The sequence below is a fragment of the Parus major genome, chromosome 1A (assembly GCF_001522545.3).
Source record: "Parus major isolate Abel chromosome 1A, Parus_major1.1, whole genome shotgun sequence".
In the NCBI taxonomy this organism is placed as follows: Eukaryota; Metazoa; Chordata; class Aves; order Passeriformes; family Paridae; genus Parus; species Parus major.
In genome coordinates, this window is record NC_031773.1 from 33,508,302 (window position 1) to 33,580,390 (window position 72,089).

Consider the following 72,089-nt stretch of genomic DNA (forward strand, 5'->3'; position numbering starts at 1 on the left):
ACCCCATGTAGTGCATCTCAGTAGTAATGACTGTTGGGCTCAATTACATCAACATGTTGTAAATGCTGTGAAGACCTCTGTCTTCATGTCCCTACTCCAAAATTCTTTTCTGTTTTTCATATGAGCTTTTTATCATGAGAAACCTGTGTCACTGTGAGTACCTGGGGCTTGTAAAAACTGGACAACAACTACTTTTCTGGTGGGTATAATTACTTCCAAAAATGTCCTAATTCTAGACTTCATCAGAGCTTTAGTTCATAACTATGCAATGAATGCCTTTTTTAGATACCTACTCAAAACATTTGAGTATTTTTCTCCTGTTTGCTTGGTGACAGAATGGGAAGTTTTCAATGTTTAAAGATGAATTAAGAGAAAGTAGAGTTTGCTGCTAGCCTTAAAAGAGCTTTGTTCCCATGTTCTGCTTTCTCATATGTTTTCCAGTGTTAACTTTAGCCAAACAGGCTAATGTGTGATTTAGTTTTAATAATAGTAACAACATAGAAGTTCTACCTTCCTGCCAGTGATGGCTTTGCTCTTGCATTTTTGATTATTATTGCTTTCATTGGTAGTACTAATTACATGACCTGTGTGAAAGTACAAAGACAAGATAAGTAATTTTTATTGCTGTATTTTTTGCGCATGTGTAATTAGTACTGGGAACAAAGGTCCTTAAAACAAGAACATTAGACTTACTGACTGGCTAGAACCCACATCATCTTGCCCCAAAAACCTTGTTAGAGTCTTCTTTATGTGTACCTTTACATAAAGCCTAATTATAACCCTGACTCTAGTTATGGAGGAATGAAATCAGCTGCAACAAAGTCGTTGAAACCTCTGATAAAAACATGATATGTTCCTTGGCATGTTCATAATCATCTGGAAGAGAGTGCATTTGTCCCAGTGGGAGCTCTTCAAGTAGTACCAAAGCAAAACACTTCTACTGGCTTTTCATGGATGTCGTGGGAGAAAATGAAGCCTTGCAGAAGTTCTTTGAAGGTAGGACTAATTTCAAGACAATCCTTAACAATTTTTGATGGCAGCAAAACCAGAAATTGTTTGGGGGTAATTGAGGAAGAAAGGAGGAAGAAAAAAATGCTCTGAAACCCAAAGCTGTATTTACAGTAAGTTATTGTGGAAGACAGTACCAGAATTAATTATTACAAATGGTACAGATGTGCTGCAATGCTCTGGCCAGAATACCAAAGGGAAGGCAGACCCAGCAAAGCCGGCAGTACAGGTGAGGTAATTGCCTTGAAGAAAAACCGGGAAGTGACTGAAGACTCATTGCAGTGTAACACTTCTGAAATCTTAGTGATTTTCATGTGGTTAAAGATCTCACTTCCTTGTCAGTTTTAGCATGTTAGGTAAAGAGGTTTTCTTTCCACTAATGTTCTTCTGAAATAGCCTGATTGTAATTGGTAAAATGGTAATTGTGTCGGTATCCTCAGGACCCTTTGGAGGAGTTAAGGCTTGGATTTTTTTGTCTGGAATAATCTCCCTTTTCTCCAAGACATTTTCTATTCAAGCTGGTCCAATTAGTTTAATAACTTACTCTTATTTCACAATTCAGTTCCCAATAGATTCCATAATAAAACTGCATTTTTTAGACTCCCCGATAATGTGTTCAAAGGCTTTTTTACTTTTATATTTTTTTTACTATTTCCTTTCCCTTCCTCCAGTTTGCACTTTGCTTTTTTTTTTTTTTTTAATATGTTATCCGTTCTATTCTAAGCTGCCTTTGTTGTATTTGTTTTCCATCTATTACCTATGCAGATATTCACTGATCTCAAAGTAACTTGGGAAACTATCTTTTCTGTTGTGATTTTCTTTCTGTATTTTTTTTTTCTCCTGCCCCTCTGTTGGCCTGAGTGAGAGGTGGCAACCGAAACTTTTGAATTTTAATTTCAAGCTAGGACAATTAAAAATTTGACCAAGGAAATACATTTAAGCCAAGAAATTTAAATTGGTGAGCTACAATCTAGAGCTGCTAGCCAGCAAATGTGTTTTTTATAGATGGTAGGAATTTCATACAATGTTCCTTAAATTTAGTTTATGTCATGGAACTGAAAGGCTAACAAACTTTTTTTGGCTTTGCTTTTAGCAGCATAATTCTTGTTTTTATCAGGATTTTTAAAAAATTTTTTATAATTATTACTTCAGCTCTTTTTGGAAAGTCTTTTGCCAGTGTGAGGGGGAGAAGTCCTGTTGATTCCTTTTAATTACAGGAAAAGCGAAACATCTTGGGATGTCATGTCCCTTCTTGTCCCTGTGTGGCTCTGCTATGTTCCATTAGAATGTGACAAAGGTCTGCTAAGGCCATACAGCGTGCTGTGATGCTGTTAGATGGCTGAATTTCATTATCTGGACACAGATATGTGTCAAGGCTGCAAGAGCTAATCATTCAGCATGGAGTCGGCTCTCTTGCTGTTATAAACCATAGGTAAGTCTGAGAAGGGAGCAAGCTGAAGTTCAGAGATGGTTAGCCCTCTTTTCCAGCAGGGGTTGTGTTTACTGAATACAAAAGCAGTTTTAAATAGTGGCATCTTTACAACTTAGCACTTCAGCTTGTGGGCTGGCTTTGTAACACTTCAATGAGGCAAAATCTCATGAAGCAAGAGTCATAAATTGCTAGTGTTGATTTGATGGTCTCTGATTAGTCATAGCAGTGTTAGAACATTGTTTTTTGAGGCTGTGAAAAAACTGGATCTTGCAATATCAAGTGGAGAATGGTGCTACTGAGTGGTTCCTCAGTGGTTCAGTTTTGGCTTATAAATGCATGAGCTGGCAGTTAATGAATCTATAGATCTGCTTTGTAAGATTATTTGAAATTCATGAGCAAAGAGTCCCCTCTGCCCTGTGCTTTAGTTCCTTAGAGTGCATATTTGTTGTGGCACTCACTAGTAAGACAGAGTTGTATCTGCAGTATTGAAAGCGGACAGTCTGAAACAGGATTTTTTTTTCAAGGAAGGTGAGATAATGTTTGTTTTCCTGGCAATCACTTCTTTGAATAGTTAGATAGTTAGATATTAGTTAGACCTTTTAGATGAGATATTACTCTGGGATTTGACCTTGGCTTTTTCTCATTTAAGTAAATGGCTTTTGTCTTGTGTGGCTGGAAAGTTCTCATTTTTTCCTGTTTCATTTCACTTGCACATTAGAGAGAACATCTTTGATGCAGATTTTTTTCCTATTTTGAAGAAATAGCATTTATTGAGTATTTATAATTAATAAAAGAGTATTTATAATTAAAACATTTTGCATTTTAGAGTCAGTAAGTTCCTATTTGTCAAGGGATAGGGAATGTCAAAGCTCCTGACTAGCTCTTCCACCTGTGTGTGGCAGAACAACCTGTTCTTGCTGATGTTATCAATAGTTTGAGAGACCTGGTAGAAGGCCAGCCTTGTTATGCTATTGAACTTGGTCTTTTCTGTTGTAAGGTACTTTGGCATGTCTGAAATGCATGTGCTTTGACTGTGCTGTCTGTCACCTAAAGAAATCTCTTCCTTACTGCAATCATCTCTATACACTCAAGCTTCTGCATGGGTGACATGGAATATTGATTAGAATTTGTGGTAAATAATGAAGCCACTGAAGAAACATTAAAATAATACCCTTAAAAATAAAACACTTAAACCCCAGAGGTGCTACATACCATTTTAAGGATGAGAGTTTGAAACGGGAATAAAAAATGAAGTGAAAAATATAAAATATTGATGGTAAGATTTGTTTCTATAGAAGATGTTACTTTGGGAGGGAAAAAAAAAAGTATATTTTAACACAAACTTGATCCTTACAATTTGGAGTAACAGGTCTTCCTGAAGTTGAATAACCTAGGCTGCAATACCTCCTGGCTGGCTGCAGCTGGTTTATACTTAGAACCCTGTAACTCTGCAGCTTGTGTCAATGACAACAGGTCTGTTCCAGTCGAAATGAGCTGGACCTTTGTGCACAATTTAAATGGCAAACAGTTCTTGGAGTCCTTTATGATGAAATAAGGGCCTGTAAGTAATAACTTACATTGCTTGTGTCAATGACAACAGGTCTGTTCCAGTTGAAATGAGCTGGATTTTTGTGCACAATTTAAATGGCAAACAGTTCTTGGAGTCCTTTATCATGAAATAAGGGCCTGTAAGTCATAACTTACATCAGTGTCAGTCAATGAGGTGCAGCTGGACTTCCCATTGAGCGTATATGGTGGAGCTCATGAAGTGCTGAAGTGGCTCTAGATGGAAATCAGTTATTAGTTCTCAAGCAGAAACGTATCCCTCAAGTTGCAAGGCTTTGTAGCAAACATGTATTTGTCTGTTCAGCAAGCATTACTGAACCCTGACCATGTTCTCTGTGCTGTTTTTACTCTTGAGCTGTATAGAAGGATTGTTTCCTGTGTAAAGTAACTGATATTTTAAAACTGATCTTACTACAGATAGCTGGACTTTGCTGGAAGCTTCCTGGCATCCTCTTCTAATGTCAGGAAATTATTAGTTTAGTATTTATTTTTAGTCAATACTATTTCTCTGTCCCCCATTCTTCACTCTCTGTTTAGATACCACTGAAAAGGAGGAAGCCTATTTAAATGCAGATATACATAAGGCTACATGAAAATGTTGGGAGAATTGATCAAGGTAGGTTTTTCAGGGATTGAGATGTGGTCACAACACCATAGAGTCAAGCTGAGGAGCCAGGTGATGAGAGCCTCATGTCTGGAGGAAAGAAGGGGATTTCTGCCAAAGAGTACATGCCAAACTAAGAGGCTGGAGTTCATACTTCTCCTTGGGGACCTGTGTTCTGGGTATTAGGGACAGGCTAGGTGAGAATGGACAGGGAAACAAAAGACAGTGGAAGAACTGACAGGTTTTAGACTTGGAGATCAAGCAACAGAAGTATCAAGCTTACAAAGAAATGAGAAAAATATATAGTTATATGCAGCCTGTGCCTGCAGTGTGTGTTCTACAAACATCTGTGTGTGAGCCCCCTGCCATGGCACTGCCTTGTCCTTTCACCTTTGCATTTGTTGAGTAGTCCACTGCACAGTGACACCAAAGTTGAATGTGTCACTCAGTGCAGACTCTCCCAGAGATGTCTGGACACACTGCAGTGTGAACTGCAAGCTGAGTGCAAGCTGATGACTGAGGCTGCTGACTCCACATACCCTCCAGCAGCTCTTGGCCAGGCACGTGGTTCTGTGCAGGAAGCTGTGTCCACAGAGGCCACACCGCAGGGCTTGTCCTGCCGCATAACCTCAGGAAAAGCACGTAACATCCAGGTGAGGGACTGTCTTGCATACTGCCCGTATCTGTTAAGTACTTACTGTGATCAAATGCCTGTGAAATGGATGCCACCATTTAAAAAAAAATTATGTATGATCCAACAAGTCCTCCTCTGCTGAAACAGGTGCCAGTGCAAGCATGTGATGGATACCACTGGCTTGGCAAGTACATTAAGAAAGCTCTACAGGGCAGCAAAATGTGCCCACTGTTCCATGTACCTGCATCACAGACACTCATTAGTGGTGCCCTGTCTTCCTGGTGTGCTTCCTTCCTCTCCCAGCACTGCTTATTCTTTCATTCTCCTCCTCTCCATTTAGCTGTTCATGCAAAGTGGAGACATTAAGAAGAAATGATAGCTATTTCTGTTATCATTACTTAGCAACAGAGCTGATCTCTGGACTGTGGGATGTCCATTTGAAAGGCCTTGTCCATGTTTGATTTAGAGCTGTATTCTTTGATTCAAAAGAGCCTGTCTCTGATCTTGGTCAAAATAAAGAATTTTTGCTTGTGTGGTACAGTACAAACATTTTGTATTTGACTTCTGGCCTCAAGTTAGCAATGAAATTATATCATTCTACATGAGGGTTTGGTGGGTTGAACAGGAAGAACAGGTGGGGTAAAAGAAGGTGATTGAATAATTTTCCTGTGGACTAAATTAGTAAAAGGAGAAGGGTTTTTAATTCAGGGTAGGGGGACCCTACATTCAGCCATGAAGAATGAAAGTATGAGAATCCAACACGTTTGAGGAAGGTTGCTAAGGAAAGCCAGGCCCTTTTACAGTCTCTAGCTGGTTTTGCAAAGTGATCTGTTCTGCTTCCACAATTTGTGTTCCAATTCTGCTGAGATAAGCTAGTGGGCTGCACCTATAGAATCTGTTCTCTGGTGTGCATGGGACGGGTTTGGATACAACATCAATACGTTGAGGTGCAAGGATCTATCAGTGGCACACCTCCAAATTGCTATCCCCCAGTGAAAGGCAGTCAAAATTAAGCCTGCAGCACCAACAAGCAAACAATACCTAGATTAATCTATGATGACAAAGCAATTTGGCAAATGTTTATTAGCAATATGAATTTATGTGGATTAAGACAGACAAATGAGCAAATCCTGTGCAAGGTGCTGGATTTTTAGTTTCTGCTTGCATGAATGTCCTTTCTAAACACTGGATCAAGAGGGAACAGTATCAGACAAAGACATCAGAAAAGAAACTGAAGCTGTATTAGGGTAAGTGTCCTATGCACGGTAGTACAGTGAGAAGACAGCAAACGCACCAAAGGCAGTGATTGCTCCTCGGTTCAGCGGCAGCGATTAACCTTTTGTGTTCACACGTGCTGCTGTCAAGCTGAGGGGACGTGGTTGGTGTCAGGCTCTAGGACTGAGCCTCACAGCTCTTGATGTGTAGGCTTGTCCATTTTATCATGTGTCAAGTGGGACAGAGGCACTTGCAGCTCGAGCACGAATGTCAAGGTCCTTATCTTGTTTGCATTCTGAGTGGCCACACCTGTATTTATGGAAGGCTTGCTGCAGAGGTGGGGAGCCTGCAGAGCAGGGCTGCTTGGCTGGGTTTTTTAATGAGTGCCCGTTGACAGTCTGCAAAAGTTGTCATGAATTCCGGAAACTTTATCATCATAAAATCTGTTTGTAGCCTTCAGTTACTAAGCAACAAAGGACAAAGTACATTTAACATATTAGTGGGCTGGTTTTTTAGGCAGAATAAAAGGAAGCCACAAATCAAACATTTTTAAAGCTTTATTTGGGCTTTATTTAAACTCAGTGGATTTTTAAATGGAGTTTTAAATCAGAACCTCACTTGCAGTACTTGTGAGTAGTAATGCACCAAGTGGATCTATGTAACACAGTGTCTGAACTTCAACTCAACAAACTGTTTAGACCTCAGTGTAAAAGAGTTGGAAATTATCTTCAGAACCCTTTTTCTCAGTTGCAGACTAGGGTCCTTCTTCCTCCTGCTGGAGTAATTCCCTGAAGCCTTAATGCCATGCATTCAGTGGTGTTTGCCCAGTGCTGCACTGTCATCTGCAATGGCCCTGCACGTTGTTAAGCACTCTGCATTCCTCATCATCCTTTTTCCCAGACTGGCTAAACCAGAAGCATAACGCTTTTGTTTCGCATGAGACAGGACAGATTTGATTTTCCTTTGTGTAGGACCATTGGCAGCATCACTTATTCTGAAACACTGACAATTCCCTCTGAATTTCTGTCTTTTTTTACTTTTAACCTTAGGGCAAGATGTCCATGGAGCCTTGGAAAACCCCATGGTGGATACAAGCCTGTTGGAAGAATTCATTGGTAGTGACATAGAGTTTGGAACTTTGTAAGTATTATAGCAACATGTACTTCCTGTCCTTAGCCACAGCTCTTCAATTGTTTTAACTAGTACCATGATAAAATCTGAGTTTCAGGAGGATTGTGGCTCACTTGGCACTGTTTCTTGAAGCTGCACAGGAAGACTTAGAAAAAATGAACTAAGTAATTTCAGTAATGGAAATATGGTTGTCTTCTTGCTCAACAGAACGAATGATAATGAAGTCTGTGTTGATTCACAGCTGTTGAGCTAATTGTGACATTAAATGCAGAGCTGTTACTTTAACATTCCTGTAAGTGCTAATTTACTGTTTGTATACAGAGTAAATGATAAAACTGAGACTACTGTATAATAAATTGAGAGGACAATGGAAGTTTTCCATTTGAAGGTAGTAGAGCTAATACTTAGTTCAGAGCAGAAACTGTCCATCGGTCTCTTTTGAGATTAGCTTTAAAACTATCAAAGGATAGATAGTGCAAAGGCTTATGGTTGAGGGTGGAAAATTATGTAGTATCGATCTGTTGAAGACCTAAACCCCAAATCTTTCACCTAGACAACTGTCAGATGATTGTTTCAAGGCAAAACACTATTAATAGGCACTTGCCAAGAAGTATGGCAAGAAGGGATGTTTTAAAAATAATTAAACATGGAAGTTTTCATTCTAGACAGACTCAGCAGCACATGTTTACTTAAAGTGGGCCAAACAGGCTCCTACCTGCTCTAAATCATGAATAATGAATTGATCCTCTTTGCCCACACTATAAAAATAAAGAAGAATGAAGAAGAGGTTGTATATAAATATCCTTTATTTTTAGAGTGACTAAATGTGTTTTAGGTTAACATTATTGAACTCCCATATGACAACTTTAAAATGTTATTATTTTGCTTTTATACACAAAATATAGCAAAAATGTAAATGTGAATATATATGCTATTATTTAGCTTAAGTATGTTAGATATTGTAGTTACAGTGCTACAAAGTACTTACATGCAAGAAAACCATCTGTAAAACTGTTATGGATTTGGAGGCTGAACAGGATTTTACACTACTACTACACTCCTATTTCATTATTTATGGGATTAAGAACATTTAAGAATCATTAGATCTATACAGGTCACATTATTAACTGTTTGTCTGTAGTACAGAAAATGTGTGCATAAATAGAATAAAATCTTGTAAAAGAGCATGTCAAAATATGTCAAAGGAGAAAACTATTAAAAGCCTCCATATATATATATAAAATGCAGAATCCCATAATGTCATCTGCAATGAGAAGGGTGCTGCTACCACCAAGGTCTTGGGTGTACCTTGAAATTTCCATTAAAGATCATCATTGCATCAGAAAGGCCATCAGCATTGCATTTATTCTTCTCTTACATCACAAGTGTAGCACCATGTGGTTGCCTCATCTTTTCTCACAGTAATATCTTCCACATTATTAGTGAAAAGAGAAAAGGGGTTGCCATGTCCTTTGCTAAGTAGGCATTTCATTGATATACTATGTTTGTAATGTAGAGTCATTTAAGCTACGGATTATTTCCTTTTCCTTCAAAAAGCAAAGTATCGGTTTCAGTAAATATATATATATATATATATATGGAATATATCCCTACTACCTCTGTACTTCATAAATACTTTCTCCTAGAAAGTGTCTGTCTCTCTATTTTACTGAAATAATCTATGTTAAAGCAGCAATCAAGTACCCAAGGCAACATTTGAAGCCAGAATATGAACTGAATGTGCTGAAGGGAAGGTTTAGACTTTTATGTATGTATCTTTTCAAATTTTACAAAGCTCAATTTGAATTCAGTATATATGGATCAAGTATCCCACTGGGAAAAAAAAAATAAATTAAATATTTCCTAACTATTCAAAGTTGAAAAAAAAGCTTAGAGTGTAGTCATGGTATTTAAAAGCATCAGAGAATCTATTTTGAAGTAAATTAAACAATATTCTAATGTGGAGTTTTTAAATTAATTTTTAAGGAGGAGCTGTGTGGTTGAAGCTAACCCAAAATGCAGGGTTGTGGATGTTAGAAGACCAAGAAGCAATACAATTAAGAAATGCACAAGCACATGTCAGAAGTAATAGTCTGTAACCAAAAATGAAACTGTTGTCTTTACGCTATCCAAACTCAGAAGTACAAAATCTGAAGTGGAAACTTCAGAAAGAAAATAGAAAAAAGAAATAGAAAATAGAGAAAATTTTACCATTGATGCTTGAAAATATTTGCACTGTGTGTGTGAACGTTTCTTTATTATGATTATGATTATGTGTCTCTTTAAGGAATTTTATTTTATTAGGCTTCTGTCAGAAAACTCAGCTTTGGTAAAGGAGGTGTGTCTCATTAAATTTGTCATCCTTCCTCTGCTGCAGCATTTTTAGCATAACATGCATCTTAAGACTTGTGTTTCAGATTCGACTTCAGAGCAGTGTTTGAGCTGACAATTCATAGAAATACCTGAAAGGATTGAGAATCTATTTCTTGAACCACCATCTATTCCAAATGTAACAGAGGAACCTTCTGTAGCTGCTTTAAATGACAGCAAGATGGCATAGGATTTTCTCTTCCTTAAGAGAGATGAAGATGTCACAAATTTTTAACCTTTAGTCTAGAGAGAATGGGGCTTAAATCCTTTGTGAGAACTATATGTTGAGAGTCACTGGTGTGACTGGAGGTAACTGAAGAACCACTCATGAGAAGGAGTATGAAAGTCAGCAAGTTGTGAAGGGAGGATTTGGGTGAGAAGGGATGGGGGATCAGGTTTTCCTTCCTGGCAGAGAGCACAGGACCACAAGAGATGGGCTGATGAAGTGTAGATGACATTGCTTCTGTGAGAAGGGCAGCAAACATGTTGAGCAATGCTTCATGAAGACCCTTGTCAGTAGCCTGGTGGTCCCCCCTTCACTTGCTTTCAGCATTGGTTGTTGTTATCCTCCATGTCTTGTTGCAGTAGAAATTAAAATCTCTTTTTCATCCCTAGGCAAAGCCAATTGCCAGACTCCCCACCAGACTCTGGATCAGAACCATGCTCCCCACCACAGCTACAAAGTAGGTGACATGAATTTGGCCTCTCCCAAGCTTGTAGGAAGATCTTCAGCTCCTCTTCCTTGTTCTTACTTTCTTATCTGTTTATTTCCTCCAGCCCCGCGGTATGGTGCCATGTGGCCCAGTGGGCTTCAGCCTCCCCTCCCATGCCCATCTCTTGGGGCACCCAGCAAGCTTCCCTGCAGGGTCGTGGAGACTTACTCTGACCACAGTGCCATGGGCTATCCTTGCAACTTCTCCCAAGGCTGCTGCCTGAAGACAGAAAATGCTGTGACTCCATGGAATCATTCTACATCCCCCAGCTGTTCGGGTTTTAATTATTCGTACTTCCAGCCTAATGCAACTCAGATTTCTGGGTAAATGATAAAGCTTTTATGCAAAGGGTGAGACATGCCAAAAACGATAGAACTGATTTAAGACTGGTTGTAAATCCCTGTGGGTGTCGAATTTTCCACAGGATGGCAGTGTTTAGACATTTTTGAGGTTTCTTTGAAACATCTTGATTAGGGTTTAGATTTGCAGTAGGAATGCATTTCAATTTTAAAATCAACAGAAGAAATCAACAGATTTTTAATAACTCGATTACAAAAATATTGAGGTGTTTTGCAATACCTGTTGTAGAAATCTGTGCATGAGGATTTTGTAAGTGTTCTAGCAAATGACACAAGAGAAAACAAGTTATATTAAATATCTATGTAAGCAAGTGAAGCAGTAATCATATACTATCTGCCGTATTAACCCACCAATGTGTCCTGGATGCTCAATTATTTAAAATGTTGTGGTATTTTAATATTAACTGGTAAAAAGTAAAATTATTCAAGATAAAAGCTGTGATTTTAATGCCAATGTCAGGAAACTAAGCACCTGCCACTTATGCACCGTGGAAATTTTTTAATGGGATCAGATTCTTTATTCATGAAATTAAAAAGAAATAAAAAAGTTTTGGAAGAAAAAATTTGATGATTCAGTTTTAAATACCCACCAGCAGTCTCCTTCCTCAGCAAATCATAATTTGGATGACAGTGCAGTTAAAATTAGATGAGAGGTACCTGTGTATTCTTTTGTTATGATTCTGTAGTATCTAGATTTAAACTTATAAATGACTAATGCAACGTGTGTTTATATAAAAGTATTTCTGCAGCATCAAGCAAAAAAAGGAAGCTCTCCCAATTACTAGGAGATGGGATTGATTCTCCAGTGCAGTCTCAGGATTCCAGACAAGGTGAGCAAGTGTGTGAAGAGGAAATTTAATGTTTTACACCATAAACAAGTGAATACTTGAGGAGCACAGCTCCTTCTGGCTCAGAAAAGGTAACTGTATTTATTAATAGTCTATTCTCCACTACCTGGTTTGGAGGAATTTACCTTTTTTGAAAACCAGGATTTATTTATCTTTGGCAAAGAGAGAAGAGCATTAGAGGTTCATGTTTCTGAAGGCTTTTCTGGATAGAATATTCTGCCCTTTTTCATATGTGAACCTCTGCTACAAAGATGATAATATGTTTTGCTTACTTTGCTTGGCACTAACTTGACTGGGCAAAGAAACCATTTTGGGTCAGCTGAACAGGGAATTAATGGTGTGGATGTGCAAAGAGATTGCCAGTTCCCATTATCTCCTCCACTCTGTTTTTTTTTCTACAAAGTGTATGTTTTTTCCCGCCCCTTCCCCATATTGGTTTGGTTCATTATTTATCAAGAAAAGAAAATAAGCTTATATCAATTAATACAAAAACCGTATCAGGCATGTACAGAAATGAATCAGCATCTGTGAAGTGTGAGGCTTTCTCTGAATGAACAGTTTGTAACAACCAATTTACTTGAGGAATTTTACCCATGTCTGTTAGTGAAAAATCCAAGTTGCTTGTTATTTCTTCAGAGTAAATTATTTGTCAGTATTAAATCAATCTTTTTAGAACACTTCTAATGAGTAGCAACTCGATTTAGTAGGTTGCTTTTCTTTGATATCTTTTGTTTAATCAGTGTTTCTTGATTGTGGCTAGTCCTCTGAGTCAACCAACCACTGCTGAAAAGACAAGACAAGCAGACACTTCCATATCTAAAATTGCTATTGCTGTTTTTAATACTGAAAGATACAGCTTTGAAACAAGCTCTCTTTGGGTGTCATTCTTAATAAAATCTCACTGACTCCTGCACTGGAAAAAGAACAGAGACATGGGTGAAAATGGCATGGGGGTAATTTACAAGTGAGGTGTGAATTTCTTTACTGTGGTGTTTTTATATCTATCTAATCTATCTATCTTTACTCTGCTGTAGGTCAGAACTGAGGGGTCTTGCAAATGAAGCTTGGGCCTGAAGTGATTCTGAAGGCTCTGCCTTACTGTGCTGTCACTGGCTGTGGATTGATCTTAGTTATATGCTCAATGACATATTTTCTCCTATCCTTCCTGCACTCTGTCTCTCTTATCACATTCTTCTCTGTCTTCATAAAATGTATAATATCTCAGAGAACTGGGGCTGGCCCTGTCTGTCAAAGAATTCTCTAATGTATAGGCAGAAAGCAGCAAGGAGATCAGCCAGATGCAGTGGTGAATGTGCTTGCTATTGGAAAACTGTGCCCCCTGTAGTATATCCTTCAATTCAAATCTGTAGTAGAGGGAATGGGAAACAAATGTAATTATTTTGCTTAATTGCTTCTTGCAGTGTTGCAGATGTACAGTTAAATTCTTAGCTTTCCTTCTTCCACCCTCCACCCCCACAAAAGGAAACTATTCATCCTTTTGGAGAGAATAAAAAAAGGAATTGCTACTTGTGTACTATTTTGCAAATCAAGAAAGCTGAAAATTTTATTTTCTAGAGCAAGAGAATATAACACAGTCTTGTGGAATAACTGCAAAGGATAATCTAAATATATATGCAATGCATTTGTGATTTACATGTATGTGTATTTATGTAAATATATTTATAAAAATGTCTATGCAGGATTTTTGGCTAGTTCCAAAAGAAATAATTGAATTATCACTATCTCTCTACAGCAACACTAAAGGACTGTGCTGCTGATGTGCAAGAATATGACAGTGATGGACAAAATGCAGCTTTGGAAAAATGCTGTCAAGCTCTTACATGGCAACCATATCAAATTTCTCAGTGGAACAGCTTATTTGACTCTAATTATGAAAAACTGTAAGCACTGATGTTTGCACTTGAAAAAAGATTGTTTTCTTCTGGTTTTTTTTTTCCCCTTTTTCATCTGTTGTTGTAGTTTTGTAGGAATAAATGATACATTTGGCATCCCTTGTCCTTCTTGGAAATAAGAACAGACAAGGAAGTATAAAAAGTATGATGAAACATGAACTTGCAGGTGTATCAGATAAGCTGAACTAGAAATGCTGGTTAAAATTAATGTCAGGTTTTCTGATTTCCCTTCAGGGATTTAGGGGCAAAAGAAAAGCAAGTTAAGATACCTGGTAACTTTTGTTTATTTTGTGAAATGCATTGGGGCAAGTAATTACTAAGCATATGGCACCTTTACCTTTAGTGGTCTAAAGCATTACAGGAGAGCATTAGAAGTTACCAGTATTACTTCTGGGCTCATGCAACTTAATTCTTAATAATTATAGATATGTGTGTGATGTGCAACTGTTTAGTCAAAGATTTAGAGTTTTCCTGTGCTAATCAAACTTTAAATAATTTTTTTTGGCCACATGATCTGGAAAAGATCATTCCAAGTTCACTTTACATCCCTGATTTTCTCCATTCTAATACTGAGCATATGAACCCTTTTAACAAATTCACCCTTTTCTACAACATCTGCCTAGTTTTTCAGGATTGGTGCAAAAAAATTGTCACTGCCTACATGGGACTAACACAGCACAGTAAATTTTAATGCTCCTCTCGCCCAACCTGCCAAAATATCTCATGGGAGCTGGGTACATACCAGTGTCATCCCTGGACACTGATGTTCCCTGTTTGCACCCAGGGGGTAGGGGCATTACACTCTCTACTATGTCCCACACAACCCTTCTCCTCAGGTATTGATTGACACAACAAGAGAGCAGACCTTTACACTCCTTGGGAGCTGGATGGGCCCAGAAACCTCCAGCTGAGTTTGTGATATGATTATTCACTCTAAATGGAAGTGGCTTCCAGTTCCCGTTGCACTTTCAGTCAATGACTACATGAAGGCTGTGTGCTGATGGCAGGAGATGGCTCTCTTGCCACTACCCAGTTACTTGTTGCTTCTCATACACCTAAAATTGAGGTTCCAGATGCATTTCTTTGTGAACAGAGTCTATGTGATGCTGAACAATAAAGTATCTCAATACACACTCTGTTGCCATTACTGTGGGAGGGGATTGAGGTGTTATTTACAGAGGAAGTCAGTATTGCTTTTAAGTGAGGTCAATGGCAGTGCTGTTCTTCCAAGATGCACTGTAATTGCAGCACATTGCACAGATTTTCTGAGGAGTGATCCTGTATTCTGTCGGCCTCAAGACACTCACATGCTTCTCATTGCTTAGTGTAGACGGATTGATCCCGTGCCTTCAAATCACTGCCCCATGTGAGGGGTATTTCTCAGGTTAATTATTATTTTCCATTTTTTTCATACAGTACTTGAATGTCTTAGTTATTTCATTTTCACAACAAAAATACTGTTAGCTGAGGTAGATTCATTAGAAAAGGTTACTCTACCTTTAATTCCCTTCATTGTGTCTGCTCAGCACATTCTTGGCCCTTGTGGTGGGACTCTGTCCCAAAGATGTCTGAAGACTTAAATTTTGAATAGAAAGAGGAATTTGAAGCATATTTCTACTAGGGATGCTTGTGTGACAGGGATATCTGTTGCTACCTTAAAGATATTCCAAATTGGCTGTACTGCTTGGTAAGACTTGTCATTCTTTTTGCACTAGGAACAAAATATATGTTTACTCCTATTTACTGTAAATTACATACTCAGAAAATTATAATATGAAATTGCTCTTTGAGAGCCATTGTTCCAAACACTGCAGCTTGGAGATCTGGACATTTGTAATTTTGCTTCTCAAGCTGCTTGCCTGTGTGTAGGCAAATAGTCTGAAATTGCATTAAGGATATCAGCTAATGAACTTGCTGACACCTAAATATGAAAAACTACTTCATTCCCTACTATGAAATATATTCATTTCATATATGAATAAAAAAGAATCACCCATTTTAGAAAAAAATTGAGTAAGTTTTACTTCTTTTATAATGAGGGTTTGAGATGGTAGAACCTTCATTATAATTTTAAATATGAAGTAACGCATGATTTAGTAATTTTGAAGTAGTTACAAAGTAGTTTTCTCTTTATTCCACATCCCAGGTAATCAATATTTGTTTGAAAGGGGACTTTTGTTCATAATTTATAAAACAATAATAAAATCTGTGTATTTCCTATGAAGTCTGTACATTTTGATTTTTCCAGCTAATAATGGAAGAGTAATGAAAATCCGTCTTCAGTAATTGTGTTAATGAGAGGTTCTCAGTAGCATCATACAAGATTATCATTATCAAACTGCCATTAACAAGAAAAGTCAATGTCTATATAAGAGAACCTTGCCATGTAGTTATTTCTGTCTGTTATTTCAGAATTATCCATTGCTTAAATCAGGGGACTGGAAACATTGTTGGGATGGTGAATTCACTATCTCTCATAGAAAGATCTTTTGGTACCTTCCCTTGTTTACTGTGAATTACAGAGGCAGAATACTCTTGCTCTTTGGGTGACGAATTGCGCTTTGGAGAAATAAAATACAGCTGCTTTAGCCAGAATAGGATGGACAGCTTATACTCAGGCCAGAGGGTTGATACCGATAGCTTTTCTTTTAGCTTAAGTAAAGCCCTATTGGAATCCCAGCAGCTTCTGCAGAGGCACTTGCTGTGGGAACTTGTGAACAAAGTGGGGAGTCTTGCTGGCTCATTAGCTCATTGTCTGCAGACTGCTGTTTGTAGCAGTGTTATAATGAATGATTGAATACATTAAAAGGTTGATTTGTGGTCCTAGGTGCACACAGTTCCTTTATATCTGATTTGTAAGTGATGGTTATGTAAGCCTCAGCCTCTGGTTTCCAAATATTTCGTGTTCAGACTAAAATTAGAGGACATTTTATATGTGTTTTTATTTTTACACCTTTGACAGTCTAAGAAGAAAATCCTGGTAGAACTGGTGATTATAACAATGTCTTTTAGTCCAGTTTTGTCACTAAAAATCAGATGGATTTTGGACCACATTAAAAAAAAGAGCTCAAGATGTCACTCAAGTATGTTGGTACTTAAAGTTGCTATTCCTTCTCCTTGTTTTTGTAGACCTGCTGTAGGATATCACATTGTCACAGATAAAGGATTTAACTTTTCAACAGCAGATGATGCCTTTGTGTGCCAAAAGAAGAATCATTTCCAAATCACAGTTCATATTAGAATCATTGGACATCCAAAATATGTCAAAAGTCAGCAGGGAAGGAAACCAATAGAAATGTTTTACTTGAAAGCTTATGGAATTAAGGCAAGTGTGTCTTCTCTTTGAGATTATTGCTTTTAATTGTCCATGTAAGGAGGTAAATAATTGAAGTGAACTCTTTTCTTAGTAATTTTTTGACCAAGAACATGTAGTTATCTTATGTAGGTTCTGTTCTCATCTGCATTTATGCTTGGGCATGGAATGAGCTAATAACAGTCTGGATTCAAAAAGCATTTTTTCTTTTGTAAATTAATGCACTTTGTTTTTTTTTTTTTCTCTCTCAAATTACATCTGCAGAAAGACTTGGGTCTTCAGATTAGATGTCAATTATTAATTGATCAGGAGTCAGTTCCTCTATTATTTTCTATGTCATTCCACTAGAAATGAGTGCATTTTCACTGTTTTAGGAACAATTTGCCTATTAATGTCTATTTAGATTTTTATGTGTTCTAAAATTTAATATTCTTGTAATTTTTGAGGATTATTTTTGTTTTATAGGTGGAAGCTCCAAATCAAACAATTCTTATTGAACAATCTCAATCAGATCGAAGCAAAAAAACTTTTCATCCTGTTAAGTAAGATTTCTGAGAAAATTATTCCATCTTGTTTCAATATGTATGATTTGTTTGAAATATGAAGCAGTTGTTTCTTGGAACCTCACAGTAGCTCTGAACCAGTTTTCTGATTTTTATCCAGATTTCATTGTGGTTGCACAGATAGAATCACAGTAGTAATAAATACCTGATCACACTTCAATAAGGAAAATTTTCAACAGCTTTACAGATGTGTTAAGTATGTATATTCAAAATATTTAGATTCAACTACAAACACTCTTTTACACTTCTTAGAGCTGTGTGGCAGATGCATTTCTAATCTTAAAAAATGTCAGAATGTTCCTGTCCTATGTAGGCATGAGATACATTTACAGTGCTTTTTTAAGGGGGAGTGACTCTGCTAGAAACACAGGTGCAGCATCTATCTGGAGCTCTGCCATTCTTGAGCATTTAACTCACTGGCAGAATCAATGTTTATTCTTCTGGCATAAGTTTCCTATGTTGGAGCTGCTCTGTTCTCTATAAATAATTAAATAAACTTTATAATACAAAGAGAGAAGACAGTGTCAAGTTAGGGCAGTGCTGGGATAATTGCTGCACTATGTTATCACCGAAACTGAACTTTGAGCTTGGAAGAAGAGCTTGATTTTCATTAAATTGCCTCTCTCATGACATTTTTCTTCCTTTTGTGTACTAACAAATAGATTCTGTGTATATGTACAATAATATAAATTATTTTTTGTGTGACTGTTTGGTGAACTGTAATTTTATCTATACAGACCCTTCATTTGTATTATTTATCCCTTACTAGAGGACTACCACTATGTATTTGAGACACAGGTGTCTACTGTGTGCTTCCAGACATGTCAATTAGGTGCAGATGAAAAGAAGGACAAGCAGTGAGATCTCTTAGTTTTACTGTGGAAATTCAGGCCCAATAATAAGCAAGCAGTTATTAATCCTGTCAAGCAGCAAATAGCCATCCTACTGAACACATACAGTTTTATTATATTCAGGACTGAGTACAAACAGACCAAGAAACATAAGACTCTTATTACTAAGAACAGTTTCCTACTGCTGGTGTTTTATCCTGTTTATCTCCTTGATGTAGTCACTGTTTTTAATACAATTTTAGAAACCAGGGTTACTGCATTTTTACTGGGGTTCCTCTGTTTTATCCATTTGTCAGTTTTTCTCAGAACTGTTTTAATGAGTTTGCAGAGACCTGGTTTGAGCAGATAGCTCTCCAAATACTTACTTCCCTGATCTTTTTTCCTTTTCTGTTTTAGAGTTGATCTGCCAGGGGACCAGATAACTAAAGTAACACTGGCACGGCTGCATTTCAGTGAAACAACAGCAAATAATATGAGAAAAAAGGGGAAACCTAATCCTGATCAGAGGTATTGCTACAGCTAGCTGGCCTGTAGAAGCAGAAAAGAGAATGTCTACTTTAGAATGGAGCCAATGTTTGTGAAAAATCTCTGCTACCAAATCTGTGGTTTTTTTTTCAAATTCTGTCATGCTTTTAAGCACTTGGTATGTGCTTAAAAGCTTCTTTTGCTGCAGTCACAGCATGATATGAGAATAAAACTCAAACTTCATCCTCATAGTTAGAGATAGTTTCAGGAAATCATAGCCAGAATAATGGCTGACAAAATTGGAAAGCTAAAAAAAACCAAAAAATGATAATTTTCTTCTGAGACAGGAAAGGTTTTCATCTTTGAGGCTTCATTATTTAAATTAATAAAAATTACTGAATTGTTTGCTGATTTGCAGTGATTATGGGGTTTGTAAAAGCATATTTCTTAAGAGTTAAGGAAATACTTTTATATTGTAAGAAATGCATTTAACAAACATTGTCTATTGTTTTATGTATCAATAATAACAGCTGTATTTAAAACTCTTTGTTTCTGTGAGAAAGAATTACTTCAATTATTGTCTTGATTAAATCAATTTCAAATTAGATACTTCATGCTGGTAGTTGGACTGTATGCTGTCTCTCAGGACCAGTTCTACTTACTATCTGCAAATGTCTCTGAAAAGATCATTGTGAGGGTAGGTATAGATTTGTATTACTTTCATGTAAAAGTATTTACTGTTTTGATATTCACAGGAGATTGAGGGGTCATGATTCTTGGGAATAAAAATTACCACTGAGTCAAAAAGATTGAGGAAAAAACCTACAGTTGCACATTATATGAGTATGTTATCTTTTAATTACCAGAAATTAAAAAATAAGTAGAGCAATGGAAGAGCTTTAAAAGAAAGCTTGTTATGAGTTCCAATACAAAAATATTCTGATTTTTCCAGACTATTTTTTTTTTTATTTGTGGTGAAACAATTTACTTCACTGGCTAGGAATTTTTGTGAAAGCTTTCATTAGCTAGAGTCTTCATTTTCCAAGGAGGATGAGAAGGGAAAAAAAAGTAAGGAAAGAAGGTCAAGTAGCTCAAGGAAGTTTAAGACCCATAGCTTTGCTTTTCCAGTGTGTTTCCAGGGTGCCCCACATCTCAATTTGATGAGATTAGCTCATGAGATAATCTCTGATGAGATTATATAAGTAATATAGGTTTCAAATTAACAAAAGGAAGAATAATTTCTTTTTCCCTTAACTGTTACTTTTCATTTGCCTGGTTCACAGGCCATTTTTCTTTTAGTACTCAGCTTTAGCCTGCAGTTAGACTCAGAAAAGAGGAAAAACCCAGATCTGTAGTGTAACAAGAGCTATGGAGAATTAGAGCTAGGAGAGAGAGAAAACACAGGGCCCCAGAATGAGTGGGATTGCAAGGGGACTGCCAAAGGAAGGTGGGGGCTGCTGAAAGTTTTCAGTCCTGGACCCTTTTTCTTGTGGTGGGTGGGTGGTTGCTAATGTTTGAACTGGGCATAGTCTGGAGTTACAGTTATTTCTAGGGTGAATACTATGTATAGGGCTTAGGAAGATACCAAGTATGTAAGGTGGGAAATATGTGGCAGGGCTGCAAAAGATGGAGAGGGTGTCTGGTAGACTGCAGTCCACTGAACTTTTTCATGTGGATCAGTTGAAGAGCTGCTTCTTGTTTGCATGGACTCTTTCTAGCCCTTGGTTTATGGAGAGGAATAGGCTTAGCATTTTGGCTTGGAGTCAAGCAAGACCAAAAGCTCTGGTGCATTAAGTGGAGCTGGGAGGAGGCTTCTCAAAACAGTTGAGGACTGTCAAAGCTTTTAGTCCTGGCATTATTTTTTTGCAGGCTGTTTCTTGCGTCCTTTTTGGCTGGCCATCATTAGCCTAGGCTTTACAGCTATGGTCTGGTTTGGCATTTGGGTTTGGAGAGAGCAAAAGAGCAAATCTCCAGCCCGTGGGGTGTTGCTCAGGGGTTTCAGAAGGAAGATGGGGGCTTTCAGATGGTTTCAGTCCTGCCTCCTTTTTCATCTGAGCATCCTCTTGTGCCATAAACCCTCTTTCTGTAATTAAAGATAGGTTTCTGGGGGGCATTTTGGCCCAGAGCCCATTTCTGGGTGGAGCTGTGAAAAGGCTTTGAAAGCAATGTGTGGAGTTCAGCAGTTTTCTGCCCTGCTGAGAAGTTTTATCATCCTGGCTGCTGCTGTGTTTTTTTTGCTTCAGAATGCTGAAGCAGTGTTTGCACCATTCCTACACACATTTTATAGTTATTTTCCTTTATTTGTCCATTAATTTCCACAATCTTGTCTTCATCTGAATTTCTCTTTCTGGATCTGACAGTGTTACAGATATTACATTTTGGGGAAGCTGTTGAATTTTCACATTTGTCTCATACTTGTTACTTTGCAGGATAGATATATTTTTATGTAAGATTTAAAAAGTTAAATTTTCTCACTATTTTTAATATTAGATTATTTTGAAATTTCAAGGGAAGAGGGCTCCTTCAATGTATGTGAGACTGTTTTTGAACAGGAATTCACGGAATGAGATTTTTCAAGCCTGGCAGCTGTTTCAGACAAAGGAAAAAGAAGGCAGTAAGGCAGAAAGATCAAGAGGCTCTGAAGTGGTGAAAATATCAACAGGAAAGATAGAAGGGGAAAAAAAAGTAATTTTCTAGCTGTCTAATAGGGCTTCAGCGGTAGGGCAGAGCGAGTCAGCCTCTGGCTACCCTAAAGTGGCGAAGCCATGCAAATGCACTGCGAGAAAAAGCAGCTCATCTTCGGGCCCTTTATACACTCCAACACAACAAAGCTACCAGCTGAGCTGTGCTTGTCAGACATATCAGATCATGCTCCAATTGTGACAAACAGTGGTGAGTACACAGTGCCAGGCCTTGTAGCTGGCAAAGCCTTGTGAAAGCCTGGCTTCTTTTTATTGTGATTCTGCTTTGGCCTGAATTCAAAGTTAAAAAAACAAACCAAAAAATACCCCAAAACAATAAACAACCCAAAATTATCTATTGAAATCAAATGTCTTTTCTTGTTTTACACATTCTGTTGTTTTATTGGTGTTCTTTAAAAGACCCTGTTTCCTTGACATGAAATTTTTAGTATGAGTTAATTTAAAACATTACAGAGGATTTTATGAATCACGTGTGTTTAATCTCTGCCTTGCTTTCTCTTTTCTGATTTCCAGTCTCAGCTAAAATTTAGTGGTAGATAAAGAATGGTTATGTGGTATAATGTCAAAATTTGGAAAGCTTTGGACATTGTCAATTTAGCTTAAGGTGCTAGTAAAGTAGAATTCAAGGGAAAAAAAGCATGAAGCCAGTGCTCTGTGAGCAGAAGCACTTAGAAGTAACTCCACTCTGTTTTTTTCTGTTAATGTGTTAAAAAGCTCTTGAATACAATTTCAATATTTAAGATTTGGCTTTTCATTTCCCCCTCATTTCTAATAGAATAAACAACAGTGTATCTATGCTATACTGTATCTTTAAGCAAAAAAATTTCTTCCAGGCGTCTAACCCAGGGCAGTTTGAGAATGACAGTGATGTACTGTGGCAGCGAGGACACATTCCAGAGACAATAGCCTATCATGGTCGAGTAGGAATTAACACAGATGCACCAGATGAAGCGCTGGTTGTCTGCGGAAACGCCAAAGTTATGGGCAGAGTCATGCACCCATCTGACAGCCGAGCAAAACAGAATATCCGGGAGGTGAGGGCCTTGCAGTGTTTGGGGCACTTCTGTTTGCACCACAGCACGTGTGGATCATTGTTCTGACATGGGAAGCAGCTCCTATATCCTGGCTGTGCTGAAATGCTGGCTTAAAGAAACTAGATGTACTACTGTGCTCTGTAGAACCATCAGCTGCACTTTGGCCATCAGCTAGACTTTGGAGAAGGCTCTCTGCAGAAGCTGGGAGTTGTCAAACAGAAGGGGAAGCTGGCACTAAAATTACAAATAGCATTCTGGTGGTGGGGAATGGGAAGGTTGTCTGTATTTTTCAGTGTGATGATTGGCCAAATAACGGTGTCAGGCTAGTTGCTCTCTCAGTGGTGCCCTAGATGCCGTAGTCATAGATTGCTTAGTGCTTCAACATGTAAATCTTGGTATTTTTCCAACTAGGTCGATACAAATGAGCAGTTAAGAAGAATAACACAAATGAGGCTGGTGGAATATGACTACAAGCCTGAATTTGCATCTGTTATGGGAATAAAAGATACCCATGAAACAGGTATAAAGTCAGTTCTGTTCCCATTTTTCATTAACATCTACTGATATTTATTGTGCCATAGTGTCTTTTAATATCCTGCTATTTCATCCTCATTTTTTAGGTTACCGTAATCACACACTTTGTTGTGTACCTCTTGTGGTATAAGAATGCAAAAATTAGGTATTGCTTGTAATTTTACAGCTTCTGTTTCAATTTTTAAAGATGGGAAATTTATTTTCCAGAAGTTTAATGAGAATGAAGTATGTGCTTACAAACAACTTTTTTCTTTCTGCAGAGAAATGAGAATTCTAAAGGTTTCTGGGGTTTTTTTTGTGTAATAGAGAAAAAAACCCCCTGAAATTCTGTATTTTCCTACCACTGAGAAATTCTAGATAATTTTTTTTGCTTTGCCTGTAGTTTTTAGAAGGGTCAGCAGGTATGCCAGTGTGTTTCCTGACATTTTTGTTACTTCCTGAACAGGAATAATAGCTCAGGAAGTGAAGAGTCTTTTACCTGAAGCGGTTAGAGAAGTTGGAGATGTTGCTTGTAATGATGGAGAAAAGATAGAAAACTTCCTCATGGTTGACAAGGTATGGTCTTGAGGGAGAAAGCAGGGATGTGTATTTAGACTGTTCTTTCATGTGGGGAGCTATGAGCACATGACATGCTGTGCCCCGTAAAAGGCTGTAGCCCCCACGTGTGTTGCAGAAATGGCGTTCAGCAAATTGAGAAAAACTGAACTGCCAGCTGTTAGTAAAGGGCTGAATCTTTTAACAACAAGAGGTGGCTATATTAAAACTGATTACAGTACTATATAAACATACAGTTAATAAGAAAAAACCCTATGTTTTCTGAATAAAAGTGGATAGTGATTTCATAGCATCGGTTCAACAAGTGGTACTTTAAAGCATTTTTTTGTGTTTCAGTGTTTCAGTTAATTAAGTGATTCCACAAATGAATTGAGCAGTGATGGCCTTCAATTTGTTAAATAAAAACTTCCTTACTTTAATCCTGGTATTACCTCTACATACCAAATCCAAGTGCTAGCTCTGTGTGTATGGAGTTTTGTTTTTGGCAATCCAAAATGCTTTTTATAGGTTCAAAATCATCTGGTCTGAAATGGCACACAAAGGTTGGGAACACCCCTGAGATATTGCCCTGTGTCCTCTTCTCCTCCTTTTCCTGTAGAAATACAGGTGTCAGGGACTGTCAGTCACAGAGTCCAGTCACACAAGGCTGTACACAGCACTTGTCTCAAAGCAGCCCCTCTGCTGAGTGCTGGTTCACTGCATGCCAAAGACCACTTCCCAGCTTTTTCCCCACTTGCAGCTGATAATGAAAAGAGGGAGGTTTTAGAGAAAGGTGACCTTATCTTGTCTGGGTGATGTCATGAACACAATCCTGCATTCATTATCATAATTCTTTCATTATTCTATAGAAAACACAAGGTTGCAGCACCAAACTAGGAGAAAATGTCTATAAAAATATTTTATTTCACTTGTCATCTTTTGATAGGCTATAAATAATTTAAATTCATAGGTTAAATCTTCTAGGTTGTATTCTATATAAAAGAAGTATGAATTAGATACCTCAAATAAAGCTATGAAAAGAGCGCTTCTGGAGATACTGTTGAAAAGGTGACTTTTAGAAAATTTGCTGTATTTGGTCAGTGTTCCAGCCTGTAGCTGATTTCTAGATGCTAGTAGAAGTGCAGTAGTGGTAGGTGACTCCAGGTTAGTTTTGCCCTTTGGGCCTTCCTATTATATCGTATGACAGCTGTAGCATCATTTGCATTTCTGAATGCCTCCAAAATTTCTTTGGCATAGTTCAGTTTTTTGTCTGACAGAAGTTTAGATTGGAGAACTGAGCTTTTTATTCATATGTTTTCCTTGCTGAAATATCACACAAAATGCCATCTCTGACAGTGCCTCACAGCACTGCTATTTGGGCCCATCATGTTCCCTTTCTTCTCTGTACCTTGGGTCCCTGGAGGGTTCTTGCCAGGATGTCTTCCAGGGATGTGACATAAAAATGGAGAATGCCTTCCTTCTACTCATCCCTGCAGGGTGTGATCCTGCTGTGTATGTGGCCCAAGCAGGAATGGGCTGTCACAGCAATGGCTTTTTTGCTGCTTAGCGTTTTCTTGACTACTTGTCTAGACCTGGATCTGGGATTAATTCACAGGCACTTTGGTGTTTTAATATGGTCAAATAAATCTGTGCTTTGTCCTCTTTCTCCTAACGCTTGTGACAGAGCATACGAATTTCAATTCCATGACCTTTGAGGTGACAGGATCAGGAGAGATCTGTGTTTAACAGTTTAAGATGTATGTTGAATTCAGAGATTTGGAACATGTCTTGTTCAGTTGGAACATCTGATTTAAGTTTCTGGAGCTCCCTGCTCCAGAATAGCTCAGCAGCTTGAACAGTAAAAGGCCAGTAAATTTTTTCATTCAGTTTAGCAAGTGACGAGACCTTGAACTTTGTTACCTCATATTCCAAGTTTATTTCCAGATAAGTAGGGTGTTGGCTGGTGCTGTGTCTCTGTCAGTTTGGAGCTGTTGAATTAATTGATTGCATTACACGTTTGAACTCTGCTCTGATACTTTCTAGAGAAATGTCTCAGCTATGTGCAATTTGTTTGAGTTAGAATCTTCTTCTCAGTCACACTGTGTTCAGTACTTTGTCACTAGAGGGGCAGTAAAACTCTGATCAATTTTCTTCCCCTCAAATAGAGTATTCCTTCATTTTGTGAGAAGAGCAATTTTGTCAGCTAGTTGAAGCCACCTAGAAGCAATTCATGCTTGATTTTAGGACAATGGAAAGGGAAGCTGCTACATGTCATTCATGTGACAAGTGTCCATGTAAGTGATTTCACAGTTCTAGGTACGAGAGAGCATTTTGAAGTCACTTTTTATTTAAATGGGCTGTTGGTATTCTGGCAGTAGGGAAGCTTGTGACTTGCCACTGAAAATGTGCTCTGATTCTGATTACATTAAATGCTGTCTGGTTTTGTGGAATGCAGTCGCCTTTAAAAGAAAGGTATGCATGGCTTTTACATGATGAAAGGCAAAACTGCTTTTACCTTCCTTCTGGTAACTTGATTAGACTGGAACACTTAGCAACATTAACTGCAGTAATAGCTTCATCCAATGGCATCAGTCTGTACATTAGTATGAGAAAGCCATTCTTTCAAACATAGCAAACAAAGTACTCTTCCACTGTGTTCCTGCAGTGGATCTGTAACTACTTTTTACTCAGAAATGGATAAAATACTGCCTGGATGGTTATACTGAGGGCTTTTCCAGCAGCAGACTGATACATAGATGATAAGCAGGGGTAGGAGAATAGGAGGCTTTTCCTGGGTAAAATACCCAGAAGGAGTAAATGGAGGGTGTCTGAACTATTTTAGTTGCAGAGATGATCATATTATTAGAAGCTACAAGAATCCTGTAAGAGACTGGAGGGGCTGAAGAGGAGAGCAAAATATTATACAATCACAGCTTGATATCTGGTTTGGTTTTTAATCTGTCTCACTTATCTCTGTGCGATTAACTTTACGTGTGTGACATGGATAGAATCTCTGGTTTGTCTGAGCCTATCTAATGCCTCTAGGGATGTACATTTTGCTAAGGGATTCTAAAATGTATATTCAGCTGCAGCATTAAAAATCAAGTAGTAGAGGCCTGTTGGAACAGTGTTAAGGTTTCAAAACAATACGAAGGTAAAATACAGTTTAAATTCTTGGTGCAAAAAGCCTTTTAGTGTCTTCAAATTTTTATGCAAGTCCTCATTTTCAATTTACTGAAAATTAATGTCTAGCAAAAGGGTTTTATGGGCATACATATAGATATGAGTGACATATATCTACAGTGAGATAACTTACGTTTATGTAGGTGAATTCTGCACTTATTTCTGCTTGTTACATCTGCTTGATGAATATACTGTGTATATAATTTTGTCATTGTTTTCTTCTCAGGATCAGATCTTTATGGAGAATGTTGGTGCTGTAAAGCAGCTTTGTAAACTAACTAACAATCTTGAAGTCAGAATAGAAGAATTGGAACAGTGGAATAGGAAGCTGGCCAGGCTGAAACGGATGAACAGTTTAAAGTCAACAGTCAGTGGAGAGAGCAAAGTCAGGTACCTCTGGCTGAGATGTTCTCTAATAGTTGCCCCACAAATTGTTAAAGAGATCTCTGTGGTAGAAGTGAAAATTGATTTTGCTTGACAATGTTGACAAGCTATTTTCCAGTATTTAAGCTGTGCAAAAGACCCCAAATTTCTCATATTTTTTTTAGTCACTGACAAAATTAATGTTTGAAATGGCTGATAAATTACAGTGATTTTTGTAATTGCTTCTATGGCATGAAGTAAATGGTAGATTATGTTCTGTTACAGCTCTGGGACTTGGAAATTGCTTCTAAGGCAAATCTGCAGAGCTTCTTCTGCAAGAAAGAATCTTTATTGGTGCTTCAGTGAAGTGATGAGCGTTTCCTGTTTCTAAGCAATTTCCCCAAGTTTTCTTCAAAATCAAATGTAGCATTTAAGAACATTCTTCTGAATGAGTTTACTGGAGACCTTTGTCCTTGAAATGAATCTGACACTTCTGCCTTTCCTTTTGTAAATGTTAAAATTGCTAAAGCAAGTGACATTAAAAATGTCTTTTCTTCATTAATTAGTTGCTGAAGCATTTGAATGTTAAAGAAATCTTGTCTCTTACAGCAGGTATAGTCAAGCTAATAGTCTCTTGCCATCAATAAAATCAGTCCCACAAAAATCCAGGAAGGTGAGTGAAATTAAATCCTTGTCTGAGTCTTTCACTGTGATTTGCTTTCACTTTCTCTGGCCTGTATTGTGGTTTAGGAAGTGGATACCCCTTTTCAAAGGGGATCATATGAGTGAGGAAATACACATATTTTTTTCAAGACTGTCTTCCTAGGCTGCCAAGCCCTGTTCTTTAAGATGAACCAGTGCTCATTTGCCTACCTTGCTTTTGCCAGTGCCAAAGAGCAAGAGAAAATAATAGGTCAAATGTACTTTGTACCATAATGACAGTCAAATTGCTCCATCATCTAAGATTATCTTCCTTGTTTGGAAAGTGCCTTTCTTCTGTATTTATAGCAGTCCTGCTTTAACATGGTCTGTGCACATACTGAAAGCTGCTGAGCTTTTAGTTCTGGACACTTACTGAGTTCTTAATTTGATTTTGAAATACTTCAAAAGTATGAAAAAACAGCAGGAAGAAAGGACAAGGAACTGTTATTTTTATCTATCCTTTCTTCTGTAATGTTGGTGCCCCCACGCTATCAACAATGCACAGTGCACTCACAGTCTTAGGGACCTTTTAATCACTGAAGTTTTAATGTGTAGATGTTGGCCCCTATATAAGGGTGACCATGAAAGAAACAAGGGTGAGGTAAAGTCAACCTAGTGTAGTATTTCTTAATCTACTAGTAGTTGCTTAGATATGTGACACTTGAACTAACCAAACTTTTTTTTTACCCTAGGTTTGTTTGTCAAAGACCAAAGAATCTTGCTCTGTGAAGATTTTCTGGGTGACTATAATAGCTTTGATTGCTATTATGGCACTATGGTAACAATTAACAGCAATTTGACTTCTCCCTTCCCCTTTCTACTTATCTGAAAGAATATAGCACTTTTTCTTCTTCTTTTGCCTTCCTACTTAAAGAACCCAATGTATTAAAATGAACAATTAATATTCCTGGCAATATTGTAAAGTTGAAACCATTGTATAAAAATAAGGTACTCTTGTGATGGACACACAGCTGATCTCCATGTCTCAATATAGGGTGCACCTTAGTGCACTACAGGTGCAAAACCGGACTCTGCATGTTTTATCCAATCATTCTGTGTCTAAGTACAATTTCCAATGTACAAAGTGATTCTGTTGCGTGAAGCTGAACTTGTTCCCACTTGGTAGGCAATTATGTGACTGAAAGTTTAACTTGTGACATTGGATTTGTGGAAAGTATGCTCTGGACTTCTGAGATTGCCATTTTCAGTCTCCAAAAACCTGTGGCTTACAATCTCTTTGTGGCCTGAGTACTTTGAACTGGTGGTCTGATTCTATTTAGGTTGGAAACTGGCTGCATTTTGTGTTGAATACAAGTATATGAACACAATATTGTGTATATATATATATATATATATATGTATATGTGTGTGTGTGTGTGTGTGTGTATATATATATATACATATTGTGTTGCACAAAAGATGGATGTAAATATACAGAACAATTCTCTTTCTACAGTGCTTTGACAATATGGAGCCTGTATTTACTTAACATTCATGACAGCCGTTTTGACAAACATCCAGTTTACAGGCAAGTAGTTCAAGTACCATTAGTGAATTCAAATTGGTAGAATCAGTAATAGACTGTGGATCAATTTGTTTTGGTCCTCAACTCTAATGTCCATTTCTTAATGAATTGTTTTTCTTCATCAGCAGTACCACAGGTTCTGTTCTAGTCTCTCCCTCTACCACCACAGCAGGTACTGTGTCTCTGCTGGTCTGCATACACATTCTATGTGTATATAATATGGCTATTATAAAATGCCAGTACACAGCATTTGTAAGAATTTTTTTTTTCTTTAGCAGTGCAGAGGGAAAGCACAGTTTCTCAGAGCACACAGCCCATCAGCAGGATCCCTGAAGTGAATTTCTGTGACATTTTGCCTTGTGACAAGGTCTATTGTTGCCCAATTCATCAGCCAAAAGTCAAATCTCTAAGTTACAAAAGAAGCAATGTAAAGGAAAAACGTAAGTTGAAAATTTAATTATTTATAATTTGAGCACAGATTGTATGGAAAGTGTGGGGGAAGGGACAAGAATCTTTAAAGGTAGTTAGCTTTCTACAAAAGACCTTATCCCAGAGGATTTAAAAAATCTTGATATAACTAATCATCACTACAGTCAATAGGTTTTTGAAAAATCCGGCCTGGTTACCCTTAAGAATTTAGGGCCCTAAGATGTTTTGTCTGGTGTCACTTTTCTCACTGGCCATTATTGGTAAATTATTTGATGTGGATTTGGAAAGTCACTAATCACTTTAATTAACCTTTGGCTACAGTTGGATGGGAGTTGATTAGGGATAGTAGAGAATGAATTAACAGATGTAAGAAAACCCAGAAAAAACTGAACTGTGTCACAATGTGGTGGTACTGTATCTTTTCCATAGGCAGAGACAGAATACCAACTGCCTGAAAACATAAAACTTACACTTAAATCTCTGATTTAAGAGTAATTTTTTTACTTCAAGGGGGTTTGCGTAGTATTATTTGAAGACATAAAATACTTTAACTGGAATGAATTCTTTTCCTGATATTGTCTGCCAGATGTTGTATGTGTAGTGTATGAGAAGATGCATTGTTTACAAATTTTATAATATTTATAAGAAAGGGTCAATGCATAAAGGTATGCATAAGTTGTGGGAATCTGTATTCCTCTTTGCCAGTCCTTAACACTTGCAGTGTCTGGAAGCAAATATTAATGTTACTAAACCAGTATTCATACTCTTCCTATCTTGGCCTTGCGAATAATTCTCGCAGCACAATTGACAGAGTGAAGTAAAACTGGGGATGGATGCAGTTCAGCCTCTGAAGTACAAATGTCTGCCAGGGCAGACATTACCAATTGCTGTGACACTCTCAGCATGAACTGTTTCAGTGGGACTCACCCACTGGCCATTCTTTACTCTGCAGACAAGCTGTATGTGAGTGTTCCTTGTGACTCTTGTGATCAGCGCTGCAGTAAGCCCCGTGGCAGATAGAGCTCAGTAGAAGTCATACCTGAGTAATTTGTACTGCTCTGAAGCCTGAAAGAGTGTTGATTAATTAAGAAGAAATGAATCTCATTTATAAAGGAAGGAATTGTAGATAGGTAAAAATGAAATGTGAAAACCTTCTATCCTCAGCTGGCTGCTTCTGATATTAGGTGGAAAAAGAAGATAAGCATAAACACAAAGCATTACCTTCTCTAGGTCTTATGCTCCAAATAGCATTAAGAGTGGATCCAAGAGTGAAAAATCAGCACAGTACACAAGGTACTGATAGATTTCAGTTCTGCACAAGTTTAATGAACCTGAATATAATGAATACCCAGATGGAAGGTAACAATGTCAATATGAAATCCAAACAGGAGAAAAACCAACCAGCTGTTTACTGTAGCTGTAGCCAAGATAAATGAAAAGGAAAATGTTTTCAGAACAAAAAGCTTGGAGTTAAATATGGGGAATTATCAAGATAAAAAGTGGATTAGAATCAGCTGGCTAGTCTGATTCATGGAGAGGTAGAACTGTTTAAAATTTCAGTTAAATTAAATACTAATTTAGGAATTATTACAGACCTTTTTCTGCTCCACAATGTGATACCTGAATTCAGTGGGTGCAGACTACTACAGAGTGCATTCATTGTAGCTCCTAATCCTTTGCATCCCAGATTTATTCATGAAAAGGCCATGCAGAAACTTCAAGTAGAAACACAAGCATTCATAAGCAAGAGAAATTTTTTTAAACAAAGATTCAACATATCTTTATGTCATCTAGCTTAATGTGACTTTTTTTCCTCATACTTTCTTTTAACTGATTTCTCTAGAGGATTTAGGCTTTTGAAATTCCACTGATTTCTGTGGAACTGAGGAATGTGAATACCCTTCAGCATTTGGGCCCTTTCTTCTCCCTGCTTCTATGGCTTTAATGCTCACTGCATTTTCTCACTAATAAGAAAGATGTGGCTTTATGTTCAGGTTTGTGCTGAAGTGCCTGGCTGCATATTTACTTTCAGCTTGGCTCTCTGTTATAGAAATTGGTGATGTTCTCTGTGTGTGATGAAGTCTTTTCTATTAGGCTATGTTTTGGGAATGATTTTGATATTCAAACACTTGTTTCTTGTTATCTGCAAACTTATTTTAACTGTGTATATCTTTTTCTGAATGGAGGTGCTTTGTATTTTAAAACTATTTCTCATGGTTATGCATGTCTTTATTCAAGAGATAATTAACAAAATATCTTCTTGTTTTGTATTCATACAATTGTGCAAGGCTAATTTGGGCGATGTTTGTGCATTCATCCTTTCACAGGAAACAAAAGTGACATGTTACCCAAACGAGATCTAGTCAAAAAACCTGGTGGAAGACCTGATCTTGGAAATGACTGTAAGTACTATATTTAAATGGAAAAAAACCCACAAACGTTTACTTGTATAACTTTCAAGTTGTACTTTCAGGCTTGGAATTCTGCTTCTGGAATTTAGAGATGTTTCACTTATAATACATCACTATTGAGAATTAGCACATGTGAGTCTAATTCCTGTGGACCACAAGAAACCTGTGATTCACTGTAATTTTCAGTTTATTCTTACATCTTCATTAGATTTTTATAGACATTCTCACTGCCCTCTCTAGAGAGTCTTTAGCCTTGGCTTCAGATACAATAAGATGACAAGTGGTATTTTACTTGACAGGGGCTAAAATCTTGTGCTTAAGGATATTAGTGTGATATTTCTGTGCAGGAAACTCATGATACAGTGTGAAGGAAGGTTTTGGGGTTTACCTCATCTCACCTAAGGGATTAAAATGTCAGCTGCTCAAAGGGGCCATCTTTACCTTCAGATCCTGACACTTCAGAGGTGAAATGAAGTTCCTTGACACAGGAAGTTTTGCTTGATTTTGGGTTCCCCTTTTAGTGACTGTGCACTGCTGTCAGAGCCAGCCTGGGCTACAAATATTGATTCTTTTATGTAAAAATTAGTATCTGCTGACTACATATGTTATAGCAGCATGCTCTGGCATTCATTCAGTATGAGCAGGATTATGCCTTGTTTTCAGTTTGTGTGGATCCTCTGTTTTAAGGCTTGTTTTTTTTAAAAATAAATATTTGATTAAAGACTAGACAATATGTGGATGATAAAACATCTAGACTTAGACATCTAGACTGTGCACTTAAAGCAGGTGAGGAGTAGCACACAGGTTGCCTGGATCTGCCCCAGTGGGATGATCTGGGAAAAAAAATCATTTACCTTCTGACTTTTTTTGTAAGGGTGCATACATCTCAGACAAGATCCTCTGAGGCATCACTATGTTACATGTTGTAATGAGTTGCTGTGTCACAGGGGAATGTTCTCCTGTGCTACTTCTCTGCGTGGAACAGCGACTCCATTTCCTTCTGTCACTTGTAGATATTTGTGTCCTGAAAATTAAGTATATGCTACCACACAGAGATTTCATACTCAGAGAACAGGTCACCCTATACTCACCAACTGCAGAGCAGGGATTGGTTGCTGTAGACCACAGGAACAGAAACACAAACCAAATGTGCACAGATGTGAGGGGTTTGGACTTCCTGAACCAAGTCCTCCTTGTGCTTTCTGCACCACATTGTAAAATGAGGTGAAGGGTCTGCAGAGGAAGCTGTATGAGGAGCAGCTGTGATCTCTTGGTTTGTTCAGCCTAGAGAAGAGGACACTGAGGGGAGACCTCCTGGTGGCCCACAGCTTCCTCGTGAGGGGAAGAGAAGGGGCAGGCACTGATCTCTTTGCTCTGGTGATCAATGATAGGACCAAGGGAACAGCATTAAGTTGTGTCAGGGGAGGTTTAGGCTGGATATGAGGAAAAGATTCTGCATCCTGAGGTTGGTCAGGCACTGGAACAGGCTCCCCAGAGAAGTGGTCATGACACCAAGGCTGCCAGAGTTCAGGAAGGATTTGGACAGCACTCTCAGACACATGGTACTGCCTAAGGGAAAAGTAATGTTATCATGGCTATAGTCATCATCTATCTGTAGATTACCAAACTCTTGCAAAAACGAAAGTTCTTGGAAGTTCAAGGCAACATTATAAGAAGAAATTTTAATTTTCATTTAAGTTGGGTAGTTTTCTTCCACAGAGAATTTGAAACAAGTTTTGTTGTATTCCGTATTATTCCTTTCAACAAAGAAAAGGTTTTTCAAGTTAGTGATTACTTGAATGAGTATGGCTTCTAATATATTAAAATGAATATTGACACATTTGAGTTTTACTTGAGCTGCCATCAAAGTAGCCTTCAATGTCTGTGCAAAAGAAAATGGTGCAACGTTAGGTTTCCTAGGATATTTGTCCTTGCAAACTGAACAAAGATCTTATCTCCAATGGCAGACTGAAGGTAATCAACCAGAGGCTTCTTTTAAATGAGTGCTGATTTAGACCTGCAGCAAGTCCTGTAGTGGCAATCAAGGCAGTAGACTAACTGCAGTTTTATTATGCTCATATCTAAAATTTCTGAAATAATCAAGAATAAACCATTATTCTTAATATTCTTAGGGATTGATACAACAATCAGTTCCATACAGATTTTGGAAACTCAGCAAAGCATTGACAATCGCTATTGTAGTAAAAATCTGCAGTGCAGGTAGGTGAATTGTTTTATTATGCTATGGTGGAATAAAACACCATTTATGTGGCCTGGCTGCCTGACTGGCTCCTGCTCACAGTTGTTTCCTCTAGCATGCAGTAGTCTTTGATACCTTTTTATATTTTCTTCTGTTTAAATTTAAATGCAATTTCCATGTTTTGGTGAAGATACTGTCTATCTCAAAATGCCATGTGTATTAATGCAACCTTTTTCAGCTCTGGAAACTACAGCTATGTTATTCCTCTTAGCAAATATATGCCCACGGATGTAGAAATCTCGCTGGAAATGAAGTAAGTACAATTAAAATGAATACAAATACATACAAAAGACAGCCGTGGTTCTTTATTTGATAATTCTTGGCTGATGTCTATTGTTACACAAATTTGTCCCATTCAGAAGAGTGGGGAAAAATTTATGCACAGCTAAATTGTTAATATAGACCTTTTGGGTAGATTCTTTGCTGTTGCGTGGGCCCAATACCATTCTCAGCTCAAGGAAAGTTTCACCCAATGTTGCAGGTATTAAAATCCAGAAGCCTTAAGCTTCAATCCTGAGAATCATTTGAGCAGACACGTATGTGTGTATTGGCAGGATTGTGGTCTCTGGCCTAGGGATCTGATTTTTATTTTGTTGTAGAGAAACATTATTAGGAACATAACATGGGTGACTAGAGAGAGTACCTTCTTTGGGCCTGTCGTGCCAAGCCCTGTAAAGGGGGGATTCTTGTGCAGAAACTACTGGTATTACATAAAATTATGACATAAAGCAGGGAAAAGCAGCAGATTTATTCCTTTCAGCAAGTATTTTCTCCTCAAAAGCTCACCTCTACCATGTTCTTTTCTTTTGGAGTTTTATTCTGAGAAAGGCCAGCAATAACCAGAACAGCTGCCAAGTGATCTGCTTGACAACAGTTTATGACTCCTGTCTCTGCAGAAAAGGACTCATCCAGTCTTTTGAGCTTCAGTGTTATCCCTGTAAACATCTGCCTTTTTCAGATAAAATGAAATATAACAGTACTCCTGAAGTGTCTGCTTGTTTTCTACAGCCACTGAAAATTTGTCTTTTAAATGTATGCCATTATAATCCAATAGTACAGCCCTCCCATGTAGGAATTAATACATCATATTCAGAGTTTCACTGAGTGTGACTTTATTTTGAATATTGGTTTGTGGTTTGGAGGCAACTGATTTTATTTTTAATAAAGTAATTTCTCCTTATTTTTCTCTGTTTCTTGAAGCACCACGGAACCATTAATTATATTTCTCTGCAAAGTTGCATTTGGAAATTATTGCCCTCATTATTTTTCAAGCCAAAACGGTAGGAAGGATTTCCAAGAAACTACACAGGTAAGACTTTTGTAGCAATACCCTGGCTTTTGGGAATTGTTTTTATAAAACTAATGGCTGCAAAATTCTGATCTTTCCTGAACTGCTAGAAATCCTGATGCTGGTACTTTGAGTCTGTCAATGGCTCGTCATGGCTGGCTTTGGCATGACCATAATGAGATGCAATCTTTTTGTTGGAGTCAGTTTTCTGCTGACTTTTATAAAAATCTATTCAGTGATTCTCTGCAAGGACAGTTTTGATTATGCTTCAGCCAAAGTCACCATTACAACTCATTATAACCCCAGAGATAAGAAATGGGAATAACTTATCACTCAGAGCTTTAGGAGAGTCCTCCAAACTCTCCTCTACTCTACTATGGTTTTCATTATTATCTTATGAGTAATGAATTCCAGTTTCAAAGTCTAGAATTTGCTGGTAACAATGGTAGTATTCTGCTTTATTTCTGTGTAAACAGGAGTTTACTAATAAATCCCTTTAGGGAAAATTCTTCATTTTAAAAGTCAAAGTTGTATGTGTGTCATTCTCTGGATTGTCTCAATCGGGATAAAAGCTGGTAAAACACATTAGCTTTTCCCAATAAAAAAATATTTAGCGACCAAGTCTTGCAAATCTTTAAACACCTCCAGTAAACTGATGAATGTTTTAAACTCTCTTAAAGTTTGCTGGACATACAGAACTCCTTCAAGGCCCCCATTTGTCAATGATTGATTGGAAATGTTTGTTCTGGCTAAAACAGTAGGAAAGGCAGAAGCAATGATAATTGCATTTCTGAACACATTGTAGGAGAAACACCCCTGAATTTGGAAATAATTTCAGAGTCTTCTTCAGAATTCTGATCTATGCTCCCACACATAACATGGTGGGGTTTTTTTTGGGGGGGGTGGGGGAGGGTTTGGTTTGTTTGTTTTTGGGTTTTTTTGTGCTTAGTCAAATTACAGCACTTGAGATACCTTCAGTCTTTAAGCTGACTTTTTATTCAACGTTTCAAATGTCTTTGCAGAAAGTTTCAGACTTCTCTGTAACAGTGGCAAAGTCATCTGAAAGCCCAAATTTTCCAAGTTTTGGCCTGTCTGTAATTTCAGCAGAACTGAAATTAAGTCAGACATAGGGAGTTTCACAATGTGGAATTGTCCTTGAAGCTTACTGACAAAACTGGTCAAATAGATTTCCGGTGTCAACCTGAAATCCACATCAAAAGACTAAAGCTAACTAGCCTCCAGCAGCAGTGAGCTTTCAGATTTGATGTGACTCAGAATAGAAATGCTGCCTAGTTGAAGAGATTTCTTTCAAGAGGAATTTTCTAGGGATGTAAAGGTTTATTCCCTACCAAAAGGCAGAACAGCAATCATTTGGAGTCACCAGTCCCACCTAAGTTTTGTCATGTGAGCATATTGTCTCCAGAAGAGAGGATGTGTTAGAAAGTGAAGTGAGGAGAGAAAGATGAAGGAGTTGAGATGCTAGAAATGAAAGTTACTGTGGATCATTAGGTAAAAGAGAGGTGAGGATTGAATTTTGTTTTATTCATTGTAGCATAAACATTTCAGGTACAAAATATGTTGTTTCACTTTTGCACGGTGGAACACTATAATAAAAAAATAACACGAAACCTTGCAGGTGTCTGTTTTTGAAATACTGATTGAAAACACTACCCATACTTTCAGAATAGACGGAGGAAATTTTCTGAGAACAGCTAAACTTGCTGTCCCATATTCAGCAGAGCTGCCATTTGCTAGTATTACAAATTAAAGCTCTCAGGCCACCTGCCACATCAGGAACAATCCCTATTTATTGGGGGATTTGCTTAGAAAACGAATGAGGGAATCCAGTTATTCAGAACCAGCTGAGTGTCACTGGGAGTCAGATGCCTGCCAGTTCCCATGTGGAGCTGATCAGAGTAAACCCACATTTGCAGGGTTTAAAGTCAGCACTTGGTCTTTAAATACTTTGACTGTAGCTATCGAGGCTTGGTATCCTAATTACCTTGCACTGCATTTGTCAATTAAATATTTCCAGAGTCTGTCCTTCTCTCCAGTTTCCCATGAAATGAGGTTATCTAACCTGTCTCTCATTTATCACCTAGGGACGCCAGCACATTTGGGCTCTCCCCGTGGCTAAGTTGTATGACAGCGCGTACTCGTTCCGCGTAGCTGTGCCGGTAAGGCTTTTCAAATGACAGCATGGCAAAAGACAATTAGCATTTGAACTGAAAGAAGTTCCTATATGAATCTCCTTTATTTTTCTTTTGCAGGGTTTTGCTAGTTGCTCAACAGACCGTTACTTTGCTGGAATATTCTTTACTGATTACTACTTCTACTTTTATCGGCAGTGTAACTAAAATGTTGCCAAATATTCTGTTCTTTGTGGAAAAGATGAGGAAACACTTAATATGAAAAAGAGACTTGCAAATAACCCTGGATATTTTTTACACCTCTTTCTGGGTTGTATGGGACTTTCTTGTTTTTTTTCACTTTTGAATTAAAAAAAAAAAGTAGAAAAATAAAGTGTTTGACAAAAAACATAGCTCTGCATTTCCAGAAACTGTTTCTAAAAAGACATGAGGTAATGGAGTATATGATGTTGTTATGGGTGGAGTGGGAGCCTCAAAGTTTATTAGAGAAACCTTCCTATTTTGAGTCACAAGGTGCAGAATGACCTCTGGCTTTCTAAACTCCTCAGAGAGGAGTCTAGGTGTGGTTGGATTTACCACAAGCCGAGGGGATAGCCCTGGACTTGGTCAACGGTTTAAGTCTAAGGAATTATACACATGTGACTGAACCTTTGTACAATTTTGTCATGCACAATTAAGGATGGCAAGCCAAATATATGAAAATGAATGATTTATTATGATAAATGGTTAGATAAAAAGATCTTAATCAGAATTACTTACTACATGGTATAGAAGCTAACACAACTAGTATAGTATATGATAATGTACTATATCAAAGCAATGATATTAAAGATATCAAGAAAGAAACAGTTATTGAGTAGAGATCAGTGTTGCACACCCATACCAATGGTTGTGGACAAACATCTTTAGTTCACCTTAAGAGGTGTCCCCACCCAAGGGAGGAATCTCCACACATGCTCCAAGAGGGAGTACACTAGAAATCCTGCCATTTGAAAGTGGCACTTACATAGTATATATATATTTATATATAAAGTGGTACTTCTATGGTATAAAGTGGTTCACTGTCAGTCGTATGTCTCCAGGTCAGCTGCATCAGCTCAGCATCTTTAGATGAGGATACTTTACAGTATCTGCCACACCTTCATCTCACTCTCAGGATGTTTAATTTTGGAGTTGAAGAGTCAGGTTTAGTTTTCCATAATTCCACACCAGAAAAGCAGCATGACACCTCCTCTCAGTTCACCAGTGATAGCTTTGCAAAATTTGCATTGCTCAAGTTTTTACTGCATGCCAGACAGAGCATCCTGCTACAGATATGTAAATAAGATGATGGTATGGGTCATTGTGAAGTTATATGATATTGTATGTATAGCAGACAATTGGGCAGGAGCACTGCTGAGCTGGGATATGGGAAGATGATTAAATGTTGTTTGCAATAAGGAGACCTGCTTCTGTACTACAGGCATATGCCTTCTTTTAGTATCTGCTGCCCTTTTTTAGATATAAATCCATCTATTTTTTTTTTTTTTGCTAACAGAACCAAAACCAACCAAAATGCTAAAAGAAATGTAGCACTCTGCAAATTCCATCTATAGTAAGTTTAAATTAGGGAACAACAGATCAATTCAATTGTCTGTATGTATTCCTTTTCAGAAAGCAGTCCCATCACTGCCACCACCACAGCTGCATGATTTAACAACACTACTGCTATTTCAACGAGTTATATTTTAGCTACCTTTTTTTCCCCTCTGAAACTGTACACCAGGAATGAACTATATACTCCTAAATTCAGGTTATATTTTTTCTTGGTGTTTGTGGTTTGTGTTAGTATGATAAAAGAATAGAAATATCGAGAAGAAGAAGGTCTTGCCTTTATGGCTTTCTAAGTTGCATATGGATACATACCTGCATGGGAAAATTCTCTCTGTTTATATTTAGGAAATACATTTTTAAGGAAAAGCTATTCAAATGAAATTTTATATTAATTGCTCAGAAAGAAATCAGATATAATAATAAATCTAAGTGTAAATGGTGTTGTAGGTTATGTCTAGATAAATCCTTTTTTTGTGTAGAAAGGAGAAAGTAAATATAATAGAGAGACTGTAGGCTTTTAAAGATTTATAATGTGAAGGCTACATTTGAACAACTGTCCTCTGAATGAAATTATTTAGCAGTGAAAGGGAAACATTAGGAAGAAAAATGAATGTCTAAGAAAGACCTTGCCACTGTCTTTGTAAACACCACGCTGCCTTAATTGTATATTTATTGCCTGACAATGTGATGGGAGAGTTTAATTTGTTTCTGTGCCTTGATTTGGCATTTCTTTTGTCATTATTTTGGGATTTCCTTTAAGGATCTCCTTCTCACTGATTTTTTTTTTTAGATGCATGTGCTTAGTTGGGGTCAGTTTCAATGTCTGGCTTTTTTCCATTTGTTTGACCTTATGTGTTTAAGGGTTTTTTTAGTCGCGTGGAGTTTTTTTTTTCCTGGGAAGTATTTGTGGTACAAACCACTGTTCTATAACATTCCAGAGACTACTGGTGTCGGAAATTTGGATTCAAATTAATCAGAAATTTGTGTCTTTCATTTTTTGTAGTCTGTACTTGAGGGTAGAGGAAATCAGTCACAGATGGTAACACATGTGCATTTTGAACAAAAATTCTACCTTTTTTGGCCCACCTGGTTTTCACCACACTGTTCTGGATTGTAACACCCTTCCCAGTAGCACAGAGCACTGCAGCAGGAGAATAAACTCTTTTTCCTGTCATCAAAAGGCTTTATGTAATTAAAGTCTAGGGTAAGGTGCAGATGGGGTAGCAACTATTTTCTTTCTTAAAATGCTTGTGCTGATTTAATTACACATCAGTTTTCCCATTTAACAATTTTCAGCTGGTTCTCTAGTCCTGTCGTATGTTTGAAGTAAGATACTGTTGAAGATTTTGTCCAGGTTTAAGGTGACATGTGGCTGTATGAAGGCTGTGTTCTAACATGTCTGAGATAACAAATATCAGTCGTGGCAAAAGCTGGGGAAGACCTAGCAGAAATTAAATATTGGTGTTAAAAGAACACTGGGTCATGTTTAGCTGCTTACTGAGGTAAACTGTGACACCAGAAACCAGCCCCATCAGAAACCCAGGGAGTGACTAACCTACATGACCAGATTTTGATCCATTTTGGACTGGAAATACTGAAGCTCTAGGAATGATTCTCACTCCCCTAACAGCCAAGCCTTCACTTTGCTGTTTGGGGAAGTGGAACTCATCTTGACAGCACTGGACTGGTGACATTCTTGACCTCCTGCTGTCCTTCTCCCTTGTATGGCATTGAATTAGAATTACCAGAGAAGAATACCACAGGGAAAACATGGCCAGCAACATTTTCCATCCTGTACAGCCAAAGGAAGTATGGAGTGACCTTTCCAAATGAAAAGGTTAGAAAAATTTTAAGCATGTCCGTTGTTTTGTTTTTTTTTTTTTCCATTTCTGTGTCCTCGGTAATGAAGTTACAACATTTTTTAGTAGTGGTCATTCTAAGTTGAAAGAATTTTTGTGAATACTGAATAATGAATTAATGGTTTACGTAAATTCCACTTGGAACAGGAAATTCTCTTTCCCCTATCTATTTTTACCACAATGTGGTTGTAAGAGACCTTTAGACATCCATCACTGGAATATTTCTGCCTAATTTAAGAGGGAGCTGAGGAAAAGCAAACTGCCAGGCTGTGTGAGAGTCACAGCTAAAAGTTGCAGAAGGTAAATGAAGGTCTAGAATGGGGTGATCTTGTACCATCTGATCTGGTTTTCAAGCCATGCTGTGCATACCAAGAACATGATGTGGAAATTCATGTTTTTACTTGACTGTAACACAAATTACTTTGCTGTGCTTTCACTAAGTTTGATCTAGCAGTGTCAGCAGCATTTGAAATAAGAGCTAGTGATCACTTCAAAGCCCAGTGCACTAAGCCAAGAGGCTGTAAAGGCTGAAAATCTTGCATGGCCACTTTATGGAAACCAAGGCTGAAGCACAAGAGCAGAATGAGCATTTCTGAGGTGTGAGTCTGCAGCTGGAATTGCTGATAGCCCTTGGCACAGCTCTAGACAGCTGTGAGCAGAAAGGCATTTTGGTCTCTTACTACAGCTCAGTTCAAGTGACTCTAGTTCAGAAGATGCTTGGTAGATAGTGAGGAGGCTGTCTGGTGGCATGATGTGAGCCTATCCTGAGAAGTTAGCAATCCTAAAACAGAGTTTGGAGTCCTGCATAGCACAGGTCTGAAGGGAGACCTGGGGGTGAGCTTTAGATTAAATCCTCATTATCTACATTTTTCTAGGATTTTTGCTTGCTTTATAAAGTCAGAAAAATACTTTGATTAAGATTTTCTGTTGGGCTAAATTGTGTTCACAGTACAAGGAGCTCCTCAATCAGGAGTCACCGACTTCTTGAACTACAAATCTGTGGCATAGAACCTGAGCCAATCCATCTGCAAAATGGAAACCTGATTTATATCATGTTTACTCTTTCAATTGATCTGAGTGCTACAGTGTCTTTTAAATAAGTCAGTTCATTTTAGGTACAGAAACTACTTTCAAAATAGACAGAAAAATAATAATAATTTTTTAATTGCAGTGCTGTAAGGCTTTTATTTGACATGTTACTTTATATGAAGACATGGCTTTTATATGTTATATTACAGTACACTTGGAAACATTGAACAGCTGATGGAAACTCATGATGAGGAATCCTTTACTGATCTTTCTTTCATCTTGGACTGGCTTTGATCTGAGCTTTTCTTATATTGATGGGGTATAACTGGCTGCTCCCTCACACAGGGATTTCTTACTTGCCTTTGGAAATATTAAACTGTTCCTATCTGTTTCTTTCTGTGGGCAAAAGTTTTGTATTTTTCAACTTCCTGGCTTCAGATTTTCTTGCATGTTGAAGAAACATAATTTGGCTGAGCCTCCATCAAATTTGATTGTAATTGGTCAACACCTTAAAATTATTAGTAAGCAGAACAGTGAAGCTGATCATACCACCTTGTGGTTTTGATGTTAGGTTAAAAGCCAGGATTTTAGTTCATTCCAGACAAAAGAATAGTGAGTAATGTCTCTCAGGTTTCTTAAAGGAGATGCTTCTTTTTGAAACAGGATATTTGGGAAGTTTTAGTTTGTAACTAATATCTTTGGATAACATCTGTGACACAAGGAGGCTGGGATGCAGTCCTGCTCCTCTGTGGACCTGGGACCACTGATGAAGCCTTCATGCCTCCATTGCTCACTAATAAAACTTTGCTAATTGTGTTTTTACTTTGTGGAGGGGAAGAGGATTTGGAAGTGGGTCAGTGTTGTAAGGGTAAATGAATTAGACACACTGAGATGCTCAGATGTATCAGGATTATATATGTCTGGGACTAATCAAACAGGTCCTGTTCTAGTAAAACAATGTGCTCAGCACTTTAGAAAAATCTGGCCCAGTGAGGAGTATACTAGGTCTAGATTTAGATTTTCTGCCTGAATGCTTTGATTCTGGCATGTTAACTCAATATCCTTCTCAAGCTACAGCAATATTTCTCCAGAAAAAGTATGGGTTTTTTTTTCTGTACAGTGGGGATCGAGTAATTGGAAGAAACTGTTACACTTCCACACACCCTCACTTATGCATGCATAGTATTTGTTGAATTCTTCTAGTATGGACAGAGTAATTTTAATTAACATCTGCAAACCATCACATAATACCTGAGTGGCAGTTGTTGGCTATGAGTCATGCATTTAGCTGAAAGAACTGTGCTTTGTAAGGAAAGGCCAAGGCATAAGTGTTTCCCAGTCCTGTATTTGTCCAGTGACTACCTCAGGGAGATTCAAGATGTGTAATGGCACTTTAGTTAGTCCTAGTGTGTCTTGTCCAGGTAGAGTACCAGTAAAAAAATTAAAATTCATGTACTCACAGCACTTTGGGCACTGCTTTCCTCAGAAGCATAGTTACCTGTCCTCTCTTCAGCTTCACTGAACAGCATGTTTTCTGTCAAAACAGCACATGAACCAGCATTTTCAGTGCAAACCCTATATTCAAAATAACAGGTTTTGCACTGGCAGTCCTGACCCAATTTTAACTCTGGTTGCTATGGTGTTCTGTGGGCTGGGTGGCTGGCGGGGCAGGACGATGTGGGGATGGCACACAAGCCTTTTGTTGCTCCTTGGCCAGGGTCCAGCCAGCTTGTTTCCCCTCTTCTCCCTCTACCCCACAGCAGCTGGCAGCAGCCTACATCTGCTGGTCAGGAGCTGGTCAGGCTGCAGTGTCTGATGCCTCTCTGAGTCTGTGTCCTGGAGGAGGCACCTTCTCCCAGGCACCCAAAGCTGTTCCTCTGCACACCACAAGTCCCATCCTGCCCATCCTTTGGCTGCATGCCCCTCTATTGGACAAGCCTGCATCTTCCTGCTCCTGGGTGTAAAGCAGGCTTCCTCTCCTCATCCCTCACTAGTTTTTTTCCAGCCATCCTATGTCCTGCTTTACTCCCTCCAGAAAATGAACTTATCACAATACTTTTAAAGGATGAGATCTAAAATAGGTCATCTTAGTAACGGGTGGAAAGTGACTTCTATGAAAAGGATTTGAAACAAAACTCATTATTTTAAAGGCAGCTTTAGAAACTTCTAGTTGATGTTAAATATATCACAATTGCCTACATGCAGTAATATAAGCACAGGATTTGCAAATTTGAGTTTAATGTTAATTTAGCTGGTAGATAGTCTGCAGGGTAATCATCGCTTTCCATTTTTCATTCAATCTTAATGTTACACTTTGCCTTCCACAACATAATCCAAACCACAGACCAGCTGGCTGTGTTGATTAAAATCCTTTTTCTGCTTTTTATTAGTCTTCATGGTTTTGCCCTAGAATTATGAAGTGGTCATGGTCTATCAGGAAGGAAATCTGCTGGGCTAGAATGCAGTATTTACAAGTTGAGATTTCTGCCTAAAGCATATTGCTGATTGCTAAAATAAGTTGTGTCCTGACTACTTTGTTATATCTGCAGAGCTTGACATGAATTTGGAACAAAGCTCTTTGGGTTAAATTACTTACAAATAATTCATTATGCATTTGGATGACACATTTCCTCACTGAAAACCTAGATTAAGAGAATATCATTAGGTGGTGAAGGTGACAGAGGACTTTTGTAGTGCATAGGCCTAATCCTGCATTTTGGAGGCACAGAGTCATGCAAGCTCTTCCTATGGACCCTCATGACCTTTGCCTTGATGGTAGAGGGAGAATGGTTGGACTCAGGGTAGTGCTGCAAGGGGGGACATCAGAGACTCCTCAAGATGCACAGCAAAGGGACAGGAATAATTCTGGAGGAGATGAAGCAGCAGGAAGGATACTCTGATTCCCAAAATTAGCCCAAAAGCTGCTGGAACACAGTTTTGATCTTCTTCCTCTGTAAAATTCCTTGTACAAAGGGTGTTTGCTCAGACTTGGTGAGATAGACCCCAAACAAGTAATATGCTCTGTGTGTTGTTGCTTTTTTCTAAATAACTGTTTGATCACAGTGAATTGAATTTTTAACAAATTTGATGTGATGATTAGGCAATCACTTTAGCATATATTTTTTCAATTATCTCTTGTTAACCAAATGAGGCAGTAGCTAAGCATGATGTATATTTTCTGACTTCTCACAGTGTTAATTAGAGACTGTGAATATTCTTGCCGATGTGTCTGGATATCTTTACATCTAGTGGTGGTTTTAATGGCTATGTCCTGTAGTTATGCACCCATACATGGGCCAAGACCCTACACTTAAGGATGATACTCTGGAAATGTTGCACAGGGAGATAGATCTGCTTACAGGGCTTTGCTACACTCTTCCCACCCCTGCTCTGTGTTGCTGCTGGGGACTGTGCCAGTGCATTCATTTGGGGCAGAAAGAACACAATATGATGATGCTTATAAACAGTGCCTACTAATACCTTGGGGTTTTGCTGCAGGGAGTTTGGTTTTGTGTAAGGCTTTACTCTTTTATTTCCATAGTTACATTTAACTACAAACACCCATTTTTACTACTCAGAGTAAATTTCCTTTTGGATTTCATTTTGCGCTATCTGCTTCGAGTTTAGCGAGAGGATGTGAGATGTGCAGGTTGAAGAGTCAAGGCCCCAAATGTTTCTAGAAGGTTTTCTTTCACTCTGAGGAATTATATGCTTCAGCTCAGCATGTCTCTCAGCAGTGCAGGGGTATGCATCCCACAGTAGAGCAGGACAGAGAAGGGCCAGGAAGACACAGAATACCTGCAGCATTAAACCCATGGCCTTCCATGGTACCAGGAAGAATAAAGTTTCCTCTTAGGCAGATCTGCTGTGACTTGAGCAGCTGAGCACAAGCTCTGACTATCTGTGAATGGAGTTGTTCTCTAAATGATTTTGGGTGTTGTAAGCCTTTATTGGGAACCCCTTCTGCAAACTCATGATTCTGTTTCTGTGCTGCTTGGGAGTCTGCTGCAACCTTATGATTTTGCAATTTTGAACTTCAGGAAGCAATTCCTTTTTCTTCCTTTGGAGGGTCTTGGCTGCAAAAAAAGTGGCTTCCTCTCTTCCCAATTTACTTTTGTCAGTTTTTTAGGCATTGACAATAGTTTTCTGATTTCTTCAGGCAAAGCAACTTGCACTAGCAACTTGTTGAGGTAACCTCTTTGCTCGTAAGGTGCTGATGAGCATTACTTGGCTGGCTGCTGATGAGCATTACTTGGCTGGCTGCTGAAGGCTCATGGGCACTGCTTAAAAAAACAAACTATGAAAGCGTGGGACAGGTTAATTGCCTTGTTTTTACCCTCATGACTGCACAGTTCTTACTTTCTCTGACTTTTGCCATCTCAGGTATCCTATTTACTAAAGTGCACATAACAGCTGGGCTCTGGCTGCTGAAGTGACTGTAGTAGTATTCAGTTCCTTCTCTCCCTCTGTAGCCTCCTGTATTCCCATTTAGTTCCCCCTACAGCATCATCTGATCAGTACCAATGGCTGAATCAGTACCAATTATCCTCTTGTCAGTTGTCTTACCACTTTCCTATGTGATCTGCTTGCTCTAAGGATCTGACTATTGCCTTGTCTCTTGGTAAATTAAAATTCTTACCTTAATCTTCCCGAAATGTTCGATGGGCTCGGGATCTCTCTGCTGGCTTTTGTGTTTCTCCTTCCTTCTGGGTCATCACTTTTGTCCCTAAACTTTCTCATGTAAATCCCTCTTTCACTGTTTCCTACAAATACTAATCTAAGTCATCAAATGCTCAGCCGTGCTACTAAATATATGCTTTGTGAACTTTCGTACCAGAGTTTTGTTTCTTCAACATCTTCTGTGTTTGTGATGATCTTAGTGACTTCAGCTCCAGGCAGCACTGATGAGCCCCTGGGCACATATAGCAGAGCTCCAGGTGCTTTATCTGCATGTGTTCCTGGGCACAGAACACAAGCTGGACGCTTCACAAGCAGAAAATAAAAAAAAACCACCCAAAACCAAAAAGAATAGGAGTGCTTAACGAAAATAATGGAAACTCCGTGTTTCTGGTTCACTTTACTGTCCCTTAAAGATTTATTTTTGCATTAAGTCATGTGAATATATATGTTTTTCAAGACAACAAAGAGGGACATGAAGGATCTCATTTAGTCCATCTGTCTTGGCAAGGTTTAGTTTCAGTGCTTCTGTTCAGACAGCTACCAAGAACCATATCCCCTGTGTTTACTTATTTAAACTGAATTAGGTATGATGGTTACAAAATCAAAACAAAAATGGTCTGGGTATACAAGAAGCAACAATGTTCTGTTTATGGAATAAGATATATGTAGAATTTTTTTTTTCCAATGTAGAAATAAGAAAATAAATCTGAATCTGTCAAAGTCAAGCATATTAAAGCAGATGGCTGAAAGAAGAGTCATATGCTGTACATAGCATACAATTTTCTTTCTCTTCCATGTCTGCCCTCTGAGAGATGAAAAACTACAAGGGCTGAAACTGAAAGCATCATTAAATGTTAATCTGCCGGGGCTTCCTTAGTGCTAGCGAGGTCAAGCTCTGCTGCAGAGCGCGGTGACAGATGGAGCATCCTCTGTGAGATGACTCGGTGCTGCCAAGCGCCGCGGAGAGATGCTCTCTGTGGCTGTGCCCTGCTCTGGCTGCCCAGCCGGCAGCTCCCGGGGCTGGGAGAGCTCCAGGGACCCGGCCCCTTGTGCAGGAGAACGGTGGCACGGGCATGTCGTGCGGACACCGAGGCGGGGAGGATGGCCTTTAGATTAGGGCTGGTAATGAGCTTTCTGCCTCTGTGAGCATATTGTAACCTGCAGGCAGGAAAATGCGGTTTTTGAAAATGGTTTGCCCTGGTGTAATGCTGAGCTGGGGATCTCTAAATCCCTCTGAAGGGCAATGTCCCTGCTGAGCCTGGTTCCTGTGTTTTTCACTGCCTTCTATTAGAAAGGCTCGAGTCTTGGAGACTTATCATGTTTGCAAAATTAAGTTGAAAGTTCCTGACTGACACCCTTAAGGGCTTTTCACATAAGTGCACAAAGCTATGCTGTGTCTTTGGCAGAAGAATGGGGTTTTGCTTGGTCTCCAGATACACCTGCTTGTGACCAGGCTCCCTGCACTGCTGCACTTTTGGCATCACCTCTTCGTAACTCACTAGCTAATTTAGTCGTGAAGCTGCTGACGGGAAAACAGACCAGCTGAGTTCCTCCCTAAAGCTTTACCTCAGCAAAAATGGGAACAATACCCAAATCAATGCCTGCCCCAGCTGCTTTTTGCCAAAGTCCTTCACAGTGGAGGAGCTGAGGCTGCTCCCCAGGGCTGCCAGAGCAGACACTGTGCATTAGGACCTGTCTGCTCTTGCTCAGCAGGGAGATGACATGAGCACTAGTTCAATGTGACCTGCCCCAGTGGCACTGCTCACAGTTGTCACCAAGCTGCTATGCTCTGCTGCAGTGTAAACCTGTGCCATAAGAGTGAGTTCAGCTACGTGGTGCTTTCCAAGCTGGCAAGCCAGCTAGGAGACCACCCCAAAAATATAAGCTAGGTCTCCACAAATATTGCTGATGAGCCCTGCAGCAGTGTAACAAGAGAGCCCTCACAACTTGTGTAGAAACTCTCCTGACACTTCCATCAAGGATTAGGGAAGAACTGCCCTCTTGATGCCTTACAAGAAGTCTTCTGATATCTGTTGCAGGGTAATGGTGGTCCTTATCACTATTTCCATAAGTATGAATTTCATTTAGGGAATCTGGGCAGGACAATTTATGTCAGCTCAAGTATTGAATGGAATCATGTATAATTTTCTGTGTGATCCAAGTTAAACATCACTTCCCACACCACCAAGTGGTTCATTCAAGGTTTTCCTCTCACTTGCATTGCCTGCATTTGAGCCAGAGAGTGCATCAAGGTGACTTCCGTGGGGCACAGGGACCACTGGGAGCCACCTCAATCCTCCATGAGCAAAATCATTCCCAATACTGACCATTAGCCTTGTCTGTGATGAACAGCAGCTCTTCTGTTTTCCATATTGTTGGTGCTTTTTCCTTTGCTAATAAGAATTGGTCTTGTGTTACTTTGACCCATCCTTAGTTGTTTTTCTTCATGAGTTCCTCAAAGGAACCTTGTTTAAGTAAACAAAATCTGAAGCATAAACTTTAGAAATATCTAACACTATGTATTTTTGGCAGGACTCAAGCACAGAAAGGAGGGAACAGATAAACTGTCAGATGGAAAAGCATACAGCTGAAGGAATTGATCCATGAAGGAGCCCCTTTAACATGTGAGGCTGCTTTGTACTCACTACCTTTGCTTTCATTTGGATTGTAATGTCAAAATAACTAAAATAACTGAAGTCCAGACAGTCATACTTGAAGGAAATGTGACAAATTAACGATTTCCCTACTTGAGGAGAAAGTACCTTAGGCACAAGCTAGATGGTGCTAGAGCATATGGCTAAGATGATGTTCATCTAACAGCTGTGTGAAATTAAAATATGATGATCAAAACAGACTACTAGGAGAACCTCTGCAGTGTTAGAGGCTTTTTAACACGTGGTTTTGTTTGCTGCTTTTGTTCCCACTATATAAAAGTTGTTTCTACATCCCCAAGCCTCTCAAAATGGCCCATCAACTGTATCAACTTATGGAAACTGCTCTTTGATATTCTGATTTTGCACCACTCTTTGATATTCTTATTTTGAACTGATTAATACAGGCAACCCTGCTCTGTGATTTGAAGTGAGGTCGGTTTTGTCTCTCTCTTTCACTTCTCTATTTGCACTACATCGGGAGAGCAGTCAGACCTTCCCCATTGCCAAAGGGCAGTGCTGCTCGGCGTGGAGCTTGCGAAGAAAGATGTGCATTGTGGAGTAAGTGTTCAAAAGCATTCGTGGGACTGAAGGGCATAATTCCCATTGAAAACCAGTGGGACCTGTACTTAGGAGTTTCCTACGCTGCAGAGCTTCCCCCAGCATGCTTATGTCTGTACTTCCCTTGTTCAAACTTTGGGAAAAAAAACACCTATGGCTGTGATTTAAATGATTTAGTGATTTTTACAAGTTTTGACATGCTTAAAATATGAATTAGTTTTACCTGAGGAATGAAAGAATGTCACTCCTTCAGCTGTAACTACAGTCAAAAATTTGTGACTGTAAATATAGCCAGAGGATCTAACAATGCCTCTGGGGCCTGTGCTGCTGCTGTGCATTTTGATAGAACTTCAGGGTGATTCACCCCATGCAAGAGAGCCCAGAATGCCATTGATTGGGAGCACGCATTTGTTTCAGAGAGAAAGGAGAGGGAAATAGTACCATGTGAGTTGAACAATTATTTTTTATTCTTTTTTATTTTTATTTATAAAGATTTTGAAATGCAAGATCTTTTTACTTCTTAAAGCATGGCCTATGAAGGCTCTAAGGTGCATATAACTTCATCCATGTAAGAAGTTGAACAGAAAACAGAGAGACAGTTCACTTAGGTAAAAATCCCACATGCTTTAGTATTTCATACTTAGTACCTTTGTTTGTACTTGTAGAACTTTATCAGCATGTGGCTGATGAATATCCCTACACTGAAATGTGATGTGATGGACTGAGCACTGCTTAGGGAGTCAGGAGGTGTTTCTCCAGGCGCTTCCCTTGACTCGCCATATGACATTCTGCAGGACCTAGTGTCTGCTATTCTTCACTTACAAAATGTTATAAGAATGTTTTCCTAGCCACATAGAGTGCTGTGACATGTATGGGTCACTGAGTGTAGCAAAAGGAGCAAAACTGGAAAAGCTGAGTATGTTCAATGCATGCAAATATGCCTGGAGGTTAATAATTTAATTGGCAGAGTGCCCTATTTTTCTGGCTAATGGGCCTGTTTAGTGAGCTCCTGCAGTGCCTGACATACTGGCCCACTGCTGTTCAGACACAGTTGTACATCTGGTGAACTGAGCTGTGCTGCTCCATCTCTCAAACTCCTTTGGTGAGTGTGTCAGAGCTGAGGCAATGCCTAAATTCTCAGCCAAAGAGCTGTGCTTTTGTCTGAGGTTTGAGGTCATACTGGAAGTTGTCCCTTTTGCAGTGTGCAAGGTGATGGGTGGGCACAGAAGGAAACTGCTGTGATGTGTGGAAGAAATGGCTTACAGAGCACTGGTGCTGCTCTGGGAGGTGCACATGTGGGAATATAGGTCAGTGAAACATCCAGAGGGGCTGCACAGCTGCAGAGGGCATATTTACACACGCAGGGTGCAGATGGCAGGCTTGAGCTAGACAAGCTGCTGCTGAGCAGCCTGGTGTGTGCCTGGGGAGGGGCTGCCAAGACTCACTGTCCCAGCCTGGCCCTCACAAATAGTTACAGTGCTTTGGTCCAGAGCAGCCCTCAGGCTGGCAGGGCTATTTTGTCTCTGGAGTGGGGTGTCATCTGTGAGGCAGGACTGTGGGGCACTAGGATTGCCCATGACTCCCCTCCAAGTCCTGGCAGAACTATGTGCCTGGTTCTTGGAACTTCACTGTGCTTTGACACAGTGAATGTGAGCAAGGTGAGGCTTGGGGGTTAGAGCAGGTATTGTCTGTGCTTTCCGGCTGTATCAACTGATCTAACAGACATGGGCTTGGACCCACAAGCCTTTTTTCATGTCTGAAGCAGTGGCAGGCGGTTTTACTCTTGTGCAAGCCAAAACAGCTTCACTTGCATCAGCTGGTGAGGTATTTATAGGTTTGTACTATGAGGTGTCCCAAGTCTCATGGTCCTTTCCTGCTTACATGTGTGCACAGCGTCTTGTAAAATTTCTCTATTCTTTTCTGATTGTGTTTATTTGGCTGCCGTGATTACCTTGGTACCAATACAAGCTGATGGATGAAGGGATTGAGAGCAGCCCTGTGGAGAAGGATGTGGGGGCCTGGTGGATGAGATGCAGAATATGTGGCAACAAAGTGTGCTTGAAGCCCCAAAAGCCAAATGTATTCTGGGTTACATCCAAAGCAGAGCAAGGCAGGGGATTTTGCCCCTCTGCTCTGGTGAGACCCCACCTGTAACAAACACTGCATCCCGCTCTGGGGATCCAGGACAGAAAATATATGGACCTGTTGGAGGAAGTCCAGACTACATTCACAAAAATGATCGGAGCACCTCCACTGTAAGGAAAAGATGAGAGAGTTGGGGTTGTTCATCTGGGACAAAAGGAGGTTTCAAAGGTCTCTAGAGAGACTTTATCACAGCTCTGCAATACCTATAAAGGACTTCTAAGGAAAATGGGGACAAACTGTTTGATAGGACCTGTAGTGATAGGACAAGGTGTAATGTTTTTAAACTAAAGAGGGGAGCTTCAGATTAGATATAAGGAAGAGGTTCTTTAGGATGAGGGTGATGAAGCACTGGAAACAGTGTCCCCGTTGTCCAAATTTGGAAGGCACATGCAGCTCAACGGGGAGTCTTTCTGTCTCTTAACACTGTTGAAAGCTTTTGGTTTGAATGTTACATAGCCAAGCAGATGTTTAGCTGACAAACTTGCTTTGCTCTGTTGTTCTGTCCTCTGCTAAAACATGGAAAACAAAGTACCTTGTATCTTTCTGAAGGAGAAATTGAGGCTGTGGGGAGAAGAGTTTGCTGATCATGGAAGCCAGATGTTCCCATTTGGCATTCAATGTGTCTCCTGTCCGTTTGAGAGTGAAGCTGCAAGGTTGGGTTCAGTGGCAGCCCTTCGGAGTTTGCCTGTCCCGGTTTATGAAATAAGCTCAATAAAACCTATTTCGCATGTTTATTTTACCAGGAAACCTATTTGTTTGTGATACCACAACTGAGCATGTTCATGGATATTTAATCCCTTCCAGGATAAGGCAAAGATTTGCTCTACAAGAAAATTTAAGTCTAATGTTAGTTCTGCCTTAGCCTGGATTATGCAAGCACTGACAAAAATTAATTTGGTGGTTTATTCCTGCAGTGAACAACTCCGGATTTTCCTTTAGGGATTCTAAGATTGTTCGTACCTCGTAATTAAATCTGAATCCTGTTTTTGCCAAAAGCAGTATATTTGGCTTGCAAGGGGGGAGATCTCTCTGTCTGTCCCTCCTCCTCCTCCCAGTCATGTCTGCCTTGTCAGTTTTTCAATCTCTGACTCTGCAAACTGATACCTGGGTCCACTGTGCTCGAACGATCCCTGTTCTGCATCCTGCCAGGAGCAATTTCGTTTGGTTCCCCTGGCATCCAGAGGAGGTTTTCCTTCCTGGGAATGACACGCTTTCTCTGCCAGGAGTCATGGACACACAGTGTGACTGGCACAGGGCCACCATGTGCAGTCCCTGCCTGTGCCAAGCTGGGACATGCGGCTGAGATCAAAGGGCTCCAGGCAGGAGGCCCTGGAGAGCTCCTGCTTTTCATCCATCCCGAGGGATTTCCTGGCAGAGTTACCTTGGGTAAATTACTTCTGTCCTTGTAATAGCCAGCCTGGAAAACTGTATGTGTGCGACAGAGAGGGAAACCCGTTAGATTTAGAAAAAAGATAGCATATAATGCAGTGTGAAAATGCATTTGTGTATATTGTCCTGTTGTGTAATTAATCCCATATGTATCCTACTCTGGATTCTGTTATCATATTTGTCTTTCCAGGACTTGAATCCTTTCTTTGTTCTCCCCAAACCCACAGAATCACAGAATCAATGAGGTTAGAAAAGACCTCTGATATCATCAAGTCCAACCTATGACATAACACCACCTTGTCCACCAGACCATGGCACTGAGTGCCACATCCAGTCTTTCCTTAAACACCTCCAGGGATGATGATTCCACCACCTCCCTGGGCAGCACATTCCAATGCCCAGTCACCCTTTCTGTGAAGAATTTATTCCTGATGTCCAATCTAAACCTCCCCTGGTGAAGCTTAAGACTGTATTCTCTTGTCCTGTTGCTGGTTGCTGGGAGAAGAGATCAATTCTCTCTTGGCTACAACCTCCTGTCAGGTGGTTGTACAGAGTGATAAGGTCTGAACCTGAACTTCATCTTCTTCAGGCTAAACAGCCCCAGCTTCCTCAGAGCCTCCTCATAGGACATGTACTACAGACCTTTCACCAGCCTTTTTGTCCTTCCTTGGACATGCTCCAGCATCTCAGCATGGTTTAAATGTCCTTTAGTGTTCTTCTGAAAGAATTCTGCATTCTTCTTGAATGCCATATTACTGTTATTATTTTGTTTCTAGAAATGCTCATAGAAGCTGTGTGTTCTTTCAGGACGCAGAATGGTTATCTTACTGGTTTCCAACATCATCACCATCATCAAAACAGTGCTCTGTGTTACTGGCTGTGGCAGGATAATCTTCAAAAGCACAAAGTCAGTAAGTTCTACAAAACCTTTCATGCAAAGAGTTAAGTTTGTAGATGAATTAACTACCATGAAAAAAACACCACCAGAAAAAGTAAGAAAATCTGATCACCTTTCCTATCTCTTGCTGAGACTACCACATATATATGTCCTAATGACAAATCTTTAAAATTAGACATGGATTTTCTTTTAGCTAAGGGCATCTATGACAATACAATCTATTGGAATGGAATTTTCTTTCAATTGCTTTCATTCTGGAACCATATTCTGGACTATGGGGCTTTCCAATTTAATGTACAAACTTTATTTTTCCCAGTCAAGGGTCGAACAGGTATGTGTATGTTTGAATGCTCATTTCTGTAACAATTTCTTGATTTTTACTTTTGGGAGTACACATAAATGTTGCTAGATGTGAAATATTTAGAGCATATAGGGCTGAAACATGGGGTTGTATCACCTAGCTTTGTCACAGCTTTGTCCTTTGCATGACCCAAGGACTTTGCTATGAAAATTACATGCATATTCTTGGAGAAACCTTTTATTTTCCTTTCTTTGTTTCGTTTGCTTTTGCAGACATACTCTACATGATGGTGATAAAAGTTAAGCCTCTGTAGAGTTTTGCCAGGAAGAATATTGGGATACTTTCCCATTCTTCTCTTGTTTGTCTTAGAGGACTCGGGGGAGCTTTGGCTTGGTTCTGGTTGCCAGTGACATGTGCATTACAGATGCCAGAAAGATCTTCAGGAGACTCAGACACTGTCATGCAGGAGCTACCAGTAGTGACAACTGCATGTGATTTAAAGATGGTATTCGGTAATTCCTCCTGTTCTTCTCGCATGAGTTTGTGAAAATGGACTAAAATGGTGGTTTCCACTGCTCAAAGCAGTGACCAATGTAAAGAGTAAAGCTTTTTTTTGTCAGTCAAACTGTCTGCAGTGCATTCCAGTGTTCAGAGTCGTGGCACCACAGCCAGATCACTTCAGTATGGAGCGTGTTGCAAGGAGAAGCTTCTGTCATCCATTCTGAAAGATCAAAAGCCTCCAAGATATGCATGTGTTTCACAGTCAGCAGTAATTGGTTTAATGTCAAGCCTTGCTATGAGATTGGGTTTGGATTTTGTGTATCTGAAGTAACACAGCAGTTAAGATTTACCTAGCTTACAGTGTTAAGAATTGCATTCAAAGTAATTTACTGAATGACTAGTACCAGAATTAGTTTCCTTCAGGGGCTCTTGTTGGGAAAATGCACTGAAAAATGAGATGCTGCCTTCACTTCACCAGTGGTAGGATCCATGTCCTATTCTCTAGCTTGGATAAACTTCCTTATATTGTGTAGAGCATTCAACTCCTTTGACTGCCTTTAAAAGTTGAAGTATTGTGACAATATTATGTGACACCTCAAGGTGTGTCAGAATTTCCTCTGGATTTTCACTCTGAGCAACATGCTTTCCTGCCCTCCCACCCAGAGACCATCAAAGCCTTCTTCAGTCCTCCTCTTCCCACACTTCCCAGTCTTCCTCTGGCTCCCAAAAACTATCTCTGGGTGCCACTCTCCCAGTACCTTGCCAGTAGCAGAAGCCAAGAAAGCTGCAGCTGGTTTGACTCAATGCTTTTGTCCCATTTTGTGTCCTCCAGGTTGCACTCAGGTCAGCCACTTCTGCTTTGCCCCTAATACAGCACTGACTGCCCTGCACTCTGTTCAGCAGGAGAATCGGTAGCATTTAAGAGAGTATGGTCATTTTTCTGGTGATTAAAGAGACAGAAGTTGAAGGCTGGCGAGTAAGATCCCCAGTGGTCAGTGCAAATACTCCAGTGAGATCCCTGGCAATGCCATTACATCCTTGATGGATTCCCTTTCAGTCAGCCATGAATGCATAAGGATAGAGCTGGGGTTAGGCTCCCCATTCAGTCCAGCTCTAGAAATCCAGATGAAGGCTTTTTTGGTGGGGGATGGGTGCTGGATCCAAGCACCAGCAAGTCTTGAAACCACAAAGGCACTCAGTCTTGCAGGTGCCTTCTGTGCATTTGTGAAAGTCAGGCTCCTCTGGTGGAAACGGAAGGTATTTTGAGGGTTAATGTGAGGAGTATGCGAGCTCCCGGAGGGACAATTGCCTGCTTATGCACGTGGACTGCTTTCACTGCCTCCAGTTTTCATCTCTGTTGTACTTGGGCGAGGATGAGGAGAAGCAAAGAAGGAGAAGGCAAAGTCAAGGCTCTCCATGTTGACTAGGCAGCAGATTGCTCCAGTATTACTGGTGTGGTGGGGCAGTGGCAGCAGGAGGGATGGAGGTTAACTGCTCCTGCCTGGTTTTCTACCTCTTAGGTAGGATAAACCTACAGCTTACATTTTTTTTCTGCAGCCCTCATCACGCTGACACTGATGTCAGTCTGTGCTGACTTGTTTTTCACCGCAAACACAAACAGTGTTTGATGTGCATATTGTCATTTTCACAGCCCATATGGCCTTCTCAGGTTCCTCAGGTGCTTGGCAGAAAGGGATTATTCAGCAGCAGCTTTAATTCATGGCACCCTGGGGAGTCAGGGATGGTCCTCAACGAGGGCAAGCAACTAATCCCAAGCCTAGTTCTAACCTCTGCCTAGGATGGTTTGGTCATTGGCAATGTGGAGCATGGGATTAATTTAAGAAAAAAAAATTAACCTCCCTGAGAAAGGAACAATTCCTGAAGTTACTGTCAAACTGTACGCCTACAAGGGAGCTCAGCTGGATCTTTGGGGCTGTAGACTTTTACCCACTTAAACATGAAGGTGGAGCTGGTTGTCCAGAGGAAAAGGCAATGAAGTGCAAAAGCTTCAAAGGCTTCAGCTATTGTTTTTTTCTACCTGGGGTCAACTCCCTTAGAAGTGAGACTTTGTGGATAAATGAGCCTAGGAGACACAGGAATTTCTGCCAGTACAGAGAGGCTGGGTAATCAGTCACATTAATTTGGGCTAAGTGAAGCATGAATGAGGCCTTTACTATTCATTCAATGTTAATCATATTGTTAGCTAGAATAACAAAACTGACTCTGTAGAAATCCAGTCCAATTTCCTTTTGTTGTAAAGTTAATCCAACCATGTTGTTATTGCATAGAAGTTCTGTCTTCCTAAAAGATCTTTGACATTGCCTTAACATCTCTTTCATAAGCTTAATTCTCCCAATTGAATGTTGTTTTGATATTTAGCAGAGAAAATCACTCCACATACTTTGTGAAAATAAACTTTTAGTCCTCTGTATACCCTTGAAAAGGGAGACTACCAAACATGCTTCCAGGCAGAGTATGGTAACTCTGAAATAAGGAATAATCAGGTGAGAAATCATAATATAAATAGTGACACAGACATTGTCCAAAAGGTAAAATCACCTAAGAAATATTAAGTATATCTCCCCCCAGAGATGAGACAGACACACCTATAAGTGTTTATACTCATTTCAGGGGTGAGAGAAAACAAGGGTTGGAAAAGACATCTTTATCAATGTAATTTAATCTCTATTTTGACTCAATGAATAATTAGATCATATGTATTGTCTAAAGTTTGGCTAATGGTGAGTTTTTCTTAATATGTCCTTAAAACACTACCACACAGAAGAAAAGGTTTAGGTCAGTTAATCAAAACAATCCCAACCTTGACTTTTGATAATGGTATAATCAAATAAGTTGAAAAATACAATAAAATCCTATTTCAAGTCTGACTTTTGAGCATGCCTTGTGCCCTCTTTCTCTGGATATCCTTGCATATTTTATACACAAAAGCACAAAAATATGTATACACAGACACAAACTAAAATTCACAGGCAGCCAATGCATCTAACTTCCATCCAACTGCACTTGTATGGCACTTGCTCTTAGTGATTTAGTGTATTTCCTTTGTTTCAAATTCATATAATGTTGAGTTTTCATCAAAGAAGCAATGAGGTCATATTCAGCTTGTTGCTCAGATCAATGTAGAGAGTGCTAGTGAGACATCCCAAGTGTCAGTATAACCATCTTCTCCAATAATCGTCTTGACCAAGTCTACTTTGAGGTGCTTAAGCTGAGTTGAGTGCAGGGGGATGCTGGGTCTGCTGTTGCCTCAGATGATGCGTAGCGACCCGGTTAACTGTCCGCAAACTCAGGTTAACTCTCTCTGTTCTAAATATAAAATGTCAATTTTATCCAAACGGGTTTTAACAAACTGGGCTAACTTATTAAGGAGACAAGGACCAAATACAAGTGCAAACACAACAACTGAAACTGGTCCTGCTAATGTGGATATGAGGGTAACAATCCATGGGGACTGGTTGAACATCGAGTTAAACCAGTTTTGGTGAGAACGTTGTCGGCTACGCTGTTCGAGTGTCTGCTGAAGCTCTGCCGAAACTCAGGATCTAACCAGAGACCTTTAGATCTTCAGTCTAACGCTCTCCCAGCTGAGCAATTTTGGTGGGCCAGAGGTTGGCTGGTTACGGTTGTGTTGGCTCTGAACAGCTATGACCTCTGCTACAGCGGCGTGGACTGAGCCTAGGCGTTCCTCCCTTGCCACATGTTTAATCATCGCCGCAATACTTGAGTCGGGTGGCAGTGAGCGCAAAATTTCTTTGGTGGCTAGATGGCATTGCTGGCGTAGACAGTCGGTGACAACTGGGCCTTTGGCCTCTGCCGGCAGGTTGGAAGCGTCTACGGCAGCTTGGAGCCGGTCTACAAATTGAGTAAAACTTTCACTCTGTTTCTGCCTCATTGTAGACCATGGGGCAGGTTTGGCAACTACCCTGCAGACAGTACGAATGGCTTCTCGGGCTGCACGAGTTGTGACTGCGACCTCTGGGGCTCCCAAGTTTTGGGCTTGAGCTTGAGGTGTGACCATTGTTGGATCCCTGCCTGTCAGTCGTTGTAAGCTGGACCCCTGTAGCTGATGGTTGTCCCCTGCTATTTTTGCTAGCTCTTTTGTACAATTGTCCTCCCACTCTTGCCTAAATACTATCATCCCAGCGCCATCAAAAATCATTCTGCATGTTTGTTTGATATCAAAAGGCAACATGTCGTCATTACCAAAAACACCATCAATTAAAGTAGAAACCATAGCAGAATTTATTCCTCTCTCAGAAATGGCTTTAACAATTGCTTGCACGTCCTTGGGGTTAACTGGGGAATAGGTCTTTTGACCATTCACTTCTCTCACAGGAAATGCTAGCACTGTGGGAGAAGCCCATCAGCACATGCCCTCTGGATCTCCTTCCAGTCTGTGAGTGGCATGGATTCTCATGGGAATGATGCCACAGATCTTTTAGGCTTACTAAAATTTATTTGCATGTTTTCAAAGTTTGAGTCTGAGTCAGAGCTTGCGCTAGATGCATATTTAAGTGTGTGCCGCTGTCTCCCGCGTGTGCCGCCTGTGGCCCCCGTCCCTCTCTGAATCGGAGGTGGAAGTCGAGTGGCAGTGGGCTTCCGGGCTGCGATGCTTTTTGGTGGGACTCTGCCCTCTCCCTTTCCCAGGGACGGGTTTCTCCCCTCCCTTTCTCCGCCTTCCTTCCAGCAAGTTCTTTTCCTTACAAGGAGATACTCTAGGGCACGCTCCCTGATTGGACTGTGGGCTCTCCTCCCCTTTGCCATCGGCGCTATCCTCCCGCTTCCCCTTAGACTCCCGATCGTGTATGTCCGTGCACGTTAGGCACCCTTCGCTCCACCCCTCGCTCCTCTCCCTAGAGCCATTTTGCGGCGCGTATGGCGGAGGCCTTTCCCCAACATCTCCTGGGCCTGCAGTGTCGGGAGCGCCCCGTGGCTCAGTGGCATCGGTACGCCCCGGCGGCAGATTATGTTCCGTGACCAAACCCGCATTAGGACCGGACAGGCAGGACGGTGACTCAGGTCAGCCGTCATCATTGGATGGCCAGTTAGAATCGGTGGGGCAATCAATAAACGTGGTCTGAGTGGCAGCTCCTACCCCCACCCGTGGTGTAACCTTTAGACAGCTTTGAGCTGCCTTCCAAGTTTCCTGCTCTTGAAGCGCTTTTCGCAGTGCTTGCATAACTCTTGCCCAGCTCCTAAGACACTTGCTGGACTTAAAGCACAGCACGTCATCCATGAGTGCCTTAGTACACCTAACCCAGCAATCTGGGTGAAGAATATCTACGGGATGATCAATGGCACATAATTCTAGTAATCTGGTAACCACGCATTCAAAGTCCCTTGATGTGCAGTCAATACCCCACTGCTTATGCAGCTGCGAAACTACCTTGCCAATCGACTGCATCTCGGCAGTACGGGAGCGTCCTCCCCCCTGGAGTCGGTCCTGCTGCTCCGGCCGTCCCTCAGCATCCAGCTAGACTCCTGAAATCCGGCCACTCGAACTTGTGTATCAGGGAGTGGTCCCGGGTTTCGGCACCACTATGTGTTGCCTCAGATGAGGTGTAGCGACCCGGTTTGTGAGTGACACGATGGCTAACGTACAGGCCTGTCGGGCTAATCACAAACAAACACCAATGTGGTGGACGGTGAAGAGCGTTTATTTCTGGTTAAGCACGGCTTTATATGACCGAGTTATGCTTACATCATCACCATATTATTATGGGTTAGAGAACTTTGGAGAAAAAGGGGCCCTATCTTCCCGTACATGGCAAGATCTTCCGATCAGCTTTTCCCTATCTAACCACATCAGTCTGCCCTTTCCACCTTGCACTCCCCTCTGTGTGGGTGTCAGTAGCTGCATTAGGGTGGCTCTAAGCAGTACATTGGATGCAGGTTGAGAACACACTGATACATCCAATGACTGAGCTGAGGTTAGTGCCTGCTCAGACCCAAAAGCTGATCTGACACCCTGTGTGGCAGCAGCACCCCCAGCCCTACCCAACAATGACCATGGGAACATGACATGGGCATGACTGAGGTGCCAAGTCCACACTGAAAGGAGGTGGTGTTTTTCTCTTAGGTGGAAAGGAGCACCAAGACAGTACACCCCAAATTCCATCACCTTTGAAAGCTGGGGAGGTTGTACTATGTTTTAGCTCACAGCAGTCCTGAAGACTCATTACCTGGAGGTTCTGATTGCTTTCAGAGCTAAGTGGTTGTCTCTGCCTGCAGATACCAAGGTGGTGCCATAAATTGCCACTGGGGAAGCAGTGTCCCTGGTATTTTTTCTGTCTTGGCTTTGTGTGTCATAAAATAATTAACAGATGTCTGTGAGAGATTCTCAGTAGTGGGCTGTTGTCACTATTTTGTGGATGTAGGAACTGCCTTCCAGGATAGTCCCAGGTCCACACCTGGGTCAGTGTCCTGTGTTCCATACTGGTCAATGTTGCTGGGAAAAATGCCCATAAATGCTGTAATAACATGTTGCCCATGTGTTCTCCCTGACCTATGTGTGATGCCTGAGTACCAATAAAGCTGTTACCTTTTTCTCCAGTGGGTTGAGGAAAATGAGAACTTTTTTATGGGTTGCATTTTAGGAGAAGTGTCCTGATGACTGTCTAATGCTCCTGAGGTTTCTGAATCTACAAAAATATGACATAATTCTAAGCACATTTCAGTTGTAATGCTAATCTGTAATGTAATGAGGCTGACATCCAGCATTTTGTTAGGGAAGACTTTCAATCCTACAGTGCTTTTTAAAGTTGTTTTCCTGTATACATCCCTTACTAGGCTTATTGCCTGCTACTAATGGTCCCCAGTACTGAGATTTTCATGTATGGGTGAGGGGCAGTTTCTGACTGGGTGGACAGGGGGTCTCTGCATCCTCATCTTCAGGTGCTCCTGGTGACACTGCAGCTCCAGCTTGTGAATGGGAGGGTGTGAGGTGAGCCATGCTGGAGATCTCCAGCCCAGCAGCTTAGTTATGAGCCCCCCAAACACCTCTACTTCTCCATCAGGAGCTTTAGCAGGTAAAGGTAAGTATGAGGTCAGATGGTTTCCAGATCTTGTCTGTTGGAATTACGGCTCAGGTGTTGCATTTTTGATTGTTAACTGGTATTATATTTGCGTGCTTGTGTACCAGAAGTATTTTAATTTGCTACTGCAAAGTCCCTTAAGTGACACAGTTTTAGCTGCCACATCCTTTTCATGGTCATGACTTCTTATTTCTCCTCTTCTCTTTGACTTCAGATTTTTTTTTTTTTTAAAGGGAGCTTTTTGGCTTTGCACCTCAATGCACAGAGTATAATGGCCCATTGGGAATTATTTTTCTGCAGCAGAGGCTAGGAGATCATTGCTCATCTCTGGAGAGGTCGTGGCTGGGTGAAGGCCAGTGACAGCATCTTTTCACACTATCCTGGGGGAATTTCATGTGACAGAGACCTCCTTTGTCCCTCAGGATAAATCTGGCTTCTTCCAAATCATTCTCTTTTAGTGAGAATCTGGGGACGGAAACTGTCCTCAAGAAATTTTGTTATGAAAATGTAGTTGGGGCTTTGGCTATTTTGTCTAATAGAATTGTTAACAAATAGACTCAAATGTTTCAAGTTCTTTTAGTTTTGACTGAATGGTATAAGGTTAATTAATTGCCTATTGATTTTTGCAAACCACATTGAAGAACAGGAATTAAGAAACATAAAATGAGTTGCAAAGTTATCAGTCTTCGAAATGATTTGTTTTAATCATGTGTCATTTAATTAATCTATAATTGTTGCTTTGTATTTAAACTTGTATTGTGGTTGTTAGATTCTAGTTAAAGAACAATATATTATTTAAAATAGAAGAAGGGAAAACAATCTGCTCTGATAATGTCTTGCTTCAAGTATAGGTTTCTGCACCCCTGCCAGAGCTAGCCCCATCTGACATCAGTAATATTTTCTGTAATGTTTCTGCTTCTCACTGAGATGTAATTAAGCAGTAAATTAGCACTGGTCATGTGAACAATGGAAACTCTGGAGCTCTTTGCTGGTGTGTGCAGTGACACCACCCCAGGCTGAGGGCAGAGGGTGTGCAGAGCTCCACCAGCCCTGCCTGGGGCAGATCCCTGGAGTATGAGTGTGAGATGGGGAGCCCTCCTGTGCTCACAGTGCCAGCGTGCCCTGCTCTCCTCCCAGGCTTCCAGCGTGTGCTTCAGCACCGAGGAGCATGGCAAACCCATGGCTGATCTGATGGGGATGGAAATGCAGTGGAATTGGATGCTGTAGCCCACTGGTTCTTGGTATGTGTCTTTTGACATGTCTTCTTGGCAAGTTAGCTTTTAGGTTTTCACTGTTCCAGAAGAATATGAGAGGCATAGTGGCTGATACATTGCAAACAGGACCAGAGAGATTAGTTGTATCATTAAGGAAGGTGACAGGTGATACAGGGATGTCCAGCACACAGCATTTTGGAGAGGCAGAGCATGAGAGGGCTGTGAATGAACCATCTTCTGCACAGGTTAGAAGCAAAGGTTGCTGCCCCTTGCTAGTTTTCACCCACAGCTGTCACAAAGGGACACGGTATCATGGATGTTATTCTGTGTTACTTAACCACAGTCAAGGAGGCCTCTGGCAAAAGTTGGTACTGTAGAAGCACTCTGCTACTCCCTGTTTTGGCAGAGAGATCAGGGATGAGAAAAGAGGATTTTTTTCACGCCCTGAAAGCCACAGCCTTTCCAATAAGACATGGAAACATGAAGATGAGTCGGTTTGTAGGAGCTGATGCTGCACTTGTGTCCCTGTAAGATGTCTCTGAATAAAGGAGCACAGCTTCCAGCACTGTTGTTTCAGCACTTTGCCTACTTCAAACACAATGACAGGTGTTGTTTTGAATTAGTGGCAAAGTAGTCATCATCAGAATTACTTAAAGTATGATAGGCTTTAGCATTTATCAAGAGCTATGTATCTTTGGCATGTTTATCAGTATTTAATCTGGAAGACTGGATTGCCTCAGCAGAAAAGTTGACATTGAACTGCTTTCTGGATTCTCTCAAACACCATAAAACACAATTTTCTCTACTCAAGCACTCAGCAGATAAACTAGCAAATGGATTATTCTCAAACATTATCCTTACAATCTTGTAAAAGCACTGAAATAACTCCTGTAACCTAAAAATCCCAGTGAGAACAATTTTTCTTATTCTGCATAGTTACTTGAGGCCAAGCCTATATGTTGTTTAGTTGAGCTTCACCTCAGTGGTATTCAGATTGAAAACAAAAAATTGACCAGAGCGTTTTTGCTGTCAGTTTTGAACTCAGCCAGCCTGGCAGGATTATTTTTCCCATGAGGATGCTGAGGCTCTGTCACACAGAACCAACACTCTGAGGCTTGAAGTGAGTCCAATCTCTCAGTGGTCACCATGTCTCCACACTTCCAAGGGGAAGAGCTCCTCAGGAGCTGTGGCTGTGTCCCTCCTGTGAGCTCAGTTCTGATGCCATGAATGAATTGTGGAAACAACTTGCCTGAAATAAAGGAGATAGGCAAAGCAAACAGATTTTGCCACCTTTTTCTTGTAATCAAAAGAGAAAGGAAATAGCTGGTTTTGAAATTGGCGCTGTTCCACAGGCCAGCACTTACACCTTCTGTAGGTGAGCCATGGAGTTATTTGCTCAGAGTATAAATCATCTCAAAAAGACAATAGATCCATAGTTGGCAAATTACATCAAACATTTAACATGGGGGGAAAAAAAAGAAAGTATGCAAATACTCAATTAATTATTCATTGGCACCACCTATTTCCCCTTAGAGGAGGCAGATTGGGAAGAACAATTAACTAAGGTCTGTTTTTTGGTGTGTGTTAGGGGGAGCAAAACCCTTTTAGGTTACAGCATGCAGTGGAGTCAAAAAGTACTTCTGTCCCTCTTGGATGATGAATGAGAGCAAGCCCTGATCCTATCTCTTGCTGAGAGACAAAATTCACTGTATCTTTGTGCCATGGGGTGGCCTGGCCCTCGCCGTGGGACAGGACTCAGCCTGGCGTGGCACTGAGCAGCTGTGTCCCAGCTGAGGTGACAAGGTCTGGGATCAGTGTTTGCACTGGTGAGCCAGCCAAGACCTTCACAAGCTGCTGACAGGAATGATTTGAACAATGAATTTACCCCAGGGGATGCTGGATTAATTTGCAGATGGGATGGGGGGAAAAGGCTAGATGTGACTGATGACAGAACACAGAAAACCCCCAGCTGATGTAGTTAGTGATTTAAAAAAACAGCTCAAGTGCCAGACTGTGTAACAGACAGAGTGGAAAAAAAAACTACATGGGGTTATTATGTTTTCCTTTCGAGGAATTTGCTGTCCACTTTACTAGGAATATGACTTCTGTTCTGTTTGCCTGTTGTTTATCAGAACAGAAAGTGGTCCAGATCAGGCAATAAAAATTAATGAGAGCAGGAAAAGATCTCCAGGAAATACAACAGAATAAATAGGTTTTTTCAGCTAGAGTGGAGATGAATGCAGGGACATGTGGAAGGATGTGCATTAATAAACAGTACAGAGAAAGTGAATTGGCCCAACTGACTTTTCTTCTAATACTAGCATAAAGAGGGGATTTTGTAAAATGAACCCATTAATGTAAAATGAAAGACTTAAATAAAAGTGTTAGCAATCTTAGAGAAAGGAACAAGCCCAGTGAATTTCAAAAGCCCTGCATATCCTAAATCATCCAATTATACAGCCTTTGCAGCAATCGTATCACTATCACACAGTATTACCATTTTACAAAATATCACATTGAAATACGGCTTTTCTTTTTGTGTGATGACAGGTTTCAGTAAAGAGTAGGGTGGATTTATAATTGGAATAGCCTTAATGTTCCCCATCTCCACTCCAAATAATGTAATTGTGCATTTGTTTGATAGCTAGGGACAAACACTGCAGAATTTTTTGTCCTGCCTTCTAAGAGAAAAGAAATAAAACATGTCAGAGAGCTTTTGGGTTGAGATGCTGGTGAAATGCAACACTCAGCTCTTGAGAAACAAAGGGGCTTTGGGTGAGGGGCCATGGGGTACATGGCTGATGTGCCAGGGCAGTGCCATGGGGCAGGGATACATGTGTCTGTGGCCAATAAACAGTGTCTCTTTCTTCTTGAGGTTCACTGGAGAAATCATTTGGACCTTTGCAGTGATGTGGAAATGTTAAATCCTGTTTCAGAGGAGCTGAGGAGCACTTTGGCATCATCAGAAGAATGGATCAAACCAGAGATGCGTCTCTCCTTGGTTTTAGTCTCAAGCCTTTCACTGTGCCCCCCTCGGTTACTGGGGGGTTTCCAGCACCTTTCAGAGCCATCCAGCAAAGTCCATCTCCAAACTATTTTGGATTTTTTCTGGATGACTGATGAATATGAGGCAGTGCACACTGTGTGACACAGGTCCTCCCTCCTGCTAAATGGAGAGGTCTGCAGAGCTGAGCCTCCCCCTGTTTCCAACAAAACCTGTCCAGTGACATTTTTGCATAAAAGTAAGCAAATCCATCCACTTTTTTCTCTGCTCAGTACTTTCATAGCTATTTCTCTAGAATTGCTCCACTGGTCATCTTAGAAGTGTTCTTATTATTGTCATAGTGTAATGAGATTTCCTTTTGGGATGTTTTTATGTACCTTTCAAAGTAGAACCAAACCAGCTATAGTTGGTTTCTTATGAGATTGAAATTGTACAGGGTGCAGAGATTATTTTTTCTCCCTCTCTTTCATTTTAAATTGGTTTCTGATCTCCCATTTTATATAAAACTGCTTACCTGGAACAGTAATTTTTGGAGTGCCACACATTCTACAATTTCCATTTTAATTTTGTTGGGTTTTCCCCCCTGCAATATGGGAGTAATTCCTAGTAATTAGTGAAACAGTTTGTGCCAAAGCTAGTAAATTAAAGGCTCGAGCTAAGGAATGAGGTCATCTCTCTATTTTTATTCATCTCTCTATTTTTATTCATCTCTCTATTTTTATTCATCTCTCTATTTTTATTCATCTAGTAGTAAGTACAGATATCAAAAGTACTCTTCTAGTTCCTGCTCCATGCTCAGAGCAGGCAGAGAGGCACCCACAGAAGGCTATTTAACCTGCCAATCTGAAACCCTTAAGAAAGTGATCTGCCATTTGGAGATGCTCTCTTTTCCCCTTGCCAGAGGAGGAAGCCTGCATGATTAGATTAGATTAATCTAGCCTACAGCCTAGGTAAAAAAACGTGCCATCCCAATTTACCAATTTATTGACACACTAACAAAAGTCTTTAGACCACAAAAGTTGTGCAATATCCCACTGGCCAGAGTTGAGAATTGAGAATTCTCAGACTAATAATGGTTTGATACCTGGACTGAAATGTAAAATTTATTTCAGGGAAAAACCATCTCCTAACAAGGTTAAACAAAAAAAAGCTGCCTTAAATAATACTAAGTACTATGTTTAAATTTAATTACAATGTCTCATTTTCATAAGCAATTGTTTAATTTTTTTTTCCTGCCTTCATCCCTCTTATATTTGTCATTTATTCAAAGAACAAATTAAGGAGATTCAACAAATATTCTTCAATAGAAATTGAATTTAGCCAAGAATAGAAATGACAGATCCAAAGACTAAACCTCAGTTGTTAAAACCCCAGTCCCTTCTATCAAGCAAAGATAAATAGCATTCCTGGATGAGGCTCTATTTAGTATAAAAGTAAGGGTTTGAAAGTCTGAGGTCAAGCTCTTCTTGCCTTGTCCTCTGGTACTTTCTGTAGACTTCCCTTCACCTACTCTTTTTTGGTGGAAAGACCCTGAGATTAAGAAACTCCAGGGTTTCATAGCATGAGAAAGCCATTTTCCAGCCAGAGTTAATCTCAAGTACCCTCTGGGGAATTGATAAGGTGAAGTGAGCTTTATTTTAAAAAAAATAAAACCATGTTAATTTTGCTACTACTTTTTCTATCTAAATATTCATAGGCCACAGCAAGACACCCCAGCAAAAGCCATTAGAAAGACACTAGAAAGTTTTAATCCTTCTTCTCTTTTTTTCCTTTTCTTCTGTTTGTTTAGCAGCTGCTTCAGGTCAGAGTCTCCAGGTAAGATGTCCCTTGCTTTTCTCCTCATTTGCAAGCCTCACCATATGAAAAACATGGCCATGGCTGGCCCCAGTGGGTCTCAGCTAAACCTCTTCTCTCAAATAGCAATGCAAGGTTCACCATTTTGATTTTGTTTTTGGCAAGAAGTGATTTATCCACAGTTTGACAACACATTACAAATCCAAGAGTGGGGTCATTGCAAAGTGGACTTTGGTATTTCTCATTAATTTTGTACCTCCATTGCTTTTACATGTGTTTGTCTGGAGTGCATTTAAAATATTAGTCAAAATGACCTCATTCCTTATTTGGGCTCAGAAATCCCTGGATGAAGGACTGCCCTGTCGGTGAGGCAGCAGGGACTTGTTCTCTCAGCCCCTTTTTCTGTGATTTCTGATGCTGCACAAGGAAACTGCCTGTGTCCTGGTCTGATTTTGATTATTATGGGGTCTAGGGGAATGACATTCAGATCAAACATATCTTAAAAAACTCCCATATGCCATGAATTCCGAACAAAGCTGAAGTTTGCCTGGGATGTAATGACACCAGCCTGTTGTGCTCTTCTGCAGCAGCCTGTAATTACATCTCTCCTCAAACTGTGCATACATCATTGAGGAGGCTGATGTATAACTAAAAAGGCTGCATTAATTTCAAGCTACATTAGGAATGCAGGAGTAAAAATAACCTGATAGAAAAAAGGGCAAAATTAGAATAAACTTGACTGTGAGGTTTCTAGGGAAATATAGAGCAAGGAGGAAAAAAAATATCAGAAAGCAAAGAAGTTTGATATTGCTGCAGGATTATGTACAGCATGTGGGCTCTGTGGCCACTTGCAGGAGCTACTCTTGCAGAATCACAGAATAGTTTAGGTTGCAAAAGACCTTTAAGATCATAATGTCCAACAATAAACCCAGCACTGCCAAGTTCACCACTAAATGATGTCACTTGAGTTCCACCTCCACACATCTTCAAATACCTCAGGGATGGGGAGTCAGCCACTTCCCTGGGCAGCCGGTTCCAATGCTTGACAACCCTTTCAGTAGATTTTTGTTAGTATACAATCTAAACCTTCCCTGGTTTGATCATTACAGGCTGGGCAAAGGCAGGGCTGCAAAGGCATAGTGAAACCCCTGGTTTTTCATCTTGTCTTCTTTGAGGTCATGAGGGAAATATGATCACATGAAGCCCAGTGTGATTTTCTAAATTGCACTGGGTCTGCAAGGTGAACACATTTCACAAAAATGTGTAGCTGGAGCTGGCAGAGGCTATCAGGTGATGGATACTCTTGCTTTCCCTCTGCTATTTTGAAGTCTGCAGTTCAAAAGCTTTTGTGTGCCTGAGTACCAGCTATTCAGAATAGAGGATTATATTGGGGCTGAAATTTCACATGAAGCTTGGATTTCACATGATAAATCAAGGTCTCTTCCCATCCTCCCCATCTCACAGCTGGTCAGTTTATCTCTTGCATCTAAACACAGATATCCTCCATGCGCTCCCAGGGGACACTGGTTTGGGTTTTTAAACAAGCTCTTTCAGGTTAAGGGACATTCTTTCATCATTTTTATTTTTCCATGTCTGCTGCGTATAACCAGGAAGGAGGTGACTGTATTTTTCAAACCAGCATGTTACAAGTTAAGCTTTAAAAGCCATGATTAGTTACACAAATAAGAGTGATTCAGTTCCTGTAAGAGCTGAGCATTCACATATTCTGCTGAAATCCCAAGGGTGACCATTTTGGCTAGGAGAGAATGTATGCTATATACAGAGCTTTTAAAACAAACCAAATCAATTCTCATCTTACATGCTTAGAAATCAAGGGCCTTGTTGGAAGAAAGGAGCACCAGTTACTTGTGAGTTACCTGCCTGGTGTGCAGAGAACATGCTGACATCTGTCCCAGAGGTGGTCAGCAGTTGGCTTTGCTGCTTTATTTTTCTTGAGCTCATACACCAGACCTAATTTTCTGGCTAAGAACCAAATGGGATTCTCATCAGCATCCCCCTCCTGGAAATCCCCCTCCAGATCTCTGGCAGGGGCTTTTCCTGGTGCTCCTGGCCCTAGAAAGAGTGCCTAGAGCCAAGAGGGAGGACAAGTCTGATGTGGGTCCCACAGAGCACTGCTGTGAGTGGGGGGCAGCACCAGCAGGGGAGTCAGGAAGGGCTGACACTGTTTGGGCAGTGAATGCTTCAGATGAGCAGGAGAGGTGAGACCTGGCCTCAAATCCCCATCCTGCTTCATGCAGGGGAGCACTCTGTGGGGCAACAGTGCTCTGACCACACCAGAGTCCCACAAAAGTGTGAGCTGGTGGTTGTTTAGTGTTTGGGGGTTTTCCTGTGCCTTTTCTGAATGTGCAAGGCATTCCTTGTAATTTGATTCCAAATCTGACTGGAATTCAAGGTTTTATTTTCTCTCTTACATACTTCAGTATTTGGGAAAGAGAAGTGAATTAAACAGAAATGAATTTCTGTTTAGTTTTTAATGGGCTGTGGAATTACTCTGTTTTCTGTGTGACGTAGTAACGCTTAATCAGTTACCAAGGGCAAGCAATGAGCAACCAAATTGTTTTTATGCAAGGTGTTTTACAGAAATCCATTAAACCCTGAGTATTGATAGATCATACTTTCCACTGAAGTTTAAGATTACATTGCTGCTACTTATGCTATGACTAGTGTTGCAGCCTATATTCAATTATGGGTATTCTACAGCAGGTTTTACTAGACTGTATATCCAAGTTAATCTCTGTAGCTTGACTGAATGGCACCAGTGAAAAACCTGACTCATGCCACACAAGCTAACCACTTGCTCCCCTATAAATATTTGAGAATTGACTTTTTCTTGAGTGCCTGCAGGAGCCAATCCAAATAAATTCTTCTGGCAAAGGTTGCTGAAGGACATGGAAAGTTTTCCTCTGGAGTAACTGCATTTGACTGCAGAAATACTGAAGTTACAAGTGATTGTTTGGGAAAATGTGTCAATTTTTTTCCTCCTTTCTTTCTTTCCTCATCATTGTCTGTTCCTTGCCCTTTTCCACATCAGTCTCTTTAAAGAGGGAGCTGTTCCAGCTGCATCAAAATAATTTTCTTTTAAGGGTGCATGTTTTTCTTTTGTTGATCAAAAGCAATTAGAGCGAGAAGAGCTGACAGTTTGACTGAACTGTCAATGAAAATACCGTAATGACCAGCTCATTTTGAAATAACCAGTTCTCCCATTAAATTATCAGTAGCCCTGGAGGGAGAAGAGCTGCATGAGGACAAGAAGTATTGTTTGTTGTAGCATTTATATATTAATATTTCGATATT

General features: G+C 40.0%; 1 protein-coding gene across 1 annotated transcript; it reads left to right on the forward strand.

The window, feature by feature from the left end:
• Positions 1-5,122: 5,122 nt before the first annotated feature.
• On the forward strand, positions 5,123-38,492 carry MYRFL (myelin regulatory factor like). The gene is made up of 25 exons (XM_033514413.1): positions 5,123-5,252; positions 7,509-7,599; positions 10,576-10,643; positions 10,738-10,996; positions 11,771-11,862; positions 13,634-13,781; positions 16,923-17,118; positions 17,572-17,648; positions 18,917-19,027; positions 19,592-19,682; positions 22,521-22,721; positions 23,133-23,241; positions 23,701-23,810; positions 27,199-27,362; positions 27,945-28,008; positions 28,730-28,815; positions 29,494-29,565; positions 29,688-29,739; positions 29,846-30,002; positions 32,319-32,393; positions 34,535-34,622; positions 34,841-34,915; positions 35,863-35,971; positions 38,053-38,127; positions 38,221-38,492. Exons 1-25 carry the CDS (start codon positions 5,123-5,125, stop codon positions 38,305-38,307), a joined length of 2,787 nt encoding a protein of 928 aa, XP_033370304.1. The 3' UTR covers positions 38,308-38,492.
• The last annotated feature ends 33,597 nt before the right edge of the window (positions 38,493-72,089 follow it).

What these genes read in the sequence shown, in the direction of transcription:
- MYRFL (XM_033514413.1), top strand. Translation starts at nt 5,123, where the DNA reads ATGACTGAGGCTGCTGACTCCACATACCCTCCAGCAGCTCTTGGCCAG. An exon ending in GACAAACATCCAGTTTACAG is followed by an intron (nt 29,566 to 29,687) that starts GCAAGTAGTTCA and finishes TTTCTTCATCAG; the next exon opens with CAGTACCACAGGTTCTGTTC. An exon ending in CGTTCCGCGTAGCTGTGCCG is followed by an intron (nt 38,128 to 38,220) that starts GTAAGGCTTTTC and finishes TTTCTTTTGCAG; the next exon opens with GGTTTTGCTAGTTGCTCAAC.